Below are 72089 nucleotides of genomic sequence, written 5' to 3'. Positions count from 1 at the left end.
TTTTTCTGTATTCAGAAAGAACATATTGTTTTTTACACATTTAGCAAGATCTAGACTAAATGATGATGACAATTATGATGATACCATTACAAAAGTACAAAGAATACATGACCTCAAAATAGGGTCTGTTTTGGAGGAAGTACCAGCTTGAGGTGGGAGAGGGGAAAAAATAAACAACATAAAACAATGTGTATTGCAGCATTATTTACCATAGCTAAGATATGGAACCAACCCAGATGCTCCTCAGTAGACGAATGGATCAAGAAAATGTGGCATATGTACACAATGGAATTCTATGCCTCCATCACAAAGAATGACATTGTCCCATTTGTTAGGAAATGGAAAAACTTGGAAAAAATTATATTAAGTGAAGTAAGCCAGGCTCAAAGAAACATAGGTCCCATGGTTTCCCTTATCTGCAATAACTAGTATTTATCTGAGTCAAGCAGAAAAGGTCAGATAAGTTGATATTAGGGGAATGAACCCCAAGATAAGTGTTCAAATTGTTTTTGTTTTATTTTCCTTTCATGCAATTGTTTCTAACACATTTATAAGATTATTTCTTTGTTGCTTTGTATGTCCCTCCCCCACGGTATAACCCATGCTTTCACTGTATTTGATGCTGTTATAATTTGTGAAGGGGAAGGGAAAAAACAAATCGTTTAAATAGGGATACAGGTGAACCCATTGCAACAATGAGATGTACAAGTCATTATGTCAAAAAACGAATTTTACAACTTTGGTGGGGGGGTTGGGGGAGGATCAGGTGGAGGGAAGGGGAGAGTATGGGAAGGGATGGGAAGGGGAAACAAAGAGGAGGCAACAATTCTTGATAAGAAATGTACTCATTATTTTACCCATGTAATTGTAACTCCTCTGTATGGTATTCTCACAATAAACAAAACAAAACAAAACAAAAAAACAATGTTGCAGGTGAATATGGCAGACATACACAATAATAGATATGTATGAAGACAAAGTAATGATACTGACTAAATCCTGCTAAAAGGAAGAAAGAGAGTCAAGATAGCAATTGGGAAGGCAAATCAAAATACATTATATGCTAATCTGCACATATCATACCCCTTTGCACAACTAATTCACACTAGTTAATATATATTCATATGCCTGTAAACATTGCATCTTCCTCTGCTTCGACACTCAAAGCTGTACTTATGAATGGTTTAGAAAAACATGCCCCTGCCAAGACCTATTACCAGATGGTAAAGATGTAAATTGCTTCTCCAAAACTGACATAGCACTACATTTTTAACAGAGCCACCACAGCCATTTCAACCCCGCTGTACAAGCACTAGCAGTAGAAGGCATCCAGAACGTTAAGTTGTCAAATTTTTAATACGTTTAATTTGGCACACTTGGAACTGTTCTTCGAGACCTGTTCATCTTTTCAACCAATACAGAAAAAATGTCAGTATCTTCATTTGCAGAGTATAATGGGCTTATATGCTAAAACAATAAAGTTATAATAGCTTGTCTACTGCTTGGTGGGGCTGTACAAATTCAACAAGCAGAAGCTGTTGTCTGCCCGACTTTCGCTCAAGGATCTCTGCACACGTGTCCTTCCTACGCACATTTGTAATATTTTGCTACAAAACGGACTCCTTTGTTCAGATTAACATTCCACAGTAGCGTTATTCACTCTGATTTTCCATTACTCATATAGGTAGCACATAAGAATCTCTATATTTCTGATGTAAAGTGAACTTTAGCCTGAATTTGGATACCACAATTAGAGGCAATTGTTTTTGTAAATGCAGAAGAAAATTTTGGAAAATGTCCATAATTTCAGGTCAAACATGAAATATTCAGATACATTTTAAAATATAGATTCCTCTTTTGCAAATAGATTTTAAGTTCATTCTTACATATATATTTATTATAAAAAATATTGTACAAAGAGGTTACAGTTACATGAGTAGGGAAATGAGTACCTTTCATAGCGAGCATTGTTACCTCCTCCGTTATTTTCCCCTCACCCTCACTTCCCTCCCCACCTCCACAACTCCTCCTGCCCTCCCCTCACCCTGACATTGTAAAGTTTGTTTTCAACATAGTGTCCTGTACATCTTGTTGTCACAATGGGTCAGTCTGCACCCCCATTTAAGAATTCTGTTATATCCCTTCCCCTCCCTAAATTACAAAAATGTATATACAAGATGCAGAACACCAGCATCAAATCCAGTGAAAACAGGGGTTGTATCTTGGGGAAAGAACATACTAAAGAAACAAAGGAATCACATAGTGCATTATAAGTACATTAAAAACAATCGCAAAAAAGCAACAAAAAAGCACTTGTGTCACGTTTTGGGGTACATTATCTCATGTAGTCATATGTATGTAGCCTTTGACCTTCACTGCTTGTCCTAGACATGTACTAATTATTGCAAACAAGGGAAACCATGGGACCTATGATTCTTTGGGCCTGGCTTACTTCACTTAATATAATTTTTTTCCAAGTCTTTCCATTTCCTAACAAATTGTGCAATGTCATTCTTTCTGACAGAGGCATATAATTCCTAAATATATATGTATATTTTTTCTTGATCCATTCATCTACCATATCTTAGCTATAGTAAATAATGCTGTGATAAACATGGTTGTGTGGGTAGCTTTGATATTACCTTGTTTGTGATTGTTTGGATAAATGTGCAAAAGTGGGATTGCTGGGTCATGGGGGAGTTCAATGTGGAGTCTTTTGAGGAACCTCCATAATGTTTTACAGAATGGTTGAACAAGTTTACACTCCCACTAGCAATGCAGTAGGGTTTTAACTTCACTCTTTAGTGAGAAATGACACATTCATTGTACTGAACTCCTTTCTTTGCTGATTAATTTCATTTCCACAATAGGTTAGGGATCAAAAACATAGGATATCTAAAGCATGAAATTAAATGAAATATTTGCAAGTACCTTAATGAAATATTTCCCTTATGAAGATTGTACAATGTTGTGATAATTCCCAAGTCTCGTGTACTTTGTTTAGGATGCTTGTCATTGTTATTATATGTCATATTGAAAAACTAAAGTACAATTACATTAGTGAAAGATTTTTCTTCTCCAATCAAGTATTGCTATCTATTGCTGAAAACTTATTGAAAAGCTTTGGGTATTGTGCTGACCTGTTGTACATCATTTAAAGCATATCTACTTCATTACTCAGAAGACTCAATTTTTATATTTTATTCATGTCAATCACTAATCACTCCCTTCAAATAAGCACTTGGAGATTAAAGAAAGGCCAACATGGAGGGAATTATTGAGCCAAATTAAAAAGAAGTGTTTAACTTGTTTTATAGCCACATAAACTTGTAATATGAATGGGAATGACTATTCCAGTTATTTCCAAGTGGATGTGACTTTATCCTATGTTTCTCTTTACCTAAGACTAAATTAGCATTTCTAAAAAGGTTTTAAACCAACTACATTGTCATCACATGTCAAACAGATTTTCTAGGAGATTATTTTACATTTTATTTTCTGAAATTCTATAGGTCTAACTTCTACTTCTGTTCCTTTTTATTTTTTTAATTTAATTTAATTTTGTTTGTGAACATACTGTACAGAGGAGTTACAATTACATGGGCAGGATAATGCGTACATTTCTTACCAAGCATTGCAGCCTCCTCCTTTGTTTACCCTTCACATCCCTTTCCAGCCTCCCCCCTCCCCCCCAATCCCAATCCTTCTCCTTCCCCCCCCCCTTCCCCCCCCCACCGACATTGTAAAGCTCGTTTTGGACATGACAACTTGTACTTCTCATTGTTGCAACAGGTCCACCTGTATCCTTTAACAACTGGTTTTTCCCCATCTCCTCCACAAGTTATACTGGCATCAAGTATAGTGAAAGCAGGGGTTATACTGTGGGGGAGGGACATACAAAGCAACAAAGAGATAATCTTATAAATGCGTTAGAAACACATGCATGAAAGAAAAAAAACATTAAAATACACATCTAAGGGTTGATTTTCCTGACATCACATCCTTTTTATTTTTTTATACTTACACATAAAATGTGTACAAATGCAGACAGAATCACTGCATGTTCACATACCCATATAAAATCTTTAGTATTCAAACAAGCAAATACATTTATGTTTTTAAATGATTGCCACTACTTCATCTGAGAATATTCAAGATTTTTTCTAGTCCTTTAAAAATATACACTGTACATACCCTTACTGTGCAATACAATACCAGAACCTCCTACTTATTCGCTGTTTTTGTTTATTTTCTCAGTTTTTACTTTTGTTTTAATGCTTGCTTAGTTTTTTTGCTTTAGTATCTCTGAATTGAAACAGGGCTATGATTGAAATGCATGAACATGTAAGACTAACACATTACCCCTGTTTTAACTAAAACGTATCATTGTAAAATCTTTGCAAGATGCTCAAAGTTTAATAGCTCAATCCATTTGATTGTTCTATTAACTACAGATAATTAAATGTTTTAGTACTTCCTGTAATAAGTGATTTAAGCTTACCAGGTTATATCATTCAAACCTTATCAAAATAGTATAAAGTTTTTTTTACAACTCTAGGAATATCTTTCAGAAAAGATAGATGCTTGCTACACCGTATGAAAGAGATTTGTATTTTCCGTGATAGTAAAAATCAAATATATAATACTCATCCTTAGTATTAATTTTTAAATAATTCGCTATTTTGACTTATTTTGCTTTGAATTCTAAATAGAATATACTGCTAAATTTTATAGAAGAAAGTAAAGAATGAAATTTCTCAGTTTGGATAATCTATTATGACCTTTATTCTGAGTTGAAATATATTCAATGAAATGATACCATGAAATAAACAATAACATTTTACCATAAAAAGTCCACAATTGTTGAAAGTGCTCATGAGTCTTCTTTGAAAACTGAAAAAAAAAATACTTTGAACACTAAGATTTCCAAAAGTCTCATATTGGACATAACAGTTCCTAAAATAGTGACTCAGGATAAGAGTGGTAGATGGTGAGAATTTGTAACCAGTCTTACCTTAATTTGAAGTACAAATTTCTCACTAACATTCAAATGATTTTACTTAACTTACAAACTGGGAGTATGCATTAAAATGCCTGACTTCTTTCACAATCATGTCATACAGTGCATGCTTAAAATGATACTTTTCATTAATATTCCCAATAAAGAAGAAATTGATAAAGATGCAATTTTGCAGCCCCAACTTTTTTTCCTAGTTCTTAGATAATACCTCTTTTCAAGTCTGTTAATTTTCGGAGCTGCAGGTTCTAATGTGAAATAGCTATCATCCTTTCCTCATCGCTATTACGAATATATGTGAATGTGTGTTTGTGTGTTCATGTATGTAAATTATAAAATATGTATGTATACATGCTAAAAAATCTTGAATTTCCACGGATGGGAAGAAGATCTTCACTAGCCACACAACAGACAAGGGTCTCATATCTAAAACATACCTGGAACTCAAAAAATTAAACCCCCCAACAACAAATCCTCAAAGAAACAACTGCCCAATAAATAAGTGGGCTAAAGACTTAAAGAGAAACTTCTCTGACGAGGAAAGAAGGATGGCTAATAGACACATGAAGAAATGCTCAACCTACCTAGCCATAAAAGAAATGCAAATCAAAACAACATTGAGATACGACCTCACCCCAGCTAGAATGACTATAATCAAGAAATCTAATAACAACAGGTGCTGGAGGGGATGTGGACAGAAGGGAACCTTACTTCATTGTTGGTGGGAGTGTAAACTTGTTCAACCACTTTGGAAAGTAGTATGGAGATTCCTCAAAAGACTCCACATAGGGTTCCCCTATGACCCAGCAAACACACTTTGGGACATATACCCAAATGATCACAAATAAGGCCATACTAAAGCTACCAGCACAACTATGTTTATTGCAGCATTATTTACCATAGCTAAGATATGGAATGAACCCAGATGCCCCTCAGTAGATGAATGGATCAAGAAAATGTGGTATATATGCACAATGGAATTCTATGTCCTTTAATTTCTATATTTGCTACCATAATGTAGTGATTGGTGGAAAATAATGTCATGAAGATTTAGGCTATGCTTTCTCTTATGATTCATTTATACCTCTTAAGTTAAGTTCTTTTGTCTGTTTTGAACTAAATTTTGCACTTATTGCAAAGTATACAACTTCCTTCTCATGCATGTGGATATATTCACTTTCACTTTTTTTTTCCTTTGGAGGAAAAAAAAAACATCCTGCCTGTTTCCTATTGAAAGAAACAATTTGACTAAAAATAAATTATGTATTTACGGATTTTTATTCTTCTCCATTGGTTGTCATGTCTCCATTTACTGCACATTTTTATTATTATAGTTTTGGAGTAAGACTGACAGTTCTAAGTATGAATCTTCTCATAGGCATTTATCTCTTCACCTGAGATTCAATGTTTTTGTTTTATTTCCTGTGGCCAAAATCTAGTGAACATCTTGCATGAAATTTCTCTGGTAAGAATTCATATATGTTTGTTTGTATGTATGTATGTATGTATGTATGTATGTATGTATGTATGTATGTATGCATGTATGCATGTATGCATGTATGCATGTATGTACACATATATACCAGCCATTCAAATATCTCATGATTTCTCTCTTGTTTAATAAATTTTATGCCAGTATCAATGATGTTTATTTTTAACATATTATTTTTATCTTAAATAATTTGTACAAAGGGTTGCTGTTCAATGATACATCAATAATATTCATTTTTATCTCAAAATCTAAGTACAAGTAATTGTCTTTATCTTTCTCCTGACCCTTCTCCATTATTTTCTTTGTTATAAACTCCTAACTCTCAATTTTCAATTATTATGTTGTGTTTCATTTGTTCATCATTAGTCACAATTTTTTCAAAGTTTTCTAAGTTTTCAAAGTTTTCAAAGTTTTCTAAATCTACTTGGTGGATTCTGTGATAGACACCCATCTGGATACATTTCCCTGATTTTTCCCACTGATTTTCATTTGCAGATCTGATACACACATGCATATTCTAATTTTAGTTATATATTTAGTAAGAAGAATTTGATGTCTGAATCTTCACACTGTAAAAATCCAACAGGAAAAAAAATGACCCAGTCCTTTAATGAATTTTAACTTCTTTTTCTGAGTGTGTTAAAAAGATGTCATCGTCATCCCTTCTCAATTCACCTTAATTTCTTTCTTTCTTTCTCTCTCTCTTTCTTTCTTTCTTTCTTTCTAATTTATTTTGGTCAGTTATGGGGCTTGAACTCGGCTGGGTGTTTTCCCTCAGCCCTTCAGCTCAAGACAGCAGTCTATCGCTTGAGCCACAGCACCCCTTCCAGTTTCCTAGTGGTTTATTGGAGGTAAGAGTTTCATGAACTTTCCTGTCTGGGCTGGCTTTGAACAGTGATCCTCAGATCTCAGTCTCCTGAGTAGGTAAGATTAGTGGTTTGAGTCACTGGTGCCCGGCTTCACCTTAATTTCTGACATGCCAAATATGTTTTGCTTTGTTTTCATTCATAGTTTCAGAAAATTGATTCATTTTCTTTGTTTCTTACTGCTTATGTCTTACTTACCAAATTGAAAGTGTTTTCATTTAAAAACCTTATTTAATATTCCCAATAATGCATATACAGCAACCTAAATTTTTTATGATCAAATATATTTTTGTCATTTCAGTGGTGTTGAATCATAATCCATTCTAATGTTTTATTGTTTTAGCTTGTTATTTTTGGGAAACAAATAATATTTTTTTAATGTTAGAAAATATCTTTTGAACTAAATGTGCCATGTACTTTTTTTCCCTTATCATTACCATTATTTAGATTAAATGTAATAAAAAAGGAAGTCATAATGCTTTCCCTTTGTTATTCTGTACTTTGACATGTAGTTCCTAGATCAACTTCCGTGACTGTAAGGTGCAAAGTAGTTAAGGGGAATTTCAGGCCCTGAGAGAGGCAGAGCAAGGGCGATGAAGAATGTCTCTAAGGATTAGAAAGTCTCTGTTTCCCTAATTCTTGACAAGAACTTACTTAGGATTGCTTGCTAATCTATTGCTATGCTCTACATTTCATGATTTCATGCTAATTCTGAATTTGGAATGATCTCTCTCCATTGCTTTAAAAACCAAATTTATGTCACTGCTACCATGAAATGTTTTATTATATTCCCAATGAAATAAAAACAGCTTCTTAACTCTAGCTTCTTTAATTGCAGCCATTTAAATCCTTATTTTACAAACAATCTGAAACGTCTTTTTTTAAGTTTTTTTTAATTTAATTTAAATTTATTGTAATGGTGATGCTCAGAGGTGTTTGAGTAAGTAAGGTGCATTTAAGAAATGTTATGACATTTCTTTCTTTCTTTCTTTCTTTCTTTCTTTCTTTCTTTCTTTCTTTCTTTCTTTTTTCTTTTCTTTTCTTTTTTTTTTTTTTTTGGTCAGTCGTGGGGCTTGAACTCTGGGCCTGGGTACTGTCCCTCAGCTCTTCAGCTCAAGGATAACACTCTACCATTTGAGCCAAATTGCCATTTCCAGTTTTTTGGAGTGGTTTATTGAAGATAAGAGTCTCATGGACTTTTCTGTCCCAGCTGGTTTTGAACTGTGATCCTCAGATCTCAGCTTCCTGAGTAGCTAGGATTACAGGGGTGAGCCACAGGAGCCTGGCAAAATGAGTACATTTCTTACAAGCAGTATTACCCTCTCCCTTGTTTTTGACCACTTTCCCTCCCTGCCTTCCCACCTCCCACCTCCTCAAGTTGTAAAGCTCATTTCCAACATAGTGTCTTGTGAGTATCTTTGTTGCATTGGTTTGCCCTTTGTCCTTTGTCTCACCATTTTGCTATTCCCCTTCCCTTAATCAAATCAGATAAACATATATACAAGACACAGGGTACCAAAATCAAAAACAGTGACAACAGGGGATAAACCAAAGGGGAAAAAATGAACCAAAAAAATTCACATAGTACATTGAAAAACAAAAATACCCACCCTTATCCCCACTTCTTGTCAAACTCCTTAAGAAAAATGATTGCTTTAATTTCATATAGCTACAATAATTTGGTAGTTTCTTGACAATAATTAGAGCTCATAAATAGTTGTTGACTTTACTATATAAAATCCTCAAAGTTTCTTTTTCCTTTTCTTTCTTTCTTTTTTTTTTTTCTTTTTTCTTTTGTCAGTTGTAGGGTTTGAACTGTTGGCCTGGGCGCTGGCCCTCTGCACTTCAGCTCAAGGTTACTGCTCTACCACTTGAGTCACAGCACTGTTTATGGGGTGCTGAGGAATTGAACCCAGGACCTCATGAACATGAGGCTAGCACTGTACCACTGAGCCACTTTCCCAGCCCTTAAAGTTTCTATTTTAACAGATATTTATATTTTGCTTAACTTTAGGAGAATAGTGCAGAAACCATGATATGCTCTGTTATTCAAAAAAGGGAGATGAAATCTTTTAAATGTTCACATAAATGACAAGCCATATAATATTATGATGGCAGTACAGGAAATAGGTAGGGAAGTTGCATACTGCAATTGTTAATAAAGCTCTGTGGTAGTATAGCTATTGGCTTTATGTCAAATAAATAGAATTAGGAGTCTTGTCTGGGTTCAGAGGTATATTTAAAATTTTAGTTTTTAATGTGTTATGAGCCTTTTACCTTGAAGGTCCTTTACCATGAAATTTTGCAAATATTAATTATTCTGAACTTATTCTTCTAATTTGTATTTTTACATCTGCTATAGCCTTTTGATTCATTGCTTTGATCTTATTTTAGGTTGAGCAATCAATTTTGGTTGAGGTCCTGATCATTCCAGTTAATTTAGTGAACTACAAGATATAAAATTATTGTTAGTAAAATCTCCTCACATTTTCACAGTGGTAGAGGTCAGAGAGAGTTCCTACATGAAATATTTAAGAAACATCTGACTATAACCCAACCAGCATGTGGGGAAATTACATTATTTCTTAGACTATTTTAACATCAAAGGTAGCTCTGAAGTGAAGGATAGTCATTAAAAGCTGAATTACTGAAAGTATATCTGGTTAGTGCACTTAAACACATTTCAGCAGACTCAAATAATTTACAATCTAAAGTGTGATCCAGAATCACATACGTCAATTATTATGTTGTCTGTGGTATTAAAAATGCATGGAGCTGAAGGCTTTAATTATCTGAGATTTTTTTCTGACTTAAAATGCCTTGGCTTTTATTTTTCCAAAGTGTCACCTTTTTAGAAATCTCAGGGAAAGCATTTGTAAAATGCACAGTGCCTTCTCCAATTACCCGTTAATGAAAGAGTGAACAATAGTAGAGAGTTATAAAAGTGAATTGAAATGATAGTTTTTGCATGAAACTTGATAAATGTTTATGAAAACTGATTATTATTTTGGAAATAGTAAACATTTTCTCTAGGGCTTTGTTTCCACACATTCTTACTGAATTCAAAAATGTAATTTGATATGTTTGGTTTGGTTCCCCAATCATAAACCGAGTGTTTTTATTAAAATATTCAATATATTTTGGATCTGTGATATATATTAATGTAAAACACTGAATATATTATAATTAATAATAATTATAATGAATGGCCAGCAAAACTTAATGTGATATATCTTCATATAAACATATATAGTAATATTTAAGAGTTTTTATTGTACATTTCATATTTGTCTCATGATAATTTAATTCAAATGATGTTTTTGTTATCTATAAATGTATGAGTTGTCTCTGTCACTAATAAATTTTCTATTGCAGTACTAGCACTTCAATGGTTTGAATGTGTGCATCTGATTATATAAAATAATACTCAAAAGGAACTCCAGTAAATGGAAATTAAAGCTTCCTTTTTCTTTGTTGATGTTTTTGTTTTCTTTTATGTTTGTCATGATTTTTTTTGTTGTTTATCTATCTTTGGAAGGGGAAGAAGTGCACAGAAATGATTCAAAACTGAACAAATTTAGCTGTGATATATATTAGACACCGAGTTGAAAATGAACTACACAACTTGTAGGTGGGAACAGGAGGGGAAAAATTATGAGAAAGCAAGGGAAAGAGAAGCATTGTTCAAAAAGAAATGTATTCATTACCTGACTGATGTAACTGTAACCCTCCTGTACATCACCTTTACAATAAAATAAGAAAATATTTTAAAAAGAATAAAAAGAAATGTACTCATTTTCCAACTTAGATAACTGTAAACTCTCTCACATCACCGTTACAAAAGCAGTAAAGAAATAAAATATATTACATGCTGAAACTTAATCGCCATTTCCATGGCACCAGGCTGGTGATTAATTAAAGGTGGGGTCTTAATGAATGCTATTCAGTGTCTTTATAAAATGGAGTGATTGAAGAAGTTCACTCCCCTTTGCTCTTCTTTCATGATCCTGGTGTCTCCTCTGGAAGGGGAGTCTTGCCTTCTTCTTTCAGAAGAAACAGTTTGCTTAGATGTGCTTTTCAAAGCTCTATCCTGGCAGCAAAGATGGTCACCACACAAGAAACCCTACTAGTGCCTTCACCTTGGGTTTTCCAATACTTAGTATTTAGTACTATCAGTAATCTTTCAGCTTTACAAATTATACCATTTGTGATATTTTGATACAATAGTACACACCAGACTAAAGCATAAACATTGAAAATCATTAAATCCAATAAAATTAATTCCTTCAGTTCCTACAGGACACATGAAATTTATGACACTCATTTTGTCTTTAGGTTTCGATAGGTCTCAGATACAGATAATGTATACAATATTTCCAAATTGCATAGTTTGATAAAATCTCTGATTCCTGGAATAGATCAAACTCCTTTAATCTCAGTTTGTCTGCATTTCCTCCACTGGCTTTCAGTTCTAATTTACTACAATCTCCAGTTATTTTGTTCAAAGAAAAAAGGCAAACAAAACAAAACAAAACCAATTCTTATCTTTTGGTATGCTATCTACTACTTACTCTTTACTATACCAGTAGTTTCTCCTCAAAACTGATAAAAAACATCCAAATATTTTAAGGGGTTCTACTGAACCTAATAGTTTTTTTTAATTTTAATTTTAATTTTTTGTGAACATACTGTACAGAGGGGTTACAATTACATGGGCAAGATAATGAGTACATTTCTTATCCAGCATTGCAACCTAGTCCTTTGTTTACCCTTCACATTCCTTCCCAGCCTCCCTCCCCCCCCCCACCAAAGTTGTAAAGTTCATTTCAACATGACAACTTGTACTTCTCATTGTTGCAACGGGTCCACCTGAATCCTTAAAGGACTTGTTTTTCCACATCTCCTCCACAAATTATACAGACATCAAATAGAGTGAAAGCAGGGGTTATACTGTGGGGGAGGGACATACAAAGCAACAAAGAAATAATCTTATAAATACGTTAGAAACAAATGCATGAAAGAAAAAACCATTTAAATACATATCTAAGGTTTCATTTTCCTAACATCACATTATCTGACCTTTTCTGCTTGACTCATATATATACTAGATATTGCAAGTAAGGGAAACCATGGGACCTATGTTTCTTTGGGCTTGGCTTACTTCACTTAATATAATTTTTTCCAAGCCTTTCCATTTCCTAACAAATGGGGGCAATGTTATTCTTTCTGATGGAGGCATAGAATTCCATTGTGTATATATACCACATTTTCTTGATCCATTCATCTACTGAGGGGCATCTGGGTTGGTTCCATATCTTAGCTATGGTAAATAATGCTGCAATAAACATAGTTGTACTGGTAGCTTTAGTGTGGTCTTGTTTGTAAACATTTGGGTAAATGCCCAAAAGTGGGATTGCTGGATCATAGGGGAGCTCTATGTGAAATCTTTTGAGGAACCTCCATACTGCTTTCCAAAGTGGTTGAACAAGTTTACACTCCCACCAACAATGAAGTAAGGTTCCCTTCTGTCCACATCCCCTCCAGCATCTGTTGTTGTTAGAGTTCTTGATTTTTGCCATTCTAACTAGGGTGAGGTGGTATCTCAATGTTGTTTTGATTTGCATTTCTTTTATGGCTAGGGAGGTTGAGCATTTCTTCATGTGTCTATTGGCCATCCTTCTTTCTTCTTCAGAGAAGTTTCTCTTTAAGTCTTTCGCCCACTTATTTATTGGGCAGTTGTTTCTTTGAGGATTTGTTGTTGGGGGATTTAATTTTTTGAGTTCCAAGTATATTTTAGATATGAGACCCTTGTCTGTTGTGTGGCTAGTGAAGATCTTCTCCCAATCCGTGGGCTTTCTATTGATCTTGCTAGCTATGTCCTTTGCCATGCAGAAGCTCTGCAACTTCATGAAATCCCATTTTGAACCTAATAGTTTTGTCTTTTTGTTTTAGTTTTTGTCAGTTTTGGGGCCTGAACTCTGGGCTTGGAGGCTGTCCCTCAGCTCTTCAGCTCCAGGCTAGCATTCTACCACTTGAGCCATAGTAGTACTTCTGGCTTTTTCTGCTTATGTAGTGCTGAGGAATCAAACCCAGGGCCTCATGCATGCAAGGCAAACACTCTACCACTGAGCCACCTTCCCAGCCCCTGAACCCAATAGACATTTATCACTAGGATCAGGAAAAACAGCAGCAGCAACAACAACAACAACATGACACTTGAAGGAGAATTTCTACTTCCTAATAAACCTGGCCCCTCGATATTGCAATGCCATGCCTCTGAATTTATATTGTGTGTTTTTATCATGTCCTAAAAGTATATATTTTGTAATTGGCCCATATTCTTTCAGGTTATAATTGCTTTACAAGTTGATTTGTCAAATGTATATACAGATTATTTTTCTTATCAGGCTATGCTCTGGAAATGCATTTGATATAAGTAATCTATTCATCATCTAAGTTTAGCAACATGGTGAAATAGAGCATGTGTCGTTCATTCTAATGATCATGTAGAAAATGTGCTTTACTCTTAAAGACTAGCACTAAAATAAAATACTGTGCTTCATTTTCCTAACCACTGAAATGATAAAGAAAATAAATACATGACTTCTCTTGGATTCATGTAAAATTGTGTCACTATAAAGCTGAAAACATTGTTGACTAGGTATATGTAACTGTATATCTATATACATGTATACTCTGAATAATGAATGCATAGGTAAGCACATTATTTGCTTTCCATGCATTCATTATTTAGAAACTTTCACATGGATCAGCCTTTCCGCAAGAGCATATTACACCATCCATTTGTAGATCAGAAAATCAGCATTCATATGTTTCATGAAGTTGGTGGCAAACCAATACATTTCATGTTTCACATATACCTTTGGCAGTGTTCAAGAGACATGGTTAGTCACAAGGACATTCAAGTATACATACATTCACTCTGTTGGGCCTTGAAAATGTTTCTGATGGAAGCCACAGAATTACACAGTACAGCTCAGTACATGAGAGTCAGACAAAAAGCTCTGTTGAACCAATAAATTAGAAACATAAAAGTTACTATTATCTTTAGATGGTATCTTGAGTTATTATCTTTAGATAGTAACTTATTTTTATTACACCTACCTATTCCTACTTGACATTTCTTCACTAGTTTTTTTAATGTTTAGTTTCTAAAATATAAGTGTCTTGAGAATATGGATATTTTATGCCCTATGCTCTATCTGAATGCCTAGTATACAAAGTTAAGGAAAATTTTAAGTCATGAAGTCAAATCATAACAGATAAAAATAAAGTTTCCAGGCACTGGAGGCTTACACTTGTAATCCTTGCTACTCAGGAAGCTGTGATCTGAGGCTCACAGTTCAAAGCTAACGGGGCAAGAGAGTCAGTGAGATACTAATCTACAATTTACCACCAGAAAAACCAAAGTGGTGCTGTAGCTCAAAGTGGTAGAGTGCTAGCCTTGAGCAAAAGAGCTCAGAGACACAGCTTAGGTCTTGAGGTCAAAGCCCCATGGCTGACCAAAAAATGAAATACAATAAAAATAAAGTGAAATGAAGAAGGAAAGATTTATTTGGCTTGCAATATCAGTCCACTCGAAGGAGCAGAAATTTTAATTCTTGGCAGCCAGGCAGTAGAGAAACTTTGAACTCTGTGAATCATCTGGTTTCTCTTTTTCCTCTTTTATCTGGTCTCTGGTTATAGTCAGGCTTGGTGCAACCCACTACCTACTTTTAGGATAAGTTTCCCAATATCAGTGTGTCATTTCTTGAAATACCTTTAAAAGCCTACATTAAAAGATTATAAATATAATTGTCCTGTACAACCAATAATTCCCTTCATGAGTATAGAAATTTAGTAGTATTTCATATGTTCAAACTTGTGAAAATCTAACATGTGCTTTCTTTTACTTTCTCCTAGTAAATACACTCATTTTTGGAGGATAGATAGTTAGGCAAATCTGATGTGAATAATGACCAGCTCAACATTTATTGCCCTGCATGTTTGATAATGATCTGCTGGATTTGGGAATACGTGTAGAATGAGAAATTTAATGAGCATAGTGCTTGTCATATAGTTATCACACAAGAGATGTGACTCTATTTTTTTCTGATTAGGGCAATATTCTTTGCAGTTTTTTATGGTTTTACTAAGCAGCAAGATAGATTTGAATAAATGTCAGTTGAATTCCTCTTCTTTTCTGTGTGCAAATCTGTGACAATATGTTTCTCACTTAGCAAAATTAATTGTTGTTAATTAGGGAGTTATACTTTTTGATGTAATAAAAAAGAAGTAAGTAAATACTGTATGGAGAAGCTTCCTTCTCCATATGATAGGAAATAAGATTGTGAATGAGAAAAGAAAAACCTGATGAAATGATGTGATAATTTACAAGGAAATTCAAAACCTGAGTAGCTTGCAGAAAATCCACAGTGGATGAGGACAGACAGCTCTTTCTTTGTGAGGAAATACTCGTATGAAATATCAGAACTACGAAAGTATATTGCGTCAATAGTGGTAGGGCTTGCATGGTTAGACATCAGTTTAGGAAGAGATACAGTGAGAAATAAAGTTTACACTTGAGACAAACTTTATGTATATATATGCATATATGTACATATATATATACTATATATATATATAGTAATGATACTGTACAGAGGGGTTACAGTTACATGAGTAAGGTAATGAGTACATTTCCTATCACGCATTGTTACTTCCTCCTTTGCTTTTACTCCTACAATCCCTTCCTTCCCCACCTCCCCAACTCCTCCCCCCCGACACGGGAAGTTGTAAATTTCATTTTCAAAATAGTGTCTTGTATATCTATCTCATTGTTACAATGAGTGAACCTGTATCCTTTTTTCAGCATTGTGTTATTTCCCTTCCCCTCCCCAAATTAGAAAAAAATGTATATACAAGATGCAGGGCACCAGAATCAGATACAATGACAGCAGGGGTTATACCATAGGGGGAAGAACATACAAAAAAAAAAATCACATAGTACATTAAAAGCAACAGCATGTCCCTATCTTGGGGTTCGTTTAGCTTAGCATCATCTTATATGGTCATCTGTACATAACCTTTGACCTTTTCTCTTTGTCTGGTAAGATTATCCTAGATGCAAATAAGGGAAACCATGGGACCTGTGTGGAAAGACTTGGAAAAAAAAAATATCAAGTGAAGTAAGCCAGACCATGAGACAAACTTTTTACACACTGAACAGTTATGCTTTTTAGACCAAAATTCCACATGCATGGAGACTCCTTTAAAAATATTTTGATCTGATTTAGACCTTAGGAAAAATCTCCAACTTTTCCTGGATGAAACTTTATATAAGTAAGTATTTTTTCCCAAAAGAAGGCTAATAAGATTCAGATCATTGAAATTTTGTGAGCATAATGCGAAATAAATATGAAATGCATCGTGCTTTATGACAGAACACTACTGTATCTCAATGGAAAGAAGTAATATTTGATTCTAGTAATGTAGAACTCATGAAAATAGAAAAATCACTTATTGAGTGGTCAAAACATTCTAGTATTGCAAGTTAATTATGATTTCTGTGAATTATACATTATAATTACCAGGGCATGTGAAATATTAATATGAATTTAAAATAGTAAGAGTAAGATTAAAGGAATATAATTTAGTTCAAATTTGATATTTTGACAACCTGCAAAAAATATTTTAATATATGTCTCTTCTTATTGAAAAATATGAGAATTAGTTGATTATTAAATAATTTTGAGAATTGGTTTTATAGTTATGATATTCTGGACAAATGTTATATTGTGTACTTACATTACAGAATAAGAAATTTAACACTTTGAGGGAAAATAATTTTTCTTTCTATTTATACAGAAAAATACTGCTTTCTTTTTGTTATGGAGGATGTAAAATAGAATATAGGAAAAGTTAGAAGGAACAGTCCCTATATTTCATGGGATTCTCAGGTTTAAAGGAGTCACATTACGAAGCCCTTGCTATTTAAATTTATCAATCCCACTGATTTTCTTTGAGTTTTAAAGCCTAAAGGATTATTTAATCTTATACCAGACTTTTAAAATTGAAACGAAAGCATCTATAAAGAAGTATTTTTATGACTTGAAGCCTTATAAACAAATATCTCAACTTAGTTAGAAAGGATGAAAGTAATACTTATGAAATTATTTCCCATGCAGCTGTATTTCTTAGTTACCTTTTCCTGGAATAAAATTGTAAAGCATTTTTTATCCAATAAAGGGAAATCTTGTTTATATAGTTTTTGATTAGGTTCCATCTCATAGAAGGTGATCCCTGACTTGAAAGCTTAAAATATCATAAAAAGAATTAAATAAACTGTACTTTTATAAGAAAATAATGCAAGTTGAGATTGCTATGTTTGGAAACAGGGTTAATGAATGTAAATGAGTAAGAAAGTATAAGACAATTTACTTTTGTGTCTAAGAATTTATTCAACATTTATGCATATTGTGCTATTTCAGGGCAATATTGAATTAGTCACAGAAATATGACAAATAAAACTAGAAAGGCCATACGCATAACTTGAACATTCAGTGATATAAAAATGTAACTTAATATCCAAACAGATTTTTGTGATTTGTTACTGTGATTATCAATTTTATGTGTTCCTGAAGAAGATGAAACTGTAGAATTTTTTAAGATGGTGAAGGTAATTTGTTTCATTCAAACATGTAACAATTCTGGAATGATAATGACAGTAAAATATTTACATATTTAAGCAAAAACAAAGAAAGAAAGACATCCTGGAGGGAGAAGAGATAGATGGGGCATATAAAAATATCTGTGCTAAATTTACTTTTGTTTATTCTTACATTTGCAAATAGTTTAGTGAGTTTCTTTAATCCCATATTTTCATTTTTAATTTATTTTATTATCTTTAGATGTACAAAGGAGTTGTCCTTTAAGAAAGATTATCTTGATCAATGTCACCTAATACCTTCTTCACTAATACCTTCCTACCCATCCCTTCCCTCACTCTTTTTAATTTTGTAGTGTATACATTAGATAATCAAATTCATTCTTTCATAATTTTAATTTTTGTCAGTGAACAGAGGTTAATACTTGACATTTCTGTGTTTATAAAATCCTGTGCTGGTGTGTGTATCTGTGTGTGTGTGTGTGTATGTGTGTGTGTGTGTGTGTGTGTGTGTGTGTGTGTGTGTGTATGATCACATATGTACTGTAGTATCAGAGTAGCTATCAAATTTTTTCACGCAATAAATATGAAAATAATGTTCAATTAAAAGTGAATAATGTAGCTAACATATACTATATCATATGTAAAATAGCATGTCATTACATAAATATAGTATATATGATATAATTACAAAGATCTTTTCTTAATTATATATTCCTCATTACATATAACTATTATATTTTTTCCATTTGAAAAATTAAACTACTACATAAATCAGAAGAGCAGAAAGCCTACTTTGTTTGGATAAAAATTATGTAAGAACAGTTCCCTGATCTCCATAAATTTTGATTGATTGGAGGAAAAATAAATGATTCTGAAGATTCTTAGACCTATCAATATTTGAGTTCAAATGAACATTTTTTCCATATCAGCACAAACTATGCCTTTCTTCCTATGAACATTAGTATATGGGATGTGATGTTTATACATTTAAATATAATTCAGTAGTTTGGCAACTTTTTATGTGTAAAATAAGCCAACAGTTGAAAAAGTATAATATTCAAAATGGAAACAGCATTTGACCTTTGAAAATAATTATATCAAAAATTAGTGAAGACAGAAACCTTGTCATTGAATAAAATCATGGAAAACTTAATTGTATTGGATATTTAAAGTAATTATGCAATAATAATTGATCTATACAATTATTCCACTTAAAGTGGAATAATATTCTTTAGTTTTTCTAGAAAAATCTTTAATTTTATGCGATGTAAACTCTAGCATTTTTGAATAGTTATTGAAACAGTGCGTGTGTGGATCCTTGGGTAAAATAAGTATACACTGAAATCATTTTCAGCTAAAATTTTTACTGTGGAAAAATCCATCAAATATATAATGAGAGAAATTTGGACTGTGTCTTTGTGTGATAGCTGTGGTTTAGGCCTATATTCAACTTTGCTGGGTGCATTAGCAGAGTCCTGTCATCTAGTCATCTAGTCTCAGGAAAAAATGGGAGATAATGGGACAAAGGAAAAAAAAAGCAAAAAAAAAAAAAAAAACCGGTTAAAGCAAAAATTGTAGTTCACCTGAGAGAAGGCCTGTGTATCAAGAGAGAGGCCTTGAGTTAAACCCAATACTAAAAAATCAAAAGCCCACCAGAATGCAAAAGAGATTCTGAGGTAGCTATAAATTCTCTATTAGCCAATAAAGTACCTTGTCCATATTCTCTTCTAAAATTAGTTGTTCTTGAAGAAATGAATATCTCTATGACTAATATAGAGAGATTGTTATATGAACCTGATGAAAAAACACTAAAGATTCAAGAGGACATATCAAAGCAGAGTCCAACTTAAAGGGTTTTCGCTGGCCATATTAGGGACATTTTTGAGTATGAATGTGCAATAAGTATGCTTTTCTTATTGGCTGCATTAGACAAACAATTTTGAGCTCTATAATAGCACTCACAAAAAAGGAAGAGGTAAAAAAATGCAGTTTTCTTTGTATTCAAATGTATCAGCTATATCAGAACAAAGATGAGAAAACTTAGCAAATTAACAATGTATTGTTTCATTGACTTTCAGTGTGCAGTGAGTAAAAGGATCCTCACGCAATCAGGGAGAAAGATCACAGGTTGTTCAGAGAAAGGGCATTCATCATCACAAACGTCACATAATAATAATAAATAATGGACCTTCATGTACAATATGAATAACATTGCACCCATATCAGCTCAAAATATTTAGCCTGAATTATTTATGAGAAAAAAATACCCACATTGTCAGTAAACCATATGACATATTTAAACTTAATAAATTTCAATTCTATAAAAGAAAAATGCAATGAGATCACAAGGGATTTTTTAAACAAATACCCTGGAAACAATATGAGATCAACAGATTTAATATATATCCAAATATAATTGTGTAACTTTCAACTGGAATCTGAAGTGAGAAATAAAAAGCAATAGGAAGCAGCTTTGGAAAATGTGGGAACATTTGGATACAGAACTATGTTTGATACCTCTAATAAAATGATGTATGTGGTTTTATATTGTAGTGTGAGAGCACTATATTTGTTTCTCAGAGATAAATATATTAAAGTGCAGACTTGATAGGTTAGTATCTCTTCACTTTTAAATCATTCAACAAACATTTTTTTGCAGTGAGAAGTATAAAATAAACATGTAAAATATTAAAGAAAAACTTGTGAATGCAGGTGAATGATTTAGAGGTGTCATTGAGTTTTATTCCAAATTTTATGTCTGTTTATTAGCTTAAAAATAAAAAAATGGAAACCCATTCACTATGTATAATTTAAGACATCTATTTTTTAAAGCCATTCTTTTTCAGTGATAAAAGTCTGTGTGCGTTTTTCATTTCAGTAGCAGTTACATTGTAATGTATTGTTGCAGAGTAAGGTGATTATGGATGATGACAATACAGTGTATAGTTCAAAAAGTTGGAAGAAACAATAGCGGATGTTTCTGAAAAGGGTAGATTTGTTCGCAGCGCCCCAGGACATCATCTTGTCTAGGCAAGCCAAAAGCAGATGTGAAAGATACAACATTATTTCAAAAGATGGTCCACTAGGGCAAAAGAGATGCTGCCTTTTCCTAGCCCCTTTTATTTCTCAAGTGTCATACTCTCCCATTGCCCTGAAGAAGAGGAATTTGCCGAAGGGCCTTTATTGTGAATTAATAGCTAGTCAAGGTATCACAGGACCTGAACAATAAAGCAAGACTTTCTAAACACCTAATTATACAGAGGTAACCAACCACCGTTAGTCTCACCAGTGTAGACAGTCCAGCAGAAGCCTAGGAAGATTCTTTTTTCCTAAGTAAAGCTCTTAGAACTGGCCCTTCATTGTCTGCCAACTTCATGACTCCAAATACCTGAGAAGTCTGAGAAGTCACAGCAGGAGTGGCAAGAAGCAACATTTGCAGGCATTGCCCGGAATAGAGTTGCAAACCTAGAGGCCTCAATCAGCTTTAAGCTTGAAGAAACCTCACAGGAAAGCATTTTGTCTACTGCCTGGAACAGCAGGAGAAATTTGTATTATTTTCATTATAGCAAATGATGAATCTATGAATCACTAGAACTTCCTACTCTATGTGAATGTTACACAATGTCCACATTTATATGTACATTGTATGCATAATGCAGACATTATGTCATCCACAAATATGTGCAAATTTTTATATGTAAGTTGAAAAAAATAGTTTGAATTAAATATAAATAATTTCCTAGCTCATACTTGTTTGCACTAATATTTCATGTCCATTGCACTGCTCATCTGTCTGTGGATTGTTTTTTGTGGGGTTTTATTTGAGTGTTAAAAATGGTGAGGCTGTGTGAATTCCACATGTTTTTATGTCCCATAAACAAATTGATGTTGATATACACCAGAATTCAGAATTGTTGGAATATAAGGCTCTGCTCTAGCAGAGCCTTTGTTCTGATAGCAACAATGTTTTGAACCATTTAGAGTTCTCTCATCAGCTCATGAAATTGTAGCTGGTGTCAATATTTTTTTCCACTTTAAATTTCAATCTTGAGTAGTGTGAAATGTAGTAATATTGACTTCTAGGAAAATTTACCATTTTGCCATGAGACAGGTTTGAGAATATTTTATAAGATAATTGTAATCTATTTTATATTTGATTTAGGCTTTACATAATATAAAATTTGGACGTGTTTGCTATCTGATTGATAAAAATGGCATTAAAGGCCTTTATCTATGCAACTTACCTATCCCTCAATTTCATTCTTGCATTATCTCCAGTAAGTCTTGCTACTGTCAATTGTTCATCTGATTTTAATATTTATAATGCATTAGCTAATGTAAAACTAATATAGTTTAGCACCTTTATTTGTGTCTTTTTGGCCATTTGGTTGTATTATTTAGATAAGCTATTAACAAATGTTTCATTAGCTTTTAATAATAATGCGTAATGTCTATTGGTAAGTGACTTTCTATTTTAATAATTTAATTTTGGAGCAGTTTGCATAAAAATTGAGCTGAAATTACAGCAAGTTCCCATATTTTCCGATCTCCATCAAAACAAACATCATCAATATCCTATGCTAGACTGATAACAGTTTTTCCAATCAATGAACAAAAATTGAGAAATCATTACCATAGAGTGTATATGGATTCCATTAGAGGACGGTCTTGGTGGTGTACATTCCAAAGCTTGACACAGTACAGTGATATTCATTCATCATTATAGCACTCTGTGTCTGTGTCCTAAACCCCTCTGAATATCCCTTTTAATCCCCAATTCCCTAGACAAAACTAATAATATTTTTATTGTTTCCATATTTTCACCTTCTCGGAATAGAATTACACTATATGAAAACCTTCTCACATAGGTTTCTGACGTTTATTTGTGAGTATGCATTTTTAGTATACATTTGCAGTATAACTTTGTGGTACACATTTTCTTGATGTAACTCCTTGGCCTGATAGCTAAATTTTTTATCTTGAGTAATATCTCAATATGTGGATGTACCAGTTAAATTCATTCACCTACTGAAATTTTGTTGTTATCAAATTTTAGCTATTGCAATCATGGCTGTGGCAAATATTCTTATTTATTTGTGTGCATGTGTGTGTGTGCGTGTGTGTGTATGTGTGTGTGTGTGTGTGTGTGTGTGGTTATCAACGTCTAAGAGAAAATTTTAAGCAATATGCTTTTGGGATCTTACAGTTAGTGCACATTTAGTTTGATCTTAGCTACTATATGATTGTCTCAAATCAACAATCCTGTAGTTTAGCCATTACTTTCAAGAAGGAGTTTTGCAGACTTTTCTATCAAGGATTGCTTTGTACTATGAGTCTCCAAATCTTAGTCTCCTGAGTAGCTAGGATTACACTGACCAAGCCTTTTAAATGATAGTTTGGATTAGAAGAATTTTCAAATATTTCATGTCCCCTTGTGCTTTAATACATTCATGTAAATGTATATGTTTCACTTTAAATATTTTAAATATAATGTGAGAAATATTGGAAATTTATTTTTCATATAAATATTTTCTAGTTTAGATTAGGATTTTTGTTGAAGATGTTTCTGAAGTTAGTGGTTGGATATACTTGCACTGTGGGTATTCTAGTCATTGTTAGTTATAGATATCTTGATTAAGTGTAATTTACCAGAAAATAAATACAGTTCAATATTTCAAACATTTTGATGGTTCTCTGTGGCTTAGCTGTAAAATACAGCAAATGTTTTATCATAGATAAAAATAAAAGATTACTTTTTGTTTGTTTTGTGATGCCAGGTTCTTTATAAAGGAATGAAGTATGTTTTACATTATATTTTAAAAGCATTTGATGCCCTCCTTTAATATGCATTTTATACATAGAAGGTTTTAGGCCATAAAATATTCATAATTAATCATAAGACATGTTCATTTTCACATTTGGTAATATTAATTTCCTTAAATCTAATTTAAGTATGTAATATTTTAGCAAATAATTATTTAAAGTGTTCTTTTTCCTCTTTTGTGATTTTTATCTTGAAGTCAACTTTTCCATGAAGAGTACTGGTTTGGCTTAAACTCAAACCCAATCATATACAACTTCCCCCCTTAATTTATTCTTTTTTATAAATATGTTAAAGCAGTATATACATGTTTAATAACATGGTATTATTTTCATTTAAATAATTTAATAATTTACAACAGAATTGTAGATTAACACCTGCAACATTTTTGTTTTTATGCATCTCGATAATAATGAGCATGCATTTTTTTTCAAATATGTTTTCAACTTTGGGAGAGATTTCTGTCATTGTTGTAAGCAACAATGCTTATACTTACAACGTTAACTATCTTTATGATGGTCACTGTTTCATCTTGCATTTTCCGTATCTATCTGTGATCATTTTAATTCTGCCTGAATTATTTTCTCTGATACCTTACATTCAGTATTGCAGTGGGAAATTTCTTCAGCTTTTCTTTAACTATTTGTTTTTGCTCTATTTTCATAGATTAAATATCTTTCATAAGTAATTTAAAATCATTGATATATTACATAATTCATATTTGTAAGCTTTTTAATATTATTTTCAAAGTCCATCTTAGATCCAGGTCAAAATATAAATATTAAATCTGTTAAAATAGTAAAGGATCAGAGATTCAGGATACTGCCAATATCTAAATTTATGTGACAAAGCTTAAATATCTTCAGTGTTGATAATAACCTGAAATAACTATAAAATGTTGAAAAAACACAATGTCAAATAAAATAAACTCCTAATATGAAAAGTCTTATAATGTACATTGAAAGTCATTATAGCTTTGTATCCCAATATTCTCTTAGAATTTAAAACTTACTTCTAAACATTTAATTGAATCTATATTCTAACTTGATTTTATTAGTGATAAAACTGAAGAATAGAGGTTGTGTCCGTCTCCTTTGCATTACAGCACCAAAATAACTGAGGAGATTATCAACATAACAAATGGAAAGTAGTCTACTACTACTCCGGTACATTTAAAGCTAACATCACATTTTCTTTTCTTTTCTTTTTTAATTGTGAAAATACCGTACAGAGGAGTTACAATTACATGGGCAAGGTAATGAGTACACTTCTTATCAAGCATTGTTGCCTCCTCCATTGTTTCCCCTTACCAACCCTTCCCATCTCCCCTCCCCACACTCCCACACCCTCCCCTCTCCCCACCTCCAGCCCACTGCTCCAAAGTTTTAAAGTTTGTTTTTCAACATGACCTCTTGTACATCTCATTGTTGCAATGGGTCCACCTGTATCCCTATTTAAACGATTTGTTTTTTCCCTTCCTCTCCACAAATTATACCAACATCAAATACAATGAAAGTAGGGATTATACCGTGGGGAAGGGACATACAAAGCAACAAAGAAATCATCTTATAAATACGTTAGAAACAATTACATGAAAGAAAATAAACATTTGAGTCCTTATCTTAGGGTTCATTTCACCTAACAACTTATCTGACCATTTCTGCTTGTCTCAGACATATACTATTTATTGCAAAGAAGGGAAAGCAGGGGCCCAATATTTATTTGGGCCTTCACTTAATATAATTTTTTCCAAGTCTTTCCATTTCCTAACAATGGGGCAATGTCATTCTTTGTGATGGAGACATAGAATTCCATTGTGTATATATACATTTTCTTGATCCATTCATCTACTGAGGGGCATCTGGGTTGGTTCCATATCTTATCTATGGTAAGTAATGCTGCAATAAACATAGTTGTGCTGGTAGCTTTAGTGTGGTCTTGTTTGTGATCATTTGGGTAAATGCCCAAAAGTGGGATTGCCGGGTCATAGGGGAGCTCTATGTGGAGTCTTTTGAGGAACCTCCATACTGCTTTCCAAAGTGGTTGAACAAGTTTACACTCCCACCAACAATGCAGTAGGGTTTCCTTCTGTCCACAACCCCTCTATCATCTGTTGTTATTAGATTTCTTGGTTATAGCCATTCTAACTGGGGTGAGGTGGTATCTCAGTGTTGTTTTGATTTGCATTTCTTTTATGGCTAGGGAGGTTGATCATTTCTTCATGTGTCTATTGGCCATCTTTCTTTCCTCTTCAGAGAAGTTTCTCTTTAAGTCTTTAGCCCACTTATTAATCAGGTAGTTGTTTCTTTGAGGATTTGTTTTTGGGGGATTTAACTTTTTGAGTTCCAGGTATATTTTAAATATGAGACCCTTGAACCATGCAACTATTGATCTTAGCTATGGTAAATAATGATACAATGAGCATAATTGTACTAGTAGCAAATGTGGTATGTATACACAATGAAATTCTATACTTTCATCAGAAAGAATGACCTTGCCCTGTTTGTAAAGAAAAAAAGAAATATATATTATATATATATGTGTGTGTGTGTATATATATATATTATATATATATATATATATATATATATATATATATATATATATATATATTCAGCAGAAGTAAGTCAAACCCAAAGAAACACTGGCTTCCTGGTTTTCCTCATTTGTAATAACTAGAATATGTCTAGGATAATCTTAGCAGAGGATCACAATAGCTCAATAGCTATGTGCATATGACTGTATAAAATGATGCTCATTGAAAGGAACTCTAAGAAATGGAAATGAGTTCATTTAGTGTACTGTTTGCAGTTATTTCTTTTGGTCTTTCTTTTTTTCCTTTGGTTTGTTTTCTGTTGATATTGTTATTTTTTGTACCCTTTCTCTTGTATATAAGTTTATCTGATTTGGAGACTAGAGGGGAATCACTGAAATGGGAGCAAAGGCTGAACAAATGCAAAATGATACTAACTAGACATTATTTTGGAAATGAATTTTAAATCTTGGGGGGAGGACAATTGAGAGAGAAATGGGAGAAAATGTTCAAAAAGGTGGCTCACATCTGTAGCCCTAGCTACTCAGTAGGCTGAGTAGCTGAGGGATCATGGTCCAAAGCCAGCCAGAGCAGGAAAGTGCTAGAGACTCTTATCTCCAATAAACCACTCGACCAGAAGTGGCACTGTGGCCCAAAACATAGAGCACTCCCCTTGAGCTGAAGAGCACAGGGAGAGTGCCCAAGCATAGAGTTCAAGACCCATGACCTACAAAAAAAAAAAAAAAAAGAAAGAAATGTACTCAGTATCTTACTCATGTAACTGTAAACCCTCTGTATATCACCTTGACAATTTTAAAGCATATTTTAGAGTGATGAATTATATAAATAATTGAAAATGTTTGGATTATACCTGATTTTTCTATCAATGAGCTTTCTCAAAGGCAAATAAATTGTCCATTGCCCACATGTCTTTAGCATAATATAAATAATTAGTAAATATCACAATGATAATCCCTTCTGAATACTGGTGATATTAAATATGGACTCAGAATCCAAAATCTGATTTTAAATTTTCTTTTTAAAATACTTAAAAATTAAATATACAAAATACTGAGAATAGATTCCTATATTTATACACAGAGAAAAATAAAAGGCAAACCTTGTAAATGATTGTAAATTGTAAATGACTGTGCCATATGTACAGGATGAATTTCATAGGATAGTCCTTGCTTAGCTAAAGACCACTGATTCCAAATATGACTGCTACTTTATACCAATAATTATACCTTTTTAAATCAAAGGGAATTTTATAATGTAGGAAAGGGATAGAATTGAGCCCTGGGCAATTAATTAAAATGACAAATGTGTGTAAATGATGAATATAGACCACTGTAATTAGAGACTCACTGGGTATAGCAAATATGTATTATTTTTCCATTTTCAAAATTGCTTGTTGCCTATAGTAAGATGATTTTCCTGGTCTTAATTTGATTAGTGTTTCTCCTGCAAGCATAAGTATATATCAAAGACATCCAGAGTTGAAAAAAAACAAATGTTTGCAGTAGTTCCGAAGAATGAGGATTCTGTGGTATGTGGATAAGAAAATGGCATGGGTAAGTACTATTTAAGAAGAGATGAAATTCATAGTTTGTATAAAGAACATGTACAGCTAAAATATATTTGTGACCTAATTTTAAGAGATGGTTGAAAGTCAATTCAATCTCTTCCTTTTTAATAATTTGAGATTCTTCCAAGTGTGATTAGTTAGATAATTTGTTCTCCTTTTTTTTTTTTTTTTTTTTGTAAAAAAGGAATTCAGGGATGTTGTTAATTACAAGTTGACCTAACATAAACTAGCAAAAGTATGAACAAGCATGTTTGTAATAATTTTATTTGTAATAGCTAAAATTGGGAAACAATGTACAAATTAAGATGCTCAGGTGTGAATTAATAAATACTATTTTTGTAAATCTGATCCTTTATAGAATTCCTTTGATATAGTTATTTTATTTTTTTCAAACGGTATTTTTAAAACAATTGATGTTTAGAGAGTTTTAGAGAGTAGAAAATCAGGTAGCTTAGAGGTTACATCGTTGATATTGAAGAGAAAGAAAGTAAACCCAAAAATTCTTAAAAGCATCTGACTTATCCTTGAAGTATTTCAGAACCCATGTGGGTATACTTTCAGCAGCTATGGACTGACTGAAAAGGTGCTACATAGAAGGCTTGTAGTTAGTTTTGAAATAGTCTTAAAAGCTACCTTCAGTAGGTCATAAGCTTTCAAGGATAGGGGACATTACTTATTTATTTTAATAACTCCCAAGCCTGTCATAATTACTGTCAGAGTTAAAATTTGAAACGTTCAACTATGCAGTGACACATTAACTCAGAACCCCTTGCTGTGAAATCTTTTCTTTACATTAGCTCAGTTTAATGATTGAATGAGATTGAAATTAAAGGTGGATGAAAGGTCACCAAAGGAGGAGATCTTAAAAGCATCATGTTCCTAGTTCTCAGGCAGAAGGACTTTGGATCCTTAAATATGCTAACACTGTACCATACAAACAGGGGAATGTGTAAGGCAGAAAGAACACATGTTGTTATGGCAACACTCTACTAATAACGTAGCCTCCTTGAGTAACTCCTTTGCAACTATTTTCTTTAGTGAATAATGTTTGCAGATACCTTATCTGAATGTTTGTGATAAAATTGTTTTAGAATATAAATGGATTTTTCATTGACATATAATGAAATATCTTGGGGCTAGGTTTAAGGGCAAAGATGAAGTTTGTTTCACTTATACCCTATACAGATAATCTGATTGTAATTTCTACGTAATTTTAAATAAGCTTATACATGAAGGAAGGGTTATAAGCTTATACATGAAAGAAGGGTTATAGTGTTGATGTTCAAAAAGTTGCACATTTTGGATTTTTAATTTAGGAATGCTCTTGAAATACATTTTCAATTTCTGGTCTCCATTTTATCTAAAAAGAAGTCATGTGAAAGTCTTTCAATTGTTTAAAAGCAATAGATTGTTTTATATGACTTCATATTTTTTCTTTAACATTTATACATACTGTACCTCATATAAATCTTAAACTTCTCTATTTATACTTCACCTGCATGACATAGAAGCATTTCTAGTTAGTTACTCTATTATGTTAATGTGTTGTATGTTTTAAATATTCATTTTATAGCACCCCAAATGATATTACATAAACGTGAAACAGTTGTACGATGCATAACATAGATGGACATATCACTTATATATGAGTATGTATGAACATATTCCTATAAAGTTATATGCTGTTAGTATGGCCCCATTTTATTAACAAAGCCATTTTAACTTCTTTAATCTCCTTGGTATTTCTCACATTTTTTATGCGAGAAACTGGCATTTTCATGTCAGTCACTCTACCTTTCACTTTTCCCTTTGCAAATCATATTGAGAAGCTGCCTTGCTCCAGTTTTATTCTTACACAGATTATTTTGACAATATTCAACCTCCTATCTCTCCATTTGCCCTCTCCCCTCCCACCAGTTTCAGCATCCTGAAGAGTATAAATATTTTTCATTGCATTTTGTTCATTTGAGTATTCTTATAAGGAAAGCAAACTTCTCCAAGTAGTCTTATCCACGAAGAAGAAATAAAGTTTAACAATTTCAAATTATCTACCACCCTTATCAAAATATTTGACCCTTCATTCTTTGCAAATGTTTGCTCTACCTTGAGACCTGCTGTCCTGTCTGTTTCTTTGAAACTCTAACATATGAATTACTTTGCTTAAGTACATTTTTATTTGACTATTTACATGGTTTTCTCTTCACTGTGAAAAATATAAAAGAACTTTTCAAGGACAACCATGGGGTGATTGAAAGCAGAGGAATATGTGCCATGAATTTGTATGATGTAATTTATATGTATATATAAAATGAATTGATGAAATCTTTCAAAATTATAAAACTCTAGGTAGGTATTGGGGAGATTGCATAATAGAGGGGTTGTGGGTGTGACCAATGGACATATCACAGTGAAACTGATTATACAGTTAATACACACTAATAAAAAGTTGGAGAATTAAATTTATTTTTGTTGTATGAATGATAAAGAGATAATGCCATAAAGATATAAATTCCTGTGGGAAACTGGCTAAATGAGGTGACCTGATAAATACCACTTTAAATCAACAAATTCTAAGATTCAGTGAAGAACTATCCGTCAAAAGCACAGGCTCAGGTGGCTTTAATACATTTCTGATCATGAAATTGAAAGTAATGAAGAAGAGTGTACTCTCAAATGACAAAGATGAAGAGGACTTCTCCAGTGAGATTTTTCTATACAAGAAATGAGTCAAAGGGAAAGGTAACACTATGATATAAGCCTTTTGTCCAAACAGGTCTTAGAAACTACAGAAAAGAACAAAATTTTATCTTTTATATTTTACCCATATATTAGTTCAATCACTATTAAACTAATGAATATTAATATTTAGCTTAATAATGAGTTATTTTCTACAGCATGAAACATCATAGATCTTGGCATATTATTTTTGCTATATTTTTCTTGTTTTCTGATAGTGTACATGAGTATAATTCAATAAATAATATATATATATATATATATATACACTCAAGAATGCTAAGTGCTTTGGAAATTTATATGCCATGGTGTTCTGTAATGTACACTTTATCTTAAGTAAATCGATGCATTATTATTCATACATCTCTCTTACATTTCCTCTTTATGATTCAACCTAAATCTATTGTTAATTTTTACAACTGCAATGTTTTTATGTTCTATGCCCAAGAGTCAAGCAAGAAGAACATCAATTAAAGAAAATGATTTTACTTTTTATACATTTTCCCATGTTGAATTTCTTGTCTATAAAAGGAAACTTGATGTAAATTCTAATTGCTTGATTTTACTCCTTTTTTATGAGAAGGGAAGATCATAGTTTTGGCTATGAATAAAGGATAATTATAAAGGTTAGGTTTGTAATGAGACATTACATAGAAATCAGATTTTTCTTAAAAGGAGTTTCAGATTATAACAAAACCAAAACCATGAAAACTTCGAAGCCAGAGATGCTAATCTTTTTTTTTCATTCTGTGTGCTTAAATATATCTTGGAGTCTATGAACATACAGAGATGTTGGAATGTGGGAGGAGAACTCGGGATCAATAACCAATTCTTTTTCATATCAATAGAAGCAGAATATGTCCTGTGGAAGGTTTTAGAATATATCTAGGCTGAAGTTGCATAATGCTTACTCATGGCTAGTTGAGCTCAAAGATTTTCAACTCTTAGTACCCAAACAGAATTTGAATTGGATTGCAGATACATTGAGATATTGTTTGTACACTTTCATTACTCGTTTCTTACCTTCAACAAAACCAAGAAAATCAAGGATAAGACAACAGCCCTTTGTTCATCAAATAGAGTACATAGGGAAATTTAAATGAGAACACATCAAGGATTAGTAACATTATTATCTTAATATCAAAAATGGATCATCTTCCAATACTAAACTAAATGTCTAGTGAACTCATATGCAATTATAGGTTGAGTTTACCCAGTGATACATCAAATAAAATTTACGGTCTACACAGGTTCAGGCTTGACAGATAAACTAAATCTAAATTGAAAATCTTCCACAAAAACCTAGCTGGTTACAACTGACATGATAGAAAAAGAAATTTCTCCACCACAGATCAGCAGGAATATTTAGAAGATGGAACTTTATTGACACTGTCTCACTGTACAACAGATCTTAGAGGAAGTTTGTGTGGTGTAAGTCACCCAGTGAGTGTCTGCTGTTGGTGTGAGAGCCTCCTGATATTCTGCTAATGGAGCATCTTCAAACAAGCCTGCCTGAAGTCTATGAAGTGTGCCGGAGATTACCAATGCCTAAAAAAAAAAAAAAACAAAAAAACCCAAAAAGACTACTCTTAATTTATATCTCCTTAAAGTTGCACTCATTTTTTTTCTGAATAGAGCTGTCTGGCAGTCATAAAAAGCAGTTTTTAAACTCATGGAGATAGATCTCTTCATTGGCAGATTTGTGGGGAAAGGGTATTGAGATGGTCTGTGGAATTTATGACTCTTCAGTCAAGATGTTTGCCTGGCAGGCAGAGGTGTGTTTATGCACTAAGGCTGCACCTAATTCCTTAATTTCTGAGAAATGATCTGATGCTCATGTGGCTTATGATAGTATTTCATGGAGTTAAATTGACAGGGATCCTCTGAACACATATTGGCAATTTCTGGTATGTTTTACCACCATCACAGCATGACTCATCATGTAAAGGCATACTAGTATCTTAAATTTGTGTGATGGAGCTGTTGTTTGTTATTCATTTTTAGGCCTCAGAGAAGGTGGGCAAAACTGTCACCCGTGGTCTGGTTACAATTTTTTTTTTAATTTTTTTTGGGTCTGGTCGTGGGGCTTGAACTCTGGGGCCTGGGCGCTGTCCCTCAGCTCTTCAGCTCAAGGCTAGCACTCTACCACTTGAGCCACAGCGCCACTTCCGGCTTTTTTCTTTTTGCTTATGTGGTGCTGAGGAATCGAACCCAGGGCCTCAGGCATGCAAGGCAAGCGCTCTACCACTGAGCCACCTTCCCAGCCCATGGTTAAAATTTTTGAATTGAATTATTGCAATTGTATGATTGTAACATACTATTTGTTACTCAGTACTGAGTAGTACTAAAGTTTTCTCATTTTGAGTGCTTAAATATTTCTTGGGTTCTATGAATGAGCAGAAATGCTGGGGTGAGAGAAAGGATTTTAAGTAATCAGCATCAAATTCTGTTTGTGAATCAATAGAACAGAGCATGCCCTCTGGAAGGTTTTATAATATATCTAGGATGAAGTTGAATAATGCTTATTTATCGAGTAGATACAGCCACAGATGCTGATTATAAAATAAAAATTCTAGTGGACAATATCTGACTTTTAAGTTCTCCAAATACTGCAGTTTCACTTTCCCTAAATGTGGCTATTTGTCATTAACACTGGTCTGAAAATACAGCGTAGAACATTTCAGAAATAGATGATTCATAGACTAGGTTGCTCTCTACATGCCATCATGAAATCTTGACATGACCTACTTTGTGCCATCAAGGACGTGAGTCATCTCCTTTACTAGTGCACTTAGACTGCAAATGATCCTTATCCATTAGGTTCTCTTCATCACAATACTGACTCGTGCTATGGCAGTACTTGTACTGTGATATGTTATATACAGAATTCAGTATTATTCATGATTTCTGACATATTCACAGGGTCTTAAAGTATATCTCATGTGGATAGGGTAGTCTATTGTAAGAAAAAATTTGATATTTTGATAGGTAAGTCCATGACTTTTGATTTTTCAATATGGATTGATTTTGCTGTCAGTTTTTATGAAATAACTATTCCTTTCATCTCATGAGTTCACTGTATTTATGGAAAAGAAATATTACCTTCCATAATCAAATATCACTGATAAGAAAGGAAAATAGCACACAAATCTCAAATAATCATCAATAGTCTTAAGTCTATTTCTTGCATTATTCCATAAGTCTCACAAATATTAGCTTGCATATTTTACTTAAATACATTCAGTGTTTATTCCACACATCTGTAACAATGTTTTCATTCCTTTCTGGTTTATTTTGGGCTGAATCTTTCTAAGCTAATTTTATTTTGTTCCTTGAATTAACACATTCAAATTTGTCTGCTTGTTTTCTCTATATTGATCACTAGCTGAGTATAATAATTTCTGGATTCATTTCTTTTTGCAGGGTATCATACACTTTGAAAATACTCCTTCAGTTTTTAATGTTTCTCTTGAGAAGACCAAGGCTCTAGTGTATAATTAATAGAGACAGTCATTCTCTCCAAATTTGAGATGAACAGGAAATGTTGTGGCCTATCATCCAGACCCACTGAGTCTACTTCATGTTATGTCTATTGACATTCTAGAGGCTAGAAAGCTACTATACTCTCTAAAGTTCTTATCTTCTTCTCCATAGATTAAATCTGCCTGGAAATTTTGGAAAAATCATATAACATCAAAAATTACCACACAAACTATCTATTGCTTTGTTAAAATCCTATAATAACCTAATCCGGGGTGATGACTCTGATCTCAAGTATAAAGTTTTTTTAATGACCCATCCCTACTAACATTAGTTCTCTACAGTTCCAACATGTTGTAGAGGGTTATTATACTTACAGAAAACTGAGTCAAATAAAACCTTGTCAAAATATTAGCTTGCTTGATTTTTGGAGTGATTTCCCTTATTACTCTACAAACTTGTACATAGTATCTTTCAAAAACAGAAGAATTTAATACAGAAAAACTAAAATGTGGGGGCTGATTTTACTTAGGGGTCCCAGACTTATGCAAAGGTATCCTAGACATATAACTATAATGGTGATTCCTTGGCTATAATTGTCCTATTTGGTACTTTTTCAAGTTTGTTTAGATTGAATATGATTGAAAAAGTACTATATTCATTTGATAGACACTGTATTTCATTTTTTTGTATTTTCATTTTTCTCTGTTTAACAAATGAAGTGCTATATTTTCTAAGATGGTGGGCATGAGCACTAGGTGTGAAGTTTTAGTTAGACATCTAATCAACCATGAGATACACAGTAGATAACCCACAGCATAATGCTTGCTCAGCAATTTTAAATACGGTGTTCGGATGTTTCCTCATCTGTACAAATTGCCCATCAGTGTGCTCACCTGAGAGAGTCAATACTTTAGTAGTAAACAGGTTTGTGTTAGATGACTTTGTTGATGTGAAGGCTAATGTAGGTTCCACATGCACACTTATGGTAGTTTTTTTGCTAATTATATTCACTATTAATCTGGCTAAAAAAATGATAATGACGATGCCATAGGGCTGGGAAGGTGGCTCCGTGGTGAGCGATTGCCTTGCAAGCATGAGGCCCTGGATTCGATTCCTCAGCACCACGTAAGCAAAAAGAAAAAAGCCGGAAGTGGTGCTGTGGCTCAAGTGGTAGAGTGCTAGCTTTGAGCTGAAGAGCTGAGGGACAGCGCCCAGGCCCAGAGTTCAGGTCCCACGACGAGACCCACCCCCCCAAAAAAAAAATCAATGCCACAGTTTGCATACTGTGTTGTACTGAAATTTTCTCCATCCTAATAATTAATCCACCATAAAAAAACAGAGCTTCACAGAAGGTGTAAGGGCAGATACCAATGTAGCATGAATGGATTTTATTCCTATCCCTCAGAGAATTCTCACTCCCATCAAACACCTGAAGAGTGCTGCCATTTTGTTATCTGCATTTTACTATCGCTGCAGCATTCTAGGACTTTTTTTAGCTACTGTCTCCAAAATTTTCTAAATTGCTCCCATAAATCAATTCTATTTCAGCTGATCTTTCAAAATTGATTTGTCTTCATGTCTATAATACTTACAAAATTCCAACCCAATCTTGTTTTAATCAAGAATATATGCACATGATTGCTTAATTGGTATTCATTTAAAATGAGTGTATTTTGGGGGGGGGGTCCGGTTGTGGGGCCTGAACTCTGGGCAGGGCACTGTCCCTCAGCTTTTCAGCTCAAGGCGACCACTCTACAACTTGAGCCACAGCTCCACTTCCGGCTTTTTTTCTTTTTGTTTATGTGGTGCTGGGGAATCGAACCCAGGGCCTCATGTAAGCAAGGCAAGCGCTCTACCACTGAGCCACCTTCCCAGCCCCATGAGTGCACTTTTTAAATAAATTTATTTTTCTAAAAGTTTCTAAATTTTTCTAAAATTATGTATGTACTATTTAGACATCATAGTGTTTTGTGGAAAGTACATTTTTGTATATTTTTAAATATTTTAAAACTATATTGACCTTTTTTAATGTTTAAGGATTTGATTTTTTTTAAATATGCTTGCTAGGCCTGGGAAGGTGGCTCAGTGGTAGAGTGCTTGCCTTGCATGCAAGAGGCCCTGGATTTGATTTCTGAGCACAACATAAGCAGAAAAAGCTGGAAGTGGTACAATGGCTCAAGTGGTAGAGCACTTATCTTGAGCTGACCTGCTGAGGGACAGCACCCAGGCCCAGAGTTCAGGCCTCACAACCAACAAAAAATAAATAAATAAAAAATAATATATATATATATATATGTTTTCTAGTGGTAAGTTATTGATTTCTGCCTATTAATTTATATCTAGAAATCTTACCAAGTGGTTTTCATAATTTTAATAGATTAGTAGATGATTTATTTTTGTTTTTCAGGTGAATAATGTTATCCAAATATAATGAACATGTCCACCTTTCATTTATTGATTATTTATGTCATTTTCTCACTTGGCAAAGACCATGTAAAACACTGCACACTGAAGCAATGAGTTGGGACTACATGCTTATCCTTGAGTTTAAAATAATACAGTTGGTGTTAAATTCTTTAGCAATTTCTCTGCTTTTATAAATATTCTTATAAAATTAAAATTGTGCATTTCTTACTATTTTAAAAAATATTTTTCAAAATACTGATAGATAGTAATCCTTTTAATGCCTTTTTGGCATTTAGGAAAATGAGAATAAGCTCTTCTTTTGCTTTAATGTAATTAATTAAGTTATTTTATTTACTACTTGTAGCCAAGTCATTCCTATATTACTAGAATGTTAATTTACAATTAATTATTGTCAATAGTGTAATTTTTATTTTTAAATAGTCATTTCAATACTCATACACATATATGCACAAATAGGATTAGTTTTTGTTTTGCTTTTACAAAGCTATTGTCGAGGAGTATTCTTTTTTTTTATTATACTGTTTTTTTTTTAATTGTATTTTATTTTATTTGAGAACATACTGTACAGGGGGGCTACAATTACATGGGCAGGATAATGCATACATTTCTTACCAAGCATTGCAGCCTCCTCCTTTGTTTACCCTTCACTTCCCTTCCCCGCCTCCCCCCTCCCCCTACCCAATTTTACCCCCCTCCCCCCACCCAATTGTACCCCCCTCCCCCCCCCTACACCGACATTGTAAAGCTGGTTTTGACATGACATTTTGTACTTCTCATTGTTGCAACAGGTCCACCTGAATCCTTAAACGACTTGTTTGTCCCCATCTCCTCCACATGTTATACTGACATCAAATATAGTGAAAGCGGGGGTTACACTGTGGGGGAGGGACATACAAAGCAACAAAGAAATAATCTTATAAATGCGTTAGAAACACATGCATGAAAGAAACGAAAACATTAAAATACATATTTAAGGGTTCATTTTCCTAACATCACATTATCTGACCTTTTCTGCTTGACTCATACCTATACTAGATATTGCAAATAAGGGAAACCATGGGACCTATGCTTCTTTGGGCCTGGCTTACTTCACTTAATATAATTTTTTCCAAATCTTTCCATTTCCTAACAAATGGGGAAATGTCATTCTTTCTGATGGAGGCATAGAATTCCATTGTGTATATATACCACATTTTCTTGATCCATTCATCTACTGAGGGGCATCTGGGTTGGTTCCATATCTTATCTATGGTAAATAATGCTGCAATAAACATAGTTGTGCTGGTAGCTTTAGTGTGGTCTTGTTTGTAAACATTTGGGTAAATGCCCAAAAGTGGGATTGCTGGATCATAGGGGAGATCTATGTGAAGTCTTCTGAGGAACCTCCATACTGCTTTCCAAAGTGGTTGTACAAGTTTACATTCCCACCAACAATGAAGTAAGGTTGGAGGAGTATTCTTAAGGAGCAAATTATGTATAATATTTTATCCTTAATTAATTCTAATGGAATTACTGTAATGGCTGGAGATTATGGGTCTTCCTATTTTTTGATCCCTCTTATTTATAAAGCACTCTAAGCAAAAGGTAATTATTATAGAGTATATAATTATTATAGACTGATTTTCTACCAAATATTTCAAATCTTAATTTTTTTGTTTTATCTTTAGTATTCAACAATCCTCTCACCAATTACAATGAATTTTCCTGTGATTATTTTTTTTACTTTCCATTTGCTTATCTCTCTTTAAAAGTTACAACCTTAACTCAGAACCATAGCTGGTATTAATTTATGGCATGAGTTCCATCAACCACTAGTCTGATGTATGGCAAAAGAAGCCAATTGATGATGGATGAAGATATTTTCTCAATATGATTTCTTCTGTATATATAAAGAGAAGAATATAAAATAGTGAGTTCAAATTACATCTCAAAACCAGAGCTGATTTTTTAAAAAAGCTCTGTCCTACATGGCTTTTGTGTCTGCTAAGCTTATGTATGGGAGGTCTTACAGTATCTACTCAAATAGTATTTACTGGTATCAGCATCCACAGTTGAGAAAGCTGAGCTCTGTAACCTTTCTACATCTTTCATTTTATCTCAGAGTGTCGTTGTTCTGGCAGCTGTTGTCTCCTTGACATTGTGCAGACTTTTCAGCAAGAACAATTTCCAAGTCAGATAGGGAAGCTCTTTTTATCCAATTTCACCTGTTGTAAATCCACAAGAAATCCATTGAAGCTTCCAAAAGATAACTGATGTGTGGCTTTAATTTTTGTCACTGGAACACAGTTCGGTATTTTGAAAGTTTTGTGACAGTTTCATTGCAATTTGGATTCGGATATTTTCATACTATATTGCTGTGGATTCTGTGAATCCTGATTGCAGACATATGGTCAAAGATTCCAGAAAACTCAAAAGAAAGTAACAGTTTTAAAAGTCTGCAAAAAATGTGAAAAATTAGGGTAAAAATTTAGAGTTGTTTTAAAAAGTTGAAAGTATAGGTTTTTAAATAAGTTTTTTATTGTGAAAATACTGTACAGAGGGTTTACAGTAACATGAGCAAGGTAATGTGTATATTTCTTATCAAGCATTGTTGCCTCCTCTTTTGTTTTTCTCCTACCATCCCTTTCCTCCTCAACTACAGTCCCCAGTACCTGCACCCTCTCCCCACCCCCTACCTAAATTGTAAAGGTCGTTTTTCAACGTAGTGTATTGTACATTTCATTGTTACAATGGGTCAACCTGAATCTCTATTTAAACATTTTGTTTTTTTCCCTTCCCCTCCCCAAATTATACCAACATCAAATACAGTGAAAATAGGGGTTATACCATGGGGGAGGAATATACAAAGCAACAAATAAAACCACATGATACCTTATAAATATGTTAGAAACAATAGCAAGACAGAAAAAAAGAAGAAAAAACACTTGTGTCCCTATCTTGGGGTTCATTTCACTTAACTTCATCTTATCTGGTCATAAGGGTTGGAGAGGTAGCTCAGTGTAGAGTGCTTGCCTTGCATACATGAGGTCCTGGGTTCAATTCCTCAGCACCACATAAGCAGAAAAAGCCAGAAGTGGCACTGTGGCTCAAGCGGTAGAGCACTAGTCTTCAGTTGAAGAACTGAGGGACAGCACCCAGGCCTAGAGTTCAGTCCCCAAAACCAACAGAAAATATAATTTTAAATATATTCATATATAAAATCTTTTTTTCCTCTTGGAAAGTTTACTGTAGTAAACTTTCAGTTTGATGAAAGGGTAAAAAGAAGACTCGTAATTGTAATTTTGTAATGGGATTTGTTTCATCTTTGATATAGTGATTTCTCTATTACTAAAACATTTCTACCAGCTATTGAATGACTACCTGTCAGAAGTAAGATTTCTGTATGAGGAAGTATTCCCAATGTCCCTTTACTAATTTATGGTTCAATTTTCAAATTATAGACCTATAAAGTGTGTGATTCTTTCTTTTATTTATTTTTTGTAAATATCCAGATAAGATCTTTTACTTTGTATTTACTTTCACTCTTTTATTTCGTTTGGAGAAAGGTTAAAACTCTGAGTGTTACTGCAGTTGAATCTGTGTACTTACATTATTATTGACCTGTCTCACTGTGATAATGATTATGTTTCTTTACATTTTATACCCAACTGTCTAGATTTTTTTTCTTGTGGAAAGAAAGTGGCAGTATGTGGTGAAGAACTTGCTCTATCTCCTGAGCTGGAAGAGCAGATTAATGTAAAATCTAAAGAGATATGTTGACTTTTATTTATCCTTTAAAATTTAGACAGCTGGGTCTACAAATGAGAAAGGCTGAGGTCCATTAATTATTCACCACATATTAATGAAGTATCCACAATGGCAAATGTGTTATTTGCTTGTGAATACAATACAGTATCCAAAATGCAAAATCTTTCCTCTAATGGTATTGATTTCTAATTGGAAAGTGACATTGATAACCTAATAAGCAAACCAGAAGATAATGAAAGACAGAGAGAAAAGAGAGAGAGAGAGAGAGAGAGAGAGACAGAGAGACAGAGAGACAGAGAGACAGAGAGACAGAGAGACAGAGAAAGAGACAGAGACAGAGACAGAGACAGAGAGAGACAGAGACAGAGAGACAGAGAGAGACAGAGAGACAGAGAGAGAGACAGAGAGAGAGTGTTAAGGCACAGTACTAGGAAATACACTGTGAACATGGGGAATATAAAAATAGAAACCAATATTGAATGAGATAAAGAAGGAATTGTAAGTATTTCACAGCCATGGTGTTCAATATATTCAAATGACAAAGGACAATGCAGGAAGGAGAAAGTGAGGGAGATATTATCTGAGAGGTTTTGTTGAGCAGCTCCATTCAGCATGATAAGCTTTTCCAATACCGCCATTTGCTGATAGAAATACCAAGGTTTATAGGTATATTGCTAGAAAAATGCAAGACACAACCCTAATAGAACACTTTACTGTCATAATTCAGAAGATAAAATAGACTCACAGAAGGTCAAGTACTGGCTCAAACCTCTACAACCCAGTGTTCAGTCCTCCAGGTCAGAGACCATGGTGATTGAACATGAGTGCTCCTGAAAGAAAACGGGATAAAATAAAAATTCTGATGTGGAGGAAGAAATTTATCTAATAATTTGTATTACTCTACAATTCTCTTGCACTGCTCTTTTTTGCCTGTATGGAAAGAAGAATAGTTAGCTAAGTAGATTTTCTCTCCAAAGCACAGTAACAAAACTGGATTTTAAATACAGGTGGGTATTACAGAGCAAGCAGAGATGGGAGAAGAAAAATCCTGGAGTTGATGGACTAGGGGAAGCTATAATCCATACTGTGTCCATTGGTTTATTATTCGCTTTGTCAAAGAGACTTTGCAACATTAAAAAAAACTATGCTGGTAATATTGCTTGGAGCCAAGTACTACACATTGATAAATTATTACATTTTCATGTTTTAATACAAGATAGATGATTTTCATTATGAAATACAATTGAAAGTAGGATGCATGACAGGTTCTTTAGACAATACACATCAAATAAAAAAATACAAGAAACATACCAATACTATTTTAAATTTTGTTCAAGGAAAAATGTTTAATTGATGAGCATATTAATTAATAGAAAAAGATTACATATCACCACGGATTTGTAATGATATGATGGTATTTTTTACCATTATACTACAATAAAACCAATGGACCGCTTTAGAAATTTATTTAACTTTGAATTCCTCATTCTCCAACAAAGAGGATGGAATCAAATGATCATTAGATAGCACACACATCAAGTTTCAGATGACATGAAAGTTTAATATGGCTACTAAAGTAAGCTACTTTTCCAAAGAGATTGATTAGCTCTAGGAGCTTGGGAATGGAGTATTTTGACGTTCTCTCAAATATTTCTTAGTAGTATATTCTTTGTTATTAAATAAACATTTAAATTTAAGTTAGCTTAAATAGTAGTCATTAAGAAAATTATATTTCTTGGGTCTTGTTCATAAGCTCATTTTAATTTTTCTCATTTATAACATATACAATAATTTATGTCTGTCTTCTTTATGTAATCAAATATTAATAATGAAACATATATAATCCATATCATATAGTAACATATTAATAGTGAAACATAAATATATAAACACATATATATCATACATACAACAAATATAGCATGATATGTTATATTACAGTACATACATGGATATTGTGTGCTTTTCTCATTTATTCAGTGTAGGGGAAAACAGTTATGTGGATCAGATGTACTCAGAACTAGCACCATGGTAATTTGTGAAGTTATTCACCAACAGTCAAAGTGTTTATTCAACACACAGGATGTTCATTTAGAGAAGGTTATTTCACATATAGGCATATGTCAGTTTTACTCAAAGGACATCTGTGACTTCAGCTTCAGAGCAGTAAATGTTTGATAGATTCTAATCTTCTGAATCATATTGGTAATTTAAGATTACCTTACCTGATTCCTGAGAAAACCAATAGAAGCCAATAGGCTATCAATTTAAAGAAATTAATAGTGACATATTCTGTATCTTCATCTTCTCATTAACTAAATTTCATATGTCCACTCATAGCATTTTTGTCTGTATTTATTGAACACAGTGCATAATGGTCAAAACAACAATATGTATACTGTGAGCAACTTTGGGGACTTTAGTAAGGAAAACCAAAGCAAACTGTCAGACATTTCAGTAATTGAATTTCTTGAAGAACTGTTTTGGCTTGTCAGCTCTGACTTTACTGTCAAAAGAAGAGAAAATAACACCGGAACTCAACGTAGATAACACTAGGGGTATTTTGATAATGGCAAGGCAAGAACACTAAGTGCTTTCTCAGAAGCTCTTTGCACTAGGTGACTCCCACTTCAGTGTGTGTAAGTTCATTTTAGCCTTGGTTCTCTATGATCAGATGCTGAGTTCTGAGATGAACTAATGTCCTGTCAAATGGTAGAACATAAACTTTGCTTCCGGTATGAGGATGCGATGAATGCCCTCATCACTTAAAATGCCCCATATCCCTGATGTCAATTACTTCATAAGTGCAATTCAGCTTTTACTGCTTCGCCACTTGGATTGCTTGTAAAATGTTTAGTGGTTAATTAGCCTGGAAGGAAGTCCCAGTTATGAAAAAACAGGTAGAAGAAAAGAATGCCATAACATTAATGACTTATTCTCCCTTTATTACTGGATTGCTATAGAAATTTTCCTTTGACTATCATACAGTCTTTTCCATGATTCACTTCAGAAAATTTCCACTCTGGGATTTCTCTTTGGGCTGTGCATTTTTTTCAAACCAGAATTATTGATAGCATTTCTAGAAACTTCAGATTGTGGGTATATATATATATATATATATATATATATGTATATATATATATATATATATATATATACATATATATATGCATATGGGTATATATGTGTATGCACATATATATGCATATGAATATATATTCACACATCCTAGAGAGTGTATAAGTAGTTACATACATATGTGCCCTACATATAGTGTGCATATATGTATATATACATATATATCAAAACATATATATTTATATTTGTATATCTTAAAATATTTTGGTAGTGAGAACTGAAATATAAAACATGAACACTTGCCTAAAAGTAAAACCAATGCTTGGTGGTACATAAGAATAGATCAACCCTACGTTCCATTTACCAATAAAAAAAAATAGCAAATGCAAAAAATTAAATACACAGACACAATTTTTAAAGATAGGTCAATTAAAACAACATTATCAAATAATACATTGACATAAGACTACTGACTAACCTTAATGTAAAATAAATGTATTAGGAAAATCCTTAAGTTGAAAAAAAATATAAACCTTTACTTAGAAGCGATGAATGTCTTTTTTGTCTTTTTTGCATTATGCATATTGATAAAATCAAATATTTAATATGTGTTTGCATAATCAAAACTGGGTGCTGGCCCTCTGATCTTCAGACAAGTGCCCTTGAGCCACAGTTCCAATTCTGGCTTTTTCTATGTATGTGGTTCTGAGGAATCAAACCCAGGGCCTCATGCATGCAAGGCAAGCACTCTACCATAAGCCACCTTCCCAGCACCACCCCCCAAAACAACAACAACAACAACTAAATTCTTAAGAGGTGATGTCTAGCACATATTTAGATAGCCCATTGAAGTTTTTTTCTACTAAAAATTTAGAATGATATATATTTGAGGTCCATTCAGATAAATACTTTCCAAGTTGTGTTTCTGATTTTTTTCTGCCTTATTTCAGTTAGCCATTGATACTGAGTAACTTGGAAGTTGAGAGTGGAATTTTATTTGGAGGGCAATGTTTTAAAAACCTTAGTTTATGGTATATATTCTTATTCTGTTTATTAGACACAAATAGGATAATGTACTCCAATAGTCTGCATATGTTCAAAGAGCCTGAATATGTATCTCCAAAAGTTCACGAGAAGGCAAATTTTTCACGGTTTGAAAATATCAATCTAGAACAATTTTATTGGGATAATAGTCTTTTAGGAAGTAACTTACTCCTTTTGTAAAGCAATTTTTATTGTGATTTAATGATTACATAAATTTCACAGATTTCATGGTATTGTGTAATGGTGATACTTAGTTAAAGTCAAAAACACATTCAACCTTTCATGGGGCAAATTGTCTTTGTCATGGTCTATAAAGTTTATGGGTTCTATGAGCTTTGAAAATACAGTTATTTCTTCCAGATCAGGTAATATGTACATTTCTTTCCTTTTGCTTAGTGTCAACTGTTCCCTACTGGTTAGCATTAAACCACCACCGTGTTCTGTCACCTACCTGTTCAATGTCTTAAATCTTGTGTAGGTATCTTATTGCTGAATGCTAGGTTACTGTTGAGTGTACCTATATCAAATAACTTACAAGTTTTATCAAGTACCAGGTAGGAGATAGATTTATCAAACTTTACTTTTGATAATTAATATGAAAATATTTTACATTACTGGTATGATTTATGTTCTTAAATTCAAATAAAGGTGTTTCTGATTAAAGTACCTGTTCCTCTATGAAGAAATAATGAATGGGTATTAGGGTACATATATGCTTTATTAGTCTACTGTAAACTTTAAAAAAGTAAGTAATAAAAACATAGTGTCAGATTAAGTTGAGATTAAAATTAGATTTTTAAAGTGTGGTTTAACTTTTTTAACCTAGCAAGGCAATTTGTAAAATTTAAGGTCATTATTTCAAAAAGGTCAAACCTCTACGTGGATATGTACTAACGATGATAGTACGATTTTATGATTTGTGGTGATCTTTTATGTTAAAACCTATGATTTCTTGTCTTTTTATGTTAAATATTAGCAAAGTAAGTTAGAAAATCAGTCTACAAGGTCCAAGGTCAAAGAGATTGTTTTGGGCTTCTGTGTATAATTTTAAATTCAATAGAATATCAGTAACCCTTTTTCTCTTCTTACATCTGGAGGTTTTTGTTGTTGTTGTTGTTCAGATTTTAAGAGAAATTTTAAAAACTTATTACTAGATTCTGTGATGTGGGTTCAGTTTTAACTCCTTGGAGTATTAACATAGCATAATAGTCCTGTCTGGATATAGCTCCAAGACTCATGAAAATTTAGTGACTAACTGGTGAGTCTGTTTGGCTATTTAGGCTAATCCCCAGTGGAAATCTCAGCTCATACTTATGAGCTGCCATACACTAGGGACTTGCTTCTGAGCTCAATGACCTGAGCCTTAAGGTTGTTTAGGTCTTGGCTCTCTACCTGGTGTCCACTTCAGGTTCTTCAAAGAGAGAGTTCTTCAGTGATCCCTCAGACTGGAGAGGTAGCTTTACAGAGTATCTCACTTTTTACAACACCCTTAACTCAGAAATCATTTGCTGCTCTTTTGTGCAAAGTTTAGCTGTTGGATTTATATTGCTTGCCAGTGAGGTCTTGTTATTTTATCTGCATCTAGTGCTTTTTATTTAGTAAATACTCAGTTCTAACATGGATAGGAGGAATGCAGAATCAACCACGTTGCTCTTCCAGGAAAGGAGAATCACACACACACACACACACACACACACACACACACACACACACACACACACACACAAACACACACACACCCTCTCTACAGGTATACAATACAGTCGTTCTGCTTTTATTGCATGTGAAGGTTTTCAATGAAATCAGCTTTATTGAAATTTTTCATATCTGAATACATAATTCAATAAAGTATGACTGAAAAATCCATGCTGAGTACCATCAAAAGAGAAGAAAAAGGTGGAAAAAAATCAAAGCACTTTATAGGAATGTTCACTCTGACATTATTGTGTATTTGTTATCACTGTTCTCATCTAACGGGTTGTAAAAATGAATCTTAGATATCACAGTGTGAAAAGTAAGTCCAATACTAAACGGGAGTCCTTACCTGACATAAATAATCCAGTTTATAGTCACTGAAATATGATAACTACTTTACCCTTGTCCATAGCAGTCCCATTATGAAAATGCATTCTCATTTTGTGACAATTTAAAAAAAAACAGCCCAAGACTCATCAGGGGAAAAAAACAAAAATGTTCTATTTAAACCATGGCACCTAACTTTCACAAATAAACTATTCACTCTGATTGTTCCAGTTCCTTTTGGGAGGCAAAAGTCAGTCTCCTAACTTTTTGCCTAGAATCCTTTCTTGCTGTCATGAAATAAGGTTGTTTTCAAGCTGAGTTATCTGATAGACTGGTGGAAAGAGATTAGACTTTAGAATCAATGTGAAGTGTGTTTTAACCTAGCCCAGGGTCTTATTGTTTACATAAAATGAGGAAGTTCATGTCTCTGAGTGATTTAGGCTTCTGTATGTAAAGTTGAACTGATCCTTAATACTTGCAAAGAATAAAAACAAGCCACAGGTGGGTATTCAATAACATATCATTAATACTGACATAAGTAAGGTTATTATTATTATTAGTTCCCTGAATTAAGTCATATGAACTATAATGTTACTTATTATATTTTGCTTAAAACCTATAAGAAAAATTTGGCAAAAATATGAATTATTTTCAATATATATTTTAGAAATTTATCTATATGTTTACATACATAGATGTATTTATGAACATGAATATATTCACAACACTGATATGGCATTCTTTGTATAAATATCTTTGATATATTTATGTATACAATAGTCCTCAGTTTCCTGTTTTAGTGGTTAATTCTTATTTTCAAGTCACCTCGTTTAAGTAACACCAGTGAAATTAAGAAATGACTAGTGATCCATGAACCTAGAAGTGCTTGCAAGGATGTTTGAAGAGGCAGATAATGGGTACTTGGATATAATCAGTGATTTAATCCACTGATATATTAAACAGTTCATAAACACTTGGGAAGTGGTGCTGTCTAGAATGTAGGCACTAACTGGAATAAGTAGATCACAGGGACAAAGCCTTTCAAAGTCAATCTTGACTCAACTAAAGCTTGTCTTTCTCTGCTCTTTGGCTGCCAGGAATCACACATTACTGGCACAATGGTGTTCTGACTTAGCTTAAGCCCTAAGTCCTGGACCCAGTGAGCCTTCAACTTAAAACCTGTAAAGTATGAGCCAAAATAATGTTTTCCTTGTTGTGATTATCTCTTAATTATGTCAGAGTGACAGAAAGCTAACAACACATTTAGGACTATGCTTCTTCAGCTTCACAACAACACCTTGATTTAAATGATTATTTCAAGATTTCATCTGTACTAAATACACAGAGTTTTTTCCATGATCTTTTAAACCTACCTCACAAATATTTCCATAGTATTTACCCTATAATAGTTCTTATAAATAGGCTGTCTGATTTGTGTATTAAAGAGGATTTGATATGTAAACAGTATGTCTGCCATTTTATGTAAAAGACTTGAGCACCTGCTTCTTTATGTGTGTTAATCTTGGATCCTGTGCCCTGGAGATACTAAAGACAATACAGGGGCTGGGAAGGTGGCTCAGTGGTAGAGTGCTTGCCTTGCATGCTCGAGGCCCTGGGTTCTATTCCTCAGCACCACATAAGCAAAAAGAAAAAAGCCGGAAGTGGCACTGTGGCTCAAGTGGTAGAGCGCTAGCCTTGAGCTGAACAGCTGAGGGACAGCGCCCAGGCCCAGAGTTCAGGCCGCACGACCGGACCCAAAAAAAAATAAAAAAAATAAAGACAATACATTTTAATCCATCTTATATTTTTATAAAATATTTTTATCAAATATATATTCATATATTTTTCTTCTTTTATTCGAAAGAAGAAATGACCTGATTCTCCTTATAATATTTTGCTGCAACATCCACAAGAAACTTTTAGATCATGGAAAAGTAATTTACAGATTTACACTGTATTACGCACATCTAAAGAATGGATGGGAAACTGATAAACAAATTACAATCACTCAATAATGGTGACAAACATGTTATGGGCAGAGGGCACTCTATTTTTCTACTTACTTTAATTCTGTTGCTTTTAGTTGAAGTTTCACAAGGCCTTAGTCCTTAATAATTTTAGCCACTTTCTAAATAGAAGAGCATATTATTGCAAATGACATATCAGCACTTTGGACAAGGCCCTAGAGATTTTATACTTTTAATAGCCTTATTTCTGTTCTCTCTCAGCCATCAGAATCTATCATTTTAAATAATTGTGCTCAATGTACGTTCTGTCCAGTTCCCACTTATACTGGCTGATATGTACGTTGTTGCCATTATCTTACTAACACCAGTCCCACTGCATACCAAATAGTTATACTGCACATCTCTGCTCAAATGTGAGTCTCTTCCTCTTCACATGATCATCCTCATCTTTCTTCCAAAGCCATCATCAAACTATTTCACCTAGCTATACAAATCCTATGCAGTATCACTGACACTCTAGCCAAGTAGCAATTGACTGAGATCTTTTGAAAAACTTTAGATTTGCAGAATAATTTTTTAAAAATTCAAGGAAGTATGTACACTGAAATAGAGGGGGCATTGGTAGAGCATGAGCCTTGTACAAAAGAGCTCAGGGCAACACTCAGGCCCAGAATTCAATCCCCACAACCAGGAAAGGAAGAAAGGAAAAAAGAAAAGAAAAGGTAAGAAGGAAGGAAGGAAGGAAGAAAGGCTCTGGCAAGAATCAATTCTACATTTCTTCATTTGTTGGCATTGGAAATTATGAGTGGATAAGAGTTAAGAGTTAATATTTGAGACTACAGACATTAAATGCCAGAAGTATCTTGTAGGTAATGCTAAAACATTCTACCATTTTCTAGTAGGCAAAAAGAAAAGATTGTACCGGTAATATGTATATTTTAATAAGGATAAATAAATAATTTGTCATATAGAGCTCTCATATTAGGATAGAGGCTAGATTGAAATGGCATGAAGAGAAAATATCACCAGTCTAGGTTAATTAAAATTGAATGTGTACAAAGTGAGGAAAGAGGGAAATCATAATAATGTTTTTGGAGACAAGTTTAATGGAGTTTAGGTATTTATTTGAGATACATAATAAAGAGTGGAAAAATCGAGTCTAAATTATGTTTATCAAGATGATTCTAACAAATGTCAAAGAATTGGGGGGGATAATGAAGTGTAAAGATAGATGATATGTTTTATAAAATTATACCAATGCTCTCAAATTGTTTAAATATTTGACTGAAAAATTTGCAGATGTGACACCAGTTGGGTAATTTTCAGATCTAAAACAGATTTATATATTTCTGGTCCTCTTCTCTCCAGAGTCTGTTTCTGTGGGATGAAAGCATTTTCTCTCAATCACTCTTAAAATGTTTATGCACCTATTTTGAGGCTCTAGAATCTCTGTGCTCTTGGTCCATATCAAAGTTTAAACTGGAAGCCATTTTTCTTTGTACAAATGAGAAAACTACTGTTGAAGAAATAATACCCAAGTACAAGATCTCCCCTATCTGTCAAACCTAAATTAGTACAAATGTGACCTGTTTATCAAGTTAAATTATCAAAATGGTTACCTGAGTGTATCAGATCTCTGCAGAAATTTCTTCAGAAATGCCTTCATTGAACTACTTTTAATGTTGTGCCCTGGGTTTTTTTTGTTGAGTTTGGATTTCATAAGTGGACATCAATGGATGCTTTCAGCTGATCAGTTGCTATTGCAACATACTCCATTATTCTGTTCTTTGTCATTCATAGGAGTGCTAAAGGAAAAGACTAGTTTTAGAATTTACTATTGGAAGATGTAGATGATCTTATAAACATTCTTGCTGGTTTTATTGTAGCATAAGAAAGTTCATAACTAAAATTGGATTTGTTCTGATTGTCAAAGCAGATTTTTCCAGACTTTGTGGCCAAAGCAATAAGGACAATTTTTTTATTTTTTTAAATTTTATTTTCAAGGTTTTGTACAGAGGGGTTACAATTATGTAAGTAAGGTAGTGATTAGATTTCTTGTCTTACTTGTTACCCCTTCCCTCATTTTTCTCCCTCTTTCCTTTCTCCCATCTCCCCCAAGTTATACAGATCATTTCCAACATATTATCTTATGAGTATCGCTGTTGCATAGATTCCCCTTTGTCCTTTGTCTCACTATTTTGTTGTTCTCTTCCCTTCCCTAGTTCAGATAAGCCTATATACAATACCCAGGGTACCAAAATAGAACACAGTGACAACAGGGGATAAAAAGAGGGGGAAAACACAGAAGAAAAAAGAAATCACATACTACATTAAAAACAACAACAAAGAAAAACATCTTGTGTCCATGTCTTGGAGTTCATTTCTCTTATCATCATTTTATATGGTGAGATGGACATAGTTATTGAGCTATTCTGCTCATCTGCCTATTGTCCTAGATGAATACTAGTTATTACAAATAAGGGAAACCATCAAGCCTATGTTTCTTTGAGTCTAGCTTATTTGATTTAATATGATTTTTCCCAAGTCCTTCCATTTCCTTACAAATGGGGTGGAGTTATTCTTTCTGATGGAAGCACAGAATACCATATATCACATTTTCTTGATCCATACATCTACTGAGGGGCATCTGGGTTGCTTCCACATCTTAGCTATGGTGAATAATGGTGCAATAACCATAGTTATGCTGGTATCTTAAAGTGTGGCCTTGTTTGTGGTCATTTGGGTAAATGTTCTGAAGTGGGATTGCTGGGTCATAGGGGAGCTCTATGTGGAGTCTTTTGAGGAACCTCCATACTGCTTTCCAGAGTGGCTGAATGAATTTACACTCCCACCAACAGTACAGTACCATTCTCTTATGGTCACAGCCCCTCCAGCATCTGTTGTTATTAGATTTCTTGATTATAACCATTCTAACTGTGATAGAATCTCAATGTTGTTTTGCTTTTTTTTTATGTTCAGAGATGTTGAGCATTTCTTCATATGTCTATTAGTAATAAAAAAAAACAAGTAACAATCACCACATTTACACTGTTAAACTTAATAAAAGCTCTAAACTATACATTGATTGCATCATATAATTACCATAATTCCTGATATAAAAACCATTCAAACCTTTATAGTACAATATTTTTAAATGTTTAATAATCAATAAATGAATTATTAGAAATTAAACAACATTAGATCCCACATACAATGTTGTTTCAATATTTCCTTCCTCAAATTTGAGAATTCAGGAGAAAACATGTTAAAATTTGTTGGAGAGATTTTATTTTGAATATATCATGATTATAACAATAGCTATATCAAAAAATAGGTATCTCTTCTTAAAATTTTACTTTTTAATTGGTTTTTATGTAATAATAGAAGAATATGCCTTTGTGAAAATAAATGAATGATGGTATAATAGGCTTAATACTACTAATATAACCATATGATTTTATTTGTTTCTTCTTAGACTACTTAAATAATTTTGTTTTCATTTTAATATTCTATTTTCTTTTATTTATATGCAGGAAGAGTATTCCAGAGCCATGAAGAATAGAAAAGTTCCAAGCAAAAATATTGGGATTTGAGTATGTTCTTAGAACATACACAGTTCTAAGAACTGTAGCACTAAGAATCAAAATGAGGACACTCACCTAGAACAAGAGCCTATTCATGATTTTAGAATTTAGTATAATTTAACATGTAATTTAGAAAAATCTTGAAATCATGTATTAGACTATTAGACCTACTACAACAAAACATTACTTAGCAGAAAGCCTAAGTGATAGAAAGTTATGTGTTCAGAGGTCTAGTGGGTAGAAGTCCAAGTTCAAGGTTTCAACAGGGTTAGTTCTTGGTAAAAACTCTTCTTGAACAATGACAGAATCTCCTGAATATAGCCTTCTCTAGGGGTTTAAATTACTAAAAGGTGGGGGGGGAGAGAGAGACACACACAGAAAGAGAGAGAGAGAGAGAGAGAGAGAGAGAGAGAGAGAGAGAGAGAGAGAGAGAGAGAGAGAGAGAGAGAGAGAGAGAGAGAGAGAGAGAGAAGAGAGAGAGAGAGAGAGAGAGAGAGAGAGAGAGAGAGAGAGAGAGAGAGAATGAGACAATGTTTTCTTCCTATAAGGAAAATAGTCCTACTGAATTACAGTTCCATCTTTTACTGACATTGTTTATCTTTAATTATTCCATACAGACCCTACTTCTGAATGTCATTTCATTGGGGCTTAGAACATTCACATATGAATTTTAGGGGTATCTAGTTCACTTCATAACAAGGAATAAGATGAAGAAACATAGTAAATATAACATAATCCTGTTATCTTGAGAGTTGTGCCAGTTTGTGCTTTCAGTTGTTCACTTCTTGCATCACTGAATAAAGAATAAAGAATGCTGCCCAGAAAGAGACCCAATAAATATGTTTTTTTTTTCTGGTTGTCAAGTCTGAATTTGGAATGCCTCATTTTACCTTGTGTTTTCATTTTGATGATAAAAATTTTTGTGGGGCTTATTAGCAATATAAAAATTAAGTGAAATTTATTCCCAAATATGGTACTGCTTTTTACGAAAAGTTTGCATTTCTCATTAAAGCCCAATTAAACACTTTTGTTTTAATATTACTTATTCATTTTAATTTTTATATATTTATGTATTTATTTATATTTTTATGATGTTAAAGCTTGAGTTTAGAGCATAATGCTTAAAATATATGCTAGCCTTTTCTTATTTGTAAAAAAAATCCATTTTCTTCATTGAGATGTGATCTTGTTGACTTTTTTGCTGGGGATGGTATGGGCCAATCTGTCTCCAGAGTAGCTAGGATTTGAGCCATGCCAAAATATCATTTAAAAATCCCTATGTCTTTCATGATGACTTAATCAGAAGTATTTCCTTATGAGTATCATTGTTGCCATGTGTCATCCTGTGTCCTTGTTACAGCATTTTGTTATTCCCCTTTCCCTCCCCAAATTAGATAAATGTATATACAAGATGCAAGATACCCAAATCAAATACAGTAACAACAGGGGGAAGAACATACAAAAGAAACAGAGAAAAGTCTCACATGGTACATTAAGCAGCCACAAAGAGAAACCTCTTGTGTCCATATCTTGGGGTTAATTGTGCTTAGCATCATCCTATATGGTCATATGATACTCACAAGACACTATGTTGGAAACGAACTTTACAACTTTGGAGCGGGGAGGAGTGGGAGAGGTTGGGGAGGGAAGGGATTGTAGGAGGAAAACAAAGGAGGGAGCAATAATGCCGGACAAGAAATGTACTCGTTACCTTACTGATGTAATTGTAGCCTCTCTGTAGAGCATCTTTAAAAGAATGCATAATTTTTAAAAATCTCCCAACTAAAACAAAAAAAGTATTTCCTTCAGTGCATATCTTTATGAAAACTTCAATTTGCAGGTTTGTTACTTATTTTTTTTTCAGAATATGTGTTCAAACAATTGTCATTATAAGTTTCTTTGGAATTATTATTTACATCAGTTACATTTGTGTGGATTAAAATGCTTTAATTCACCTATTCAGTGTTTAATGATTTTACTATATTTTAGTCTATTAAAATTTTAATTGCTTTCCTTTTGATTTTCTGAATTCTACTAAATCTAGTTTCACCTAGTTTTGGGAGGGGATCTGTCATGGGGCTTGAACTTTTGGGCCTGGGTGCTGTCCCTCAGCTCTTCAGCTCAAGGCTAGCGCTCTACCACTTGAGCCACAGAGCTACTTCTGGTTTTCTAGTGGTTTATTGGAGATAAGAGTCCCATGGACTTTGCTGCCTGGCTGGCTATGAAAGCGATCCTCAGATCTCAGCCTCCTGAGTGGCTAGGATTACAGGCGTGAGCCACCAGCGCCCAGCTAGTTTCACCTAATTTTAAATCTGCATATTGCCGTGTTATTAAAATTATAAACCTCAATTAGTTGTTTTGTTTGTACGATTTATTTATTTATTCATGTATTCATTCATTCATTCACTAATTTTTGTTCATCTTGTGCTTGAACTCAAAGCCTGGGCACTATTCCTGAGCTTTTCCCTCAAAGCTAGCGCACTACCACTTTGAACCACAGAACCATTTCCGGCTTTTTGTGGTTAATTGGAGATAAGAACCTTAGAGTCTGTTCTGGTTTTGAACATGGATCCCAGCCTCCTGAGTAGCTAGGGTTACAGGCATGATCCACTGGTGCCTGCCTCTTTAGGATTATTAATAACTCTCAATTTTCCAGCAAAGGACGAGTTGTGTTAATTTCAACACAAGTACAATGGTTGGCCACTTCAAAATATTAAGATGAATAGTAATTAGGCAAGAAGTTCCATAATTAAAATAAATGGGACTTTGTGACTATTTAACATTTCATGGACAAACTACATGGCCAAGGGTATGGAAACTAATTTGTCTGTGTGGATTTAGAAATGAGAATATTAATGATAAATTGTCGATCCAACGAGGTACCAGTGGCTCATGCCTGTAATCCTAGCTACTCAGGAGGCTGAGATCATGGTTAAAAGCCAGCCTGGGCAGGAAAGTCAATGAGACTCTGATCTCCAATTAATCACCAAAAAACCGGAAGTGGTGTTGTGGCTCAAGTGGTAGAGCACTTGCCTTGAGCTGAAAGCTCAGGGACAGCACCTCAGGCTGAGAGTTCAAGCCTCATGAATGACATAAAGAAAAAGAAAAGAAAAGAAAAAATTGTAGATTCAGAACATGTAGATAATATTATAAAAGGAAAAAGAGTGTCTGACTTATGTTTATTCACTGTATATACACAGTAATTCAGAGTGCCAAATCATTTATAGAAATATGTATAACTGAGACCAGTTTTTCAGAACATAGCATGTGTTACAATAAATGCACATAATGAAAATTATTTTGTTATTGAAAACATGATACTAATCCAAAATGTAGCAAAAATTACCCAATATACCATTGGCATATAGAGTCTAGACAGGAAGTCACATTGCTCTTAATGTGACAAATCATAAGCATGAAAAATATCCATTAAAGGGAAATAATGCAATGTAATCAAATTAGAACACTGTTCCTTTTTAGACCCAATAGCTTCTACTTCCTTTTTTAAAAAACTCATTATAACTATATTATTGATCCATTAAATTTTTTGTTACATTTGTTTTCCAAAAAGTTCTGGGAATGTGTTGGGGGACTGATAATGTGATAATTTTATTACTGTTGAAAATTTTATAATTCACTATCAAACAGTTTAAAAAATTATGCTTGTATGGATTTAGATTCTAAATCACAAGTAACAAATATAAGATTTATATTAAAAAATAATGTACCTCAAAATGTATTTTTCCCTTATATGTTCCTATAATCTACTATTAGTCTATTAACAAGGTATTTTCTTAAATATAGAGGGAAGTTTCTTGCACCATAGAACAGTGATTTATGACCTAGCAGACATTTTGATGAACATGATAATTTTTTAGGCTTGTGTATTTTGATTCCCTTCCCATATCTAAAGCTATATTCTAGGCTTGGAGTCTGGTGGCTTCAAATAGAGATCCTCAGATCTCAGCATGCTGAGTAGCTAAATTTATTGACGTGAGCCACTGGAGCCTGGAGAGTAATCCATTTCTTAACTGAAATAAATCTTTTTGTAAAAACTTTATTTTCTTTTTAATTTTTCAGACAATTTTTGAGAAAACTTATTCTGATTAAAATTATACATAATTTTAATTTTCTTTCATGCAAAGTGATATTCTATTTTGTGTATGTAAAAATGAACTAATAGTGACCTGCTTTTCCTTTCAAAATGACTTAGTGCTTTTGTAATCACACTGGGCATGATTAGTTTAATGTCATCTTTTTTAGTGTTTAGCACATTGATGTTTTTATGGCACTCATTTATTTCTAAAACAGCTATAAAGTGTTAAATAATGGGTACAAATTTTGTACACTTAATTAATATTGAATCTCTAAATCACCTTTGATGGACTAACATTTTCAGAAGTTGCTACCAGGTGGCATGCTAATTTGAAAATATCCATACTAGCTAATTATGGTTTTTAAATGTCATAGAGTAGAAAATCATTATGATAACATACACTTTGTTAAATATAACAAAAATTAATCATTTGCTTTTTGTTAGAGGCATGCAAACTTTAAACATACAAAAACAGTTCAAAAAATTGAGTTGGGCACCAGTAGCTCACACCTGTAATCCTAGCAACTCATGAGGCTGAGAACTGAGAATTACAGTTCAAAGCCAGAACCTGAAGATGATGGTTCTGGGCAACAAAGTCTATGATAATCTTATCTTCAATTAACCACCAAAGAGCTAAAAGTTGAAGCTGTGGCACGAGAGATAGAGGACATGAATGGAGATACATTTGATACATTTTTTATGTTAGTTTCAAAACAAAGTTGTTTAGGGACTTCTATGTTGATAATTAAGTGAATAAAATTAGAAAGCCAGAAAAATATATTAGTTATGAGTTTAAAACATAAGGAACATGAAGTGAGTGCTGATCTTATGTTTTTCTTACATTAGGATAATCAAAAATAACTCTAAAAAAGCTACTTTTGGGGGCCGGGAAGGTAGCTGAGTGGTAGAGTGCTTGCCTTGCATGCATGAGGCTCTAAGTTTGATTCTTCAGCACCACATAAGCAAAAAAAGATGAAAGGGGGGGGGGGACGGGGAGGCTGGGAAGGGATGGGAAGGGGAAACAAAGGAGGAGGCTACAATGCTTGATAAGAAATGTACTCATTACCTTGCCCATGTAATTGTAACCCCTCTGTACAATATTTTCATAATGAAATATAAATAAAATAAAAAACCCAAAAAACAAAAAACAAACCAAAAACAAACCAAAACATAAAAAACGGCAAAAGTGGTGCTGTGGTTCAAGTGATGGAGTACTAGCCTTGAGCTGAAGAGTTGATGGACAGCGCCCAGGCCCAGAGTTCAGGCCCCACGATGGGACCACCACCCAAAAAAAATTGTGTTTTCCAACACACCAGCAGTTTTAATCTTTATGTCCCTTTTATTTTGACTTCACATGTATTGACATCTCTCAATTGTGAACCTTGTACCATAAACGAGATTCTGTTTCTAATGCTATTCTCAAGACAGTTTGGTCTAAAACGTCTCTTGACTCAGCTACAGAACTCTTAAAACTACAGAAAGTAATTTGGTAATCTTAGTTCCTTTTCCAGGCCAAATTCTTTTCTAGCTATTTTGAAAGAGTGCATTATACATTGGGGAGAAAAAGTGTTTACATATCGATTCATAATGCCTTCCATATGAGAACAGAACTATCACTGTCAAAAGTTTCTTTCCCTGGGTGCAGGTGGTCACACCTGTAATCTTAACTACTCAGGGAGCTGTGATCTGAGGATCTTGATTTGAAGCCAGCCCCGGCTGGAAAGAGATTCTTATCTCCAATTAACCTCAGAAAGAGCCTGCTGTGGTGCTGTGGATCAAGTAGCCTTGAGCAAAAGAAACTCAGGGGTAGTGTCCAGGCCCTGAGTTCAAGCCTCAGGACTAGGGGAAACAAAAAGTTTCTTACATCATTGCCCATAGTTTTCAATACAACATGCATATTCATAGCAGGCTTGTGGGTTAATGGAAGCGAATTCATGTAAAAGTTAACTTTTCTTTTTGGCAGTTGAGCCCCCACTAATATGTTGTGCCCAGGTCTCAGGACCCCCACCAAGAAGACCACAGGGAGTCGGATTTTACAACTGTTTTAAGGTTTTATTTAGACGGGCTGTAGCTCAGGCCTTGTCCTACACTCCCACACAGCAGAGCCTAGGAGGAGAGCCCCGAGCTAAAGATTTGCAGGGCTATAAAGGCACACAACCAACCAGGTGTTTGGACCACCACGTGTTGCTCTGCTAGACAGAATTTGCTGATCTTAGGTTTAAACAAGCAACAAGTGGTTACTGCCTCAAGTACTTTAACCCTTCATTCACTCCTTGACTTATGGTCCTGAGACACAATCTTGTGGCTCCAGCCCCAAACTAAACTCCAACAGCTCTTGATCTTGAACAGGTTCTTCTAGTACCTCTGACCTTAGCCATAAACAACAATACCAATAACAATCAGTCCATTTTTCTTTTCTTGAGGCATGTGCGGAGTGGTTGGGTAGGATGCTTGGAGACTTCCCATGGTTCCCCACAGTCGTCCAGGGCAAAGGGGTCAGCCAGTGTGGTGTGGGAGCAGTGGATCCAAACAGCAATGTCGTCTACCTTAAGGGCAGTGGGTGTAGCCAGTAGCACCATGTAATGTCCCTTCCACCATGGTTCCAGAGATCTCAAGTTGTTCGGCTTGAACTCTGGCCTGGGCGCTATCTCTGAGCTATTTAGTTCAAAGCTAGCATCCTACCACTTGAGTCACAATGCCACTTCTGGTTTTCCAGTGATTAATGGGAAATAAAGAGTCTCATGAACTTCCCTGCTGGGCTGGCTTTTTAACTGCAAACCCTCAGATCTCAGCCTCCTGAGTAGCTAGGATTGCAAGCATGAGCCACTGGGTTTATGTAACTTTTAACAATAATTTTCCTTTTTAATTTATTTTATTTTTATTGTTATTATAAATATTATGTACAGAGGAGTTACAGTTATATAGGTCAGGTAGAGAGTACATTTCTTTTTGGACAATGTCACCCTGCTGTTTATTACTAAAATAAAAGCCCTAACATTATAGCTGCTTTTACAGAGACAACTTTGTTCAAGGCTCAGTATATTTCTTGTCTTACCAACCTCAAGTTCTAGTAGCAAACCATATTCTTTCAAGTTTCATCATAAAATAATCTCCTTTCTTTTTCCTCTGAATTTTTGAGACAATAAAATGAATGTGGTATTATTTACGCAGTGAAGAAAAAGCATAATGTTGAGCTTCACCCTGAAGACATTGCTGTTGTATTATAATGCTTTTTTATCCACAGATGTTAGTTGAAAATTTATATAATGGAGTTTCTTGTAAGTCTACAAGAAACAAAACAAAACAAAAAACATTTTAAAAACAGAATAGATGTAATTGTATGTTATAAATGAGGCTGGTGGAATTGTACTGGAAACCCATAGGGAATAATTATCTATCAGCGGCACCTGCAGAGGATTTATACACAGCTGCAGAATTTGATTTTTGAGCAAGAAAATAGAGAAAATAACTTAAAGATTGGTACTAAGAGTTGAGAAGTTGAGAAAGGGAATCCACAGTGATAAGGAATAACAACAACAAAAACTTAAACAGAAGTTCAACCTAGTGATAATAAGGTGAACTATAACAAGAGATACATATTCGTAATTATTATAGTAAAGTTCAATTAGGGTAGAAGGACAAAATATTTAGTTTGGGATTCCATACACTAAATGTAATTATCATAGGAAAATGTATCTATCCATTGGTTTTATTATTGGCAATGTGATACAAGTAAAGGGATATGAACTCTAATAAAAGCTCAAAATTCTTCTAATACTGTATCAAAGCTTTGTCTAATAAATATACCACTTGCTATTATGTGGCCTTGAAAGTTACTTGCTTTATTTATATAATCATTGCTTTATGTTTTGTATATAGTATGTACTAAGAAGATAAGATTCATCACAGTTTTCCTTCATCCATTTGATAATATTTGATAATGAATGTTTAAAAGTGTACACACAAATACACACATTTTTTATGGTAGATTAAATAAAGTTGACATGAACAGTTAATGAAGGATACAAATCTGTTACTTTGGGGGGGAAATGAAGTGTTAGATAGTTATGAGCCACTGGCCACAATTTAGTAGAACTATTGACACATCATTTTTATATTTGTTTATGTTTGGAATGTTATTTAATTAATATTACAGTGTCACTCATTAACAATGAAACCAGAGCAAGTAATACTCAAAACAAGTAGGTTATCAATGTACTTTATCATTACCCTGCATTAATTTAATTTTCCGCATTACGATCTTGATCTTCGCAGCTTAGAGAAAAACAAGAAATAAAATCTGACCCTTCATGATCTATTTAGCTAATTAATTTTGTTATAGCAACTCTAGCAGCCAAGACCCCTAATGTTCTCATATCACTCTGAAACTTTTGCTGGTTGGTTGTCAAAGACAGGAAAGGTAAATCTGTTTTCAGAATGCAGTCCATTTCCCCCTCCTTCACATTTTCCTTGTTGACACAATTTATGTACCACGCTTCACTCAGAAATGTCATTACTGAATGCTATGTATATGAGACAGCTCAAGCTGTATTCACTTTCCTTAATAGAGATAATAGTCAAATGGTGATCAAATTTATGATCATCAGCTGATGAGTATTATCCCGTTTTACTCAAAACCTATAGGATGAGCCCAAATATACATGATTCCAGATCTGTGAGGTTATAAGGTACATAGGCTTCCCTTGTACTAAAAACAAAAGATAACCTCAAACTTTTCCCTTGAAGAATAGATCTATATTTCTATTAAGTCTCTGGAAAGATGGATTAAAGAAAAAATTAGTGATATTCATTTTATGACAAATACTACATGCTCATTTTATTTTAGAGTAGGAATGTGTCAGAAATTTGCTTACAGTTGAAAGTTTTTAGAAAGATAAGATAAGAATTAATGTCCTGATGCAAATTACAAAAGTTAGACCTATCTCTACATATATAAAAATCAACTCAATATTGACCAAACGTCAGAGAGGAAAATATTCACTTGTATTTGGTCTCTTTACTCTTATTCAATATACTAATAGATTATTTAGCCAGACCAATAAGGCAAGATAGAGAAATAAGGAGATTCAAATATGGAAGGTGGAATTCCAGTATTTGCGGATTATATAATTCTATACTCAAAAGGCCTAAATATATGCCATCCACAATTCCTAGATATGTAAATTCTTTTGGAATATACTGGTACATTAAATCAACATAGAAAAAAATGGTTGTTTTCTATATATTAATAATAACAGATGGAGAAAAATCAGAAAATCAATTCTATTCACAATATCCTTCAAAAATAAAATAAAAGAGGTGTAAACTTAGCTAAGGGGTTGAGGGATTTACAATGAAGTTTAATGCCTTAAAAGAAGACACCATTAGATAGAAAATACTTCCATATTTATAGGTTGGCAGGATTAGTATAAAATAGTCTATACTATAAAGAGCAATCTACAATACTCAAGACCTGTCAAGATACCACTGTCATCCTTTGCTGAAATAAAAATATTAATCCTAAAACATTTGTTATTCTATAAAGAAGCCAAAATAATATGCTGGATATTTTGGGGCATAAAGATTCAAGCTGGTTGCTGTTGTCTCATAACTATAATCCTAGCCATTTAGGAGGCTGAGCTCTGAGGATCAAGCTCTGTTCAACCCAGACAGGAAAGTGTATGAGAATGTTTATCTTCAATTGAGCACAGGAACCAGAAGGGGCACTGTGGCCCAAAGTGGTAGAGCTATAGCCTTCAGCAAAAGAGCTCAAGAACAGTGCCTAGATCTGAGTTCAACCCCAGGACCTCCCCCCGCCCCCCCAAAAAAAACAAGTCTAATGTTTACCTAATTTAGAGAGGATTTGAACATGAATAATTTTCAAGAGAGTTGTGTGTGTGTGTGTGTGTGTGTGTGTGTGTGTGTGTGTGTGTGTGATAGTTCTGAGATTTAATCTCAGGGTCTGGGCACCTTCCTGGGCTGTGTTTTGCTGGAGGATAGTGTTCTAGGACTTGAGCCATATTTCTACTTCCTGCAAGTTTTATTTGTAGAAAATATGGTCAAAATATCATTTGAAATTTATTTTAGAAAAGAAGCAAAATACTATAAAGCAAAATTGTTCTCTTATTTTATATGATGTTGCAAAACACTTGAGATACGAAACATATAAAGAGGAAGTATTTATATTGAGTTACAGTTTGGAAGTTCTAGTCTATGATCAGATGTGGGAATGTATCATGAGGCAAAATTACTATGCCCAAAGAATAATAAAAGAGGAGTTGAGAAGGATGAGAGTCCTCTAATCGCTCAAAATGCCCCTAAGTATCCAGTGAAATATTTTAGCTCTACATCTTAAAAGAAATACCATCTCCCCATAACAAACTACCTGATGTCCAAACCACCCACTATTTCAGCCTTTGAGGAACATTTAAGATCCAAATTATAGTAAAATTCATCTATTAATTAAAAAAATTTAAGGTTTTTGGAAATACCTATTGGATATATATCATACTATTTTCTGGACTGTAAAGTTATTTGCATGTGTATATTTCAATCAGCAAAATAAGAAATATAATAAATGACCAAATTAGAGGAATGCCAAAGCATATAGTCTACCTGTATCCAAATCTCACTTTAAGTGTTAAATGTTAGAGAAATTCAGAGGTTGTAAAGGATTCTATTCTTGAACAAATATTCAGATAAGCAATAGTATCTATTAGTCACTGCTGTATTATTTTATTCATAGTTGATGTTTGCATCTTAAAATAATAGCATTGGGGTATTTCATCAACTTTTTACAGTGGCTTTACAGAAGTTTTTGAAGACTCAACTCATTCTTCTTTGAGCCAATAATATGTTATCCTGTTTAATTTTCTCTTTATTAATTGGAAGCTAATCTAATTATACTGGGTTATTATTTGGGATTCATGCCATTCTTTCTATCACACTAATAGCATCTGATATTTTTCCTCTTTTCTAATAATCATATATATATATATTCTCTAATTCATCTACCTTACTTTATCATTTTATATTGTTATTTGGTCCCTTCAAATGTACAACATGTTCTGGCCCTTTTAACTCATGGTCTGCTTAGTTCTAGGTCCATGCTACTGGAAATGCAAAACTCTATATAAATACCTAGAAATCAATTGATGACCTACATTACCATGGTAAATTCTGATTACATCTTCTATAGTTACTAAATTTATCCTGTGAAGCCCCAAAATAATCTAAAATTTCATTGTATTACTAAAAGTGCAAAGGATATTTCAAAATCTAAACTATTTTTTCAAATATTGAGCTTCAAAGATCATACTTCAAAACATTCCCCTAATTTTTTATTTCGTAAAACGCTTATCCAATATTCATTAATTCCAGTACATGTTATTTATTTATTCTCTAACCTCAGTGTTTTCCTTCCTTTGCCCATGAAACTGTAAGTTCTCTTCTATTGTACACACAAGTTCTCAATTTCCTTTACTAGATCCCATTTTAATTTCTATGTGCATGTTCAAAATTCCAAGAGATTCTTAACATTTAGGAATATCACATTTCTTAGAAATTAGCTATAGTTAGAAATGATCACAGTTGCATTTTACAGCAAATCCAAAGTCTTGGTAGAAAGTCTAAATATCGGTATGCTTTCCTGTTACAATTCTGCCCAAACGATCCTTTCTCCTCATTGTACCACCATTACCTAGTCTGGTGCTTAACACCTATGTGGAATTGGTAGAAAGTTCTCTTCCAAGTGAAAAATATCCTTCAAAATAATTTGAAACACTCCATTTCTAAAATATAACTTTGAAAGGCTTTTACTGAAGTTTCAGTTTATTCTCATTTAAAAACTATCTTTTCTGGTACAATCTATGAAGTGCTGAAGTGATGATGTTTTGTATTTTACTGTGAGATCCAAATTGTAATGGACTCTAACAATTTAAAGATACTATAAAGTGAACACATCAAAAAAGAAATTGCTTCTGAGCTGAGTAGACACTTTTTAAAGAAAAAAAATCAGAAATGTGTTCTGTAGGATTGTTCTTGAAGTTGATCCAGTTGATCGAGATGGCTACAAATGTTTTTTTTAAGAAGAATAAATACTTATTAGAAAAAGTCTAGTATCTTTTGGTTGTGTTCTACCATAAAATTGATCAGAAGTATCTTCAGTTTTTTTACAATGTTTTATCTCCAAGTTGTTTACTAAAGTAAATACTACTTTGCACTGACTATAAATATGATAATTATCATCAGTTTGTGTGGCATTAAATAAATTTAACCAATCAAGTTAAATAAATAGTATGAAGATCCAGGGTTAAATATTCCCACTGATCTCTTTTCATAAACTTCCTCATAGAAAACTATATTTATATTTCTGGGTTTTTTCTGCTTTAACTTTATAACACATGTTTATTGATAAGAAGAAAATATAGTCAAAAGAACATTTCTTTCAAACTTGAACTGCAAATTTAATACAATCCCCCTCCAAATTTTACCAAGATCTTTTTTAAAATATATTTTTATTGTAAAAATACTGTGCAAAGGGGTTAGTTGCATGAGTAAGGTAATGGGTACATTGCTTATCAAGCATTGTTACCCACTCCTTTATTTTTCCCCTACCATATCTTCCCTCCACCCCTCTCCAACACCCCACCCTCAAGTTGCAAAGTTCATTTTCAACATAGTGTCTTATACATCTCATTGTTACAATGGGTCAACCTGTATCCTTATTTCAGCATTTTGTTGTTTCCCTTTCCCTCCCCAAATTATATATATATATATATATATATATATATATATATATATATACAGATATTTTTTCCCTTCCCAAATTATACACACACACACACACACACACACACACACACACACACACACACACACACACACACACACACACACAAGGTGCAGGGCACCAACATCAAATACAGTGAAAACAGGGATTATACCATGGGGGAGGACATACAAGAGAAACAAAAAAAATCACATAGTACATTTTAAATATGTTAAAAACAATAGCAAGAAAAAAAAACACTCGTGTCCCTATCTTTGGGTTCATTTCACTTAACATCATCTTATACGGTCATATGTATATAGCTTTTGACCTTTTCTGCTTGTCCTAGACTTATACTAGTTATGGTAAGTAAGGGAAACCAATAGCAAGATCTTTTATGGATACTGAAAACTAATTCTTGAACATAGATGGAGAAGTAAAACACTAAGAAAGAAAAAAATGCAACTTCATGTTTTGGTATTTGCCCCAGGGAGAGGAAAATTTATGGGCAAGTTAAAATGTAAACTGGAATATATTTTATAGATTTATCATAATTGTCAAAATTTAGAAGCAAACAGGATATTTATTAGGCTTAAAAGTAGAGAAATGTTCAATCTAGAACTTGATTTTTCATTTAATTCTAAAGAAATTGACTATCGAAACAAAGGAGGAGGCAACAATGCTTGATAAGAAATGTACCCATTACCTTGCTCATGTGATTGTAACCCCTCTGTACAGTATTTTCACAATAAAAATATATTTTTAAAAAAGACATGAAAGAGCATGCAGGAAACCTGCATTCATATTTCTGAATAAAAGAAGCCAATTTAAATATCTTCCCTTGGATGCTCCAAGCCATATGAGATTCTAGAAAGGTAAATTCATGATTACAGTAAAAATGTCATTTATTATTGAGGGTTATTAGGAGAAAGAGGAAGGACTAATAGGCAGAGAGCAGTGGGATTATAGAATGACAGATATATTTTGTATGCTATAATAGGCATGCTATTTTTAAATTTATCTGCAACCGTAGTATGTATAGAACCCAGAGTGAAACTTCAGTTCAACTCTGGTATCAATGAAGTACCATTTAGTGCTAGGATTGGTGGCAGGGGCTATATGGGAACTTGATATAGTTTTAGCTAATTTTTGCTATGAAGCTAAAACTGCTCTAAAAGTATATTACACAAAAAGGGCATGGATTAACAGAACTAAACATTCAGTTGAGAGGAATCTAAATTAATGTAGCTATAACAGAGAATATTTTGAGGATTCCTTTAAAACGGTGAAAGTAGTATGATTTAGTGATCCACCATTGGTTATATACAAAGGAAATAACATCAGTAAGTACAAATATTCAGGAATGGGCAAATGAAGAAAGAAAACATGCTACATGGATACACTGGAAAACAGATTTCCTCGTTGGGTCACTGGATAGTAACTTATATATTCAAAAGTAAGTCTGTGCTATTGTGTGCTAGGAAATAAACCAGATAGGGAGGAGTATAATGAAGTTTACCACAAGTTATATGAATTTTTTAAAAATCTATAATTTATTCTTTTAATTATCTTCTTGAAGTTGGCCATTTGAAAAGAACCTTAAATTCAATAAATGTGAATATGTGAATAGAATTGGGTGAGTGTAAAGTAACACTTGGATAAAAGTATACTTTTTTCTCTTTTTTATTTGTTTAATAATATCTATAAGTAGTTACACAATAAAATAATTTTATTTGTATATATGTATTGGTAAATGATTTACTCAGAGTAATTATCAAACTCCTCATTTTATGTTTTATTAGGTTTTATTTTGAATAGATTCAAGGTCCTATCCTTCAATTACTTTGAAATATGTAATGTATTATTGATAAGAACATTCATCTTGCCGTATCATATTGTTCTCTTGTTCTCTTCTAACATTTCCCCATATTTTGAAAATCCTGTTCTCTCTAGTTGCTGACAATCATGAAATTATTTATATTATACAAGTGAGTAACAACACCTGACAAGCTATGCTTATTTCACTTAACGTACATGTCATCCTAAATGAAAAGATTTCATGCTTTTCTTGGCAACGCACATTTGATTAATTCATCACTTCTTGTTCAGCTGTTGAGTTCACAAGACTAATGTCATCTCTTTGTACTTCCAGAACACATTGTATTACCACAAAAGGAGTTTTAGCTATTATGACTCTGAGCCTTTCCCTAAGTTAAGGTTGCATGAAAAGTAACTTACAGAGAAAAGTATATTAAGTACAACATGTAAGATGAAAAGAAAAGTAAAAATGATGTATATTAAGATATTAATATACTCATAATGTCTTAGGCATTTCTACCTCTGTGGTAACAAATACATAAATGTGGGCCCAAACAAAATAAAGGGCATTAGAAGATTTCCTTTTCAACATATAAACACTCATAAGATTTGAATTTCCATTTACTTGTGCATAGAAAATTTAAATTTACACACCATATATAAACTTAGTTAACTATATTTAAAACTACACTTTACTTAACTGTAAAGTGAGGACTGGTACCATCTATTATATTTTGTAAGGAGAATTCATGATGACAACATTTTCCAAATGAAAACGGTATCTAGAAACATCTAACGTCAATCCAAAGACATTTTGGTATTTTCTGAAATCAAAGTACTATATAGAAAAAATGTCCTCTGTGAGCATATAAATAAAAATTGACTAGTGATAAAAAACACTCCAATGTTTTACCCACTAATTATTATTGGCATATGTTTACGTTATTTAGAGAAAAAATAGGAAGGTCAAAGGAAGTGTCCCATCCCTGTAATCCAAAAAATAAGGAGAGCCCATCCCAACAATGTGTCTGGGCATCATGATTTCATGTTGCAGCTGTGTGTGCATCATAGATAAAAGGAATACATTTCATCCACAAATAATAGAACTTAGATCAAGAAAATGACTCACAGGATGGGTTTGGGGATATGGTTTAATATTAGAGCTTAAGTCTTAAGAAAAATAAAGAAGAAATTTCTGACCTGAGGAAACAATTTTGGCTTTCTTATTATTTCGTCAATTATATGTGACTTACAAGAATATCACTGACTTAAATAGCAAAAGGCAGATCATGGAGCTGGATTAAGATTCTTTTTGAAGTTCATGACTTTCAAAGTTATAGTTCCCTTTTGATCCAAGTATGTATTTGATTACTTACGTTCTTTCTAACTCTGACATTTTAGTAATGAGTTGCATAGAGGGTGCATGGCTAATGCTGTCATTTTGAAATGGACTACTTAGCTCAGTGAAGCTTTATAATAGGTGTGTTTTTGATTGCAACTTAATTTTCATCATTGATTATTCAAAAGTGACTAATTTAACTAGCTGCTCTGCAATACATATAAATATGCATTTCAATACAAGTTCACACATTGTTAATAATAATGTATTTTAAGTATTTATGCACAGTCAACCTGGAAATTGGATTTCATTTAAAAGCAGAAACAGGTAACTGCTACTCATTGAACTGTTTATGAATATGTAAACGTTAGTATAAATCATAGTATACAATTTTTAGAGATTGTTAATTATTTGGAAATAATAAAATAAGATCCACCATCATATGTATGGAAAGATGACAATTGGCAACAAAAATAATGAATTGTAAGTGTAGATTTTTTAAAAAGTATATCATATTATACACAGGGAAATACCAGACAAGCAGAAAAGGTCAGAAGCTATATACATATGACCATATAAGATGATGCTAAACTAAATAAACCCTAAGATAGGGACACAAGAATTTTTATCTTTGTCACTGTTGTTTTTAATGTGATTTTTTTGTTTCTTGTGTATGTTCTTCCCCATGGTATAACCCGTTTTCACTGTAGTTGATTCCGGTGCCCTGCATCTTGTATATACATTTTTCTAATTTGGGGAGGGGAAGGGAAGTAACAAAATTCTGAAATAAGGATACAATTTGACCCAGTGTAATAATGAGATGTACAAGATACTATATTGAAAACAAACTTTAAAACTTTGAGGGGGAGGAATTGAGGAGAAAAGGAGAGAAGGGGGAGTGGGGGAAAAACAACAGAGTGGGTAACTGCTCAATAGCAAATGTACTCATACCTTATTCATATAACTCTAACCCCTCTGTACAGTATATTTACAATAAAAATTAAAAAGTATATCATATTATACAAGAGGAAATAGGAAATATAAACACTCAAGTACTCAAGAAATCTAGTTTAGACTCTGCAATTACTCTGATTTTAACTTCTCTTTTCTCTTGAGTTGATGGTAATTAGATACATAACATATAGTTGATCATCTTTCAATAGGCATGAAAACAATAACACAGGTTACTGCATATCAAAATTATTGGTAGATGTTTAAAAAAACAAGTGAAAAGATTATTATTATACTCCTAGAAGGATCTGAGTGTAGGATGGCTCATCAACACAGACGACATCCATAAATTATTTAGAAAATATGTTAAACTATAATTTGCCCTTTATTGTCTTGAGAAAGAAGAAAACAACTTGGGTTCCAAATGTGCTTGTCATTACAACTGAAGAAAATAGGAGAAAACCCACAAAACCTTTTAAACAGAGTGGTAAAGATGTTGCTATGTGTCTCTGAGATTGATTTTTCCCTTTTATTACAAATGAACTCTCAAATTCCTATTGAAAATATGAGCATTGATTTTGAGTTAGGAAAGTTGTATTTTGGAAGGGAGAGATACTCATTGCCCTTCCTAGTTCTTCTGAGAGGGGTTGGATAATTTTTCTCTAATTCTGTTCATTGGTAGCAGGAACAGCTGGCTCTCCTTCCTCAGCTGGAGATTGCCACCATTTCTTTTCTCATCCCAGCTGATGAGAGTGTTTATTATTTATGATTATTAGATTGCGCTCATCCCTCAGCTTTTGGGCAGGTATACAAGAAGAAATCAGCACATCAATCTTTTCCTCTCTGAGTTTCCAGTCTACAGATTTACACCTGCTTCTTTCTCATATTTATTAGGCAAAAGCTAGAATCCACAGATGAGCTGCTTTCTGTAAAGGAATGAAATAAACCCAAAATGTTAAAGAACAAAAATCTACAGATAGTTTCACATTCTTGCTCATGTCTTCATAAACAGAAAAGAAACATCATTAGCACTTGATATTAATTAGCAATATTTAATTCTCATTGGTTATTTTAGATGTAAATACATTTTTCACTGTGTATACTAGAGATGTAATTTTTAGGTTGAGACCACTATAATATGCATGGACAAACACAATCCTTTTTGATACAGTAAGCAAGAGTATTTTTCTTTACAGTGACATTGACAAACCATATCAGATATTCTAGTAACTTGGAGGGGAGCTATAACATGGGAGTTTCACAAAGCAAACATATTTTTAATGTTGCAAATAAGATGTATCAAAGTAGCTCTTTGAAATGATTCTATGGCTTCATGTAAAGGAATATCTTAGTATTCCATGTTTCATAAGCTTGGTGTACTATTAGAGCCCCAACATAGAAACTAAAACAACCTAACTTTTGGGTATATTTAGACTGGTTTTATCAAGGACTTCAGCTAGATGTATCCTTTGGCATTGCGCATGAAACATAAATGGTCAGATAGTATAATTGTCTTTAAATTTAGGTCTATAAAATTAAGCTCAAAAAGCTCTTCCATGTTCAGGCTACAAACGTATTCAATGCTGGGACCACATTTTTCTATTTACAAGGTCACTAGAAATGAATGAAATATACAAATGATAAGGGGACGGCCCTCTACATAAAGCCTCATTTTCTGTACTAAAGATAGATTTTTTAAGGTATGCTTCATGACACAACCCTTACCTGAACATCAGCTGTGCCAGAAAGTTCGCTCACTAGTTACAGCACTCTAGGCAAAACACACACACACACACACACACACACACACACACACACACACACACACACACCCTGACCTGAAATAAGGGAAAATCATTCAAGATGTTTAAGTCCACACTATAATTACAAAGACATAAACACAGTTTGTTAATTGTGATAATAGCCACATGTTGATTTCTACTCAAGAATTTTCATTCTACTAGATCATAATGGATTGAACCAAGGTTTTTTAATGAAAATGACCAAGGCAAAAAGCTATTTTTCTAAAAAATTAACACAAAATATAATGAACTTTAAGAAAACTATTTTTCAATTTTTTTATTTTAAGTGACTTAATCACATGTATATTTAAACAATATAAACAAATTATTATGAGGATTTTTATAGTACAGGGCTTAATACAATTCTCTTTATCACTGTTGTCAAATCTCAATATACATTTATATTTGTGTTCAATATTACATACACATCTTTATAAATTTCTGAGTCTATGTATTTTAAGCTTCTCAGACTGATAGAATTATTACAAACCTTTAATTCAAATGTTGTCAACCTGTTTAAAAAAATAAATTTTTTTGTTTTTATTGTGAAATACCATACAGAGGGGTTACAATTACATGGGCAAGATAATGTGTACATTTCTTTTTTTGGGGGTGGGGGGAAGTGTCCGGTAGTGGGGCCTGAACTCTGGGCCTGTGCGCTGTCCCTCAGCTCTTCAGCTTAAGGTTAGCATTCTACCACTTGAGTCACAGTACCACTTCCAGCTTTTTTCTTTTTGCTCTACCACTGAGCCACCTTCCCAGCCCCTGAGTACATTTCTTATCAAGCATTGTTGCCTCCTCCTTGTTTCCCCCTCTCGTTCCTTCCCATTACCCCCGCCCCACCAGCCAAAGTTGTAAAGTTCATTTTTTGACATAATGACTTGTACATCTCATTGTTGCAATGGGTCCACCTGTATCCCTATTTAAACGATTTGTTTTTTCCCTTCCTCTCCACAAATTATACCAACATCAAATACAATGAAAGTAGGGATTATACCGTGGGGGAGGGACATACAAAGCAACAAAGAAATAATCTTATAAATATGTTAGAAACAATTGCATGAAAGCAAAAAACATTTGAATACTTATCTTGGGGTTCATTTCACCTAACATCAACTTATCTGACCTTTTCTGCTTGTCTCAGACATATACTTTCTTTTATTTTCTTTTCTTTCTTTCTTTTATTTTTTTCCAGAAGACCCATCTAATGGTGAGAGTGGGAAGCTGAACTCTTCTCTA

The sequence above is a fragment of the Dipodomys merriami genome, unplaced genomic scaffold, assembly GCF_024711535.1.
Source record: "Dipodomys merriami isolate MVZ:Mamm:240054 unplaced genomic scaffold, mDipMer1.0.p SCAF_12, whole genome shotgun sequence".
Classification (NCBI taxonomy): domain Eukaryota; kingdom Metazoa; phylum Chordata; class Mammalia; order Rodentia; family Heteromyidae; genus Dipodomys; species Dipodomys merriami.
Note: the sequence above shows the minus strand (reverse complement) of the source record.